Here is a 72089-nt window from a genome sequence, read left to right as displayed (position 1 = left end):
CCACTTCTGCAGCACTGGGCACCAAGTAGAAATCAACCATGGATGGTGTGCTAGTCTGACGCAGTGTGGAATGATGCATCTATCTGACCTACTGTATGTGCAAATGTGTTTTGGCAGAAGAAACCAGAGTTGCTGATGAAACCCCATGTGAACTTGAAGAGAAAATGCCACTGCACACACATATGAACCTTGTGTATGAGAAAACAGTGCTAATCACCACATTGATGTCCATTAAAAAGGGAGAAATGAAACAATCAGCCTAGCATGGGGTATGGCAGGAAAATGGAGGACTAACAGAGAACTGAAAAGAAACAAGGAGAGTCAAATAGCTGGGTGGTGAATTCAGTTCTCTAAAGCTGTCATCATGCTGGCCGGGCCTTTTTCACCAAGTGTTGAAAATGTGTTTAGTCTCAAGGTGGAAAGTACCTTGGATGGGTTGCCAGTCCATTACAGGACTCATTCACAATGACATGGGGCCAATTTAGAGATATCGTTCAAGCTACCCTACTTGACATTTTAACATGTGGGTGGAAAATCAGAAGCCCTAGAGAAAGAAAAATGCACACACAGTAAGAGCATTCAAATTCCACCCACGGGCTGAGATTCAAACCTATAAGAACCACTTGGCCACCCCACAGCAGTTTCAGTTTCTATTTCCATTAGTTTATTCTTATGAGGTGCACATATTTCTTGCTTTTATCCATCACAATGAAAAAGGCTGAGAGTTGGCAAAATGATCCCCAAAAATCACACAATGTGTCAAAATGTGACTGGTGTTCTGGAGTTACCTTCTTCACTGTAAGTGCTATTTGTAGCTGAGTTGCTATCTGTCTTCATAATTCTGCAGCTGCTTCATGGATCCAATGTCCTTAGATTGAATTAAATGTCTCTGCATGGGTTTCCTCAAAGGAGTCTGATTTTTGTCACATATCCCTAAAATAAAGATGCCCTTCAAATTAAGAGGTGTCCATGAGCAGGCCCAGTGATGGAGTTTACCTCTGGATATTTCAGATATCTCCAAATTGGCCCCACTCTGGGTGTGCTTTGGCATATGTGTCTATGCCCTGTGATGGACTTCATGTTGTCTAGGGCAGTTTTCCTGCATTGCATTTGGTTCTGCCCCTGTGCAACTCTAAATCGGATTTCGCAGGTTTGAGAATTTTAAAATTATTTTAGAGCTGTTTTATTTTTTATAGTGTAATAATCAGTGGAGAATATTATACATGCAGATGGCATGATAGCACACTGTGTAGAGCCGGCACCCCTACAAATTCAGCATCCTGTGATTGAATTCTGTGCCTGTTTGTAGTTCATGTGAAATTTTCACATTCTCCCTGTGGCTGAGTGGATTTTTTTCCATGTGCTCCAGTTTTCCTTTCACATCTGAAAATATTTACTGATTAGCAGAGCCATTTCTACATTAATGGTATTGGGTCACGGCCCTACCAGACCTTTCACAAAATAAGTCATAAGCTTCCTGCAGTAATTCAATGTATGATTAAAATGTTTTGAAGAACCCTCTTTTTATCCATTTTTTCCAATTTTTTACCCTATGCTCAATAGAATTATCTAGAAAAATCATGCTTATAGTTGTTTGTGAAATTGTCTTTGTGCAGGGTGCTGCAGGCCTATTTCTGGCTGAGGAGCTGGACCAATTGGCCCTGCATTGTTCTCTATGCCCACAGGATGTGTGTGCACACATGTACAACTTAAACTTTCGTAGTTTTTTGTTTGTTAGTTTGTTTGTTTCTGGGTTTGTTATTAAATCGTGTGGTTGAATTTTCCCACTCAAGGTGATACAGCCCACACCAGCGAATTACTATGAAAATTCTAGTATTTTTTGCTACAAGGGTAAATCAAAAAGTAAAGACAATTTAAAAATAACACAGTAACCATAATGGATGGAAGCTGACGCAATACAGCATAATCGCAATGGCTTATGGGTAGTTCGAGCACCAACAATGTAGCGCTCTGCTGTTATTCTAGTTAAAGCCAATGTGAAATTAATATGGACACTGTGCTGCGGGACTGCACCATTGCTGCTGTGAGATTTCTGTGGGCAGAAGGAGTGAAGCTTGTATCATTTGCAGTTACCGCATCATTTCAAATTACCTTTCCTTTTTGATTTACCTCCTACATACTCTCAAGCTAACCACTGTAATTTGAAAGAAAAAAAAAAAAATGAAAATCAATGTTAAGATCAGGACTGCATTAGTCACAAGTCATTATGCTGCATCTCGATTTTCTTCCACTGCTGAGCAGGACCACAGTAAATTTGTAAAAAGCCACAGAGGAAGCCAATGTGTGCTCCTTCCACTTCCACTTGGTTTTATCTTAACCTAATATTAAGATCTCCTGCATGTGGCTGCATGAGCAAGTCTGCCCTGCAATGGACTGACCCCTTGTCCAGCACTGGTTCCTAGCCAACCATGACCCTGAATTGCATTAAACAGAAGTGAGAACATTGGGTTGTTTTGAGTTATATTATGAGAGATCTCCAAATCAAATCTTGTAACGTTTCCTATTTTTTCATCAGGACTTCTTCCCTGTTTTAGGATATTTCAAAATATATCTGAGATTTTGTAAAATAACAAGGAAATCATTTTGGAAATCATTTGAAATGTTTCCCATTACTGAACAGTGCAATCAGTTACTTGTCAAGGACAGGTGGACATCATAAATTAAACACTCACTGTGTGCATACATATGCTGAAGAAATCCTCAAAAAGCTGGATGAAAGTCTCCCAGTTTGCTTTGTTTGTCTTCAAATAATCTCCCTGCCTGACCCCTTCTGCATTAATAGGTGTGGCTTGCATTTCTGGGAAGGCAATTAAATGTGAACCTTGTTCAAGAACTTTGGCTGGTAGAGCTGTTTGCTATGCCTGTCTTATCCAGTGGCCACATTCAGTCAGAATTCACTATATCGTAACAGTCATCCCATTATAATGAGTGGTCCCTATAGTGGTGTCATCTCCTCACCGTCACATCTGTAACTAAGGGAATCATCATCATCATCATCATCATCATGATCACTACCAGTTTAATGGCCACTTCTCAGGTTTACTCAGATTAGCCACTTTCACTCTAGAGTTTTTCCTGCCCTGTCTTCTGTCCTGAGCATCCCTTAGTGTGAAATCTGAACCTTTCTTATTATCTGCATCTTGTCCATTTATATTTTCCTTACATCTCTCTTGGCCACATCTCCTCCACCTTCATTGTTGTACCTCTTCATGCCTTTGGCTCAGTACAACACCTATTACCTCCATGCCAGAACTTTCCCTTAGCTCTGAGCTCACTATCCTGTCACTCTGTGACGCTGCAAACATCCACCTGATTTTTCCCATCTCTGTTCTTTCCAGCTAATGTTCCACTTGCATCGGCCATATCTAACTTGCAAACAGCATACTACTCCTCAAATAGCTTTTATAAAGACTCTCTTTACACAACCTGGAATGTCTTCCACCTATTTCTCATCACTGCAATCACTGCTGTGTCTACATATTATAGGTGCCAAGGATGATGGGCAGACATACCGACCAGGTTGGTTGATGCTGCCTTTCCTGGGAGATTGTCTATCTGGAACTATTCCTCCCTTGATTAAAATAAATAGCAGTGCTCCTCTGGCATGGCTCCAGTATGGACACCCATAGGGATCTATGGGATTTGTAGTTGTCAGGGATAATACTGTTGGGGTCTTTGGGTGCAGCCAGAGGGCACTGCAGGGAAAAGAACTCCATGTTTTGTGGGGTTTCTGTGTGATCTGGAAGTGCTTCCAGTGCCATTTAGTGCTATGGCACTGGAAGTATTTCTGGATCCAACATAAAAGAAGCCACTTGACCTCATCCAAGTGAGTAAGAGTTGGGTGCCAGAAGTTGACACTCACCTGCAGGAGTGGAAGGAGGGAAATAAAGAGTATATTATCTGTGACTGTAAAAATGGATCTTGTTCATTTGTAAAGGTACTGTGTTTAATAAGCAATAATTTGAACCTGGGACTCGGTTGGGTGTGTTGGTATTTGGTGTTTGGGGCTTGGTGTTTACTATGTCCACATACATTCAACCTGTCAACTAAGTAGTAGAACCTTCCTACTTCCAGAAAAACAACTCCATTGCCAATATCTCAGTTTACACTCATGACATCATCGTTGTCATGCTGAACCCCTTTACACACTTTCTACAAACAAATTTGTCCCGGAGCCTACACACCTTTACACCATTGCATCCTTTAAGCACACACTTCCAACAACCCATGTCTTGAACTTTGGTTCTTCCAAAATTATTATCACACAATCCACATGGCCATACACCTAGCTCTTCCACACCTCCTGTTCCTTCACCACAAACTGTCTTCTTGAACTTTCCTCCTTTGATCCTTGAGGCGTTTTGCTCTATACCAGCTTTCCATTTCAGTATCTTGTTCAATTCAGCTTCATGTTTACAATTACTACAAGATTATGTTCATGCCAGAGCATCTATAGCTATCTTTTGTGCACTTTTCTGTTTACCACCTCCATCACTATCAAAAGAAACAAGTCTCTGAATGAATGTAGAGTGCAACCCCAAAACTTTCACTGTCCCCATTTGTGTTACTGACTACCGTTCATTGTTCCTCAAGCATTCTCCACACACACTGGTCATTCATCTATGTCTAACTTTGTCAATGCCCACCTCACCACCACATGCTTCACCCTGTCATATCTTCACTCAAGTGTGTAAAGAAAAAATAAAACTGTGCAAAAAAGTAAAACACTACAGTAGAACATGATGTTGGTCATTCAGGGAAGATGGATAAAGGGAAAAATAAAACCCAAGCAAAAGCTTTGATTTACAGAATCCCCCAAGGGCCACTGGAGAGCACAAATACAAAGTTTAATTCAGTCTCTGTGTGGACCTTCTCCCAGTGTCTCATTTTTATGTGCATCCCAAAGTCGTGGCTACAGGATAAGATAGCAGTTTTAAATTGTTTTGTTTCCTGTGCATCAGGGTCACTTGCTATGGACTGATGTTGTGACCAGTCTTTAGTTCCCAAACAACCCAAAATTGGGAAAAGAGAATCAGGGAAATGGACAGACAGATTAACTTCAGGACTTCTGTGTTTACTTCAGCATTTAAAGTTGCCTGTAAGAATGAGAAACCCAATGAACACATGAACAACGCAAATTAAATTCTAGTTATTTGTACTATATTGCCAAAGGTTTATGGATACCTAGATACCTGACCATCACAGCTATATGAACCTTGTTGAACATCCCATTTCAGATCCATGAACATTAACATGGAGTTTTCTGACACTCTTCTAGAAAGGCTTTCCAGTGTCTGTGGGGATTTGTGCTCATTAATTCTATAGATGTTTTGGAGGAGAAATTGGATGAGAAGACCTGACTCACAATCAGCATTCCTATTCATCTCAAAGGTGTTTAGGAGGATTGAGACCAGAGCTCTGTGCTAACCATTCGAGTTCCTCCATGTCTTCATGGATCTGGTTTTGTGCACAGGAGCACAGTCATGCTGCAGCAGATTTCTTGGTATGCTGTACCATTAACAGTACCCTTCAGTAGCACCAAGGGACTGAGCCCATACTTTGAAAAACATCCCCAGGCCATTTTCCCTCCTCCAACAAAGTTTACAATAGGCACACTTACTCATATGAGATCAGGGCAGAGACACCAATTAAAGTAAAGTATATGAAAGCGATGAATATAGTCAAGGGGAGAACCTTCAAACTCCACAAAGAATGCTATTGAATCTTGGAGATGGCATGGTACTGCTATGCAGCAGCGCTATCACTGCAGCAAGAGACTGGGGTTCACATCCTGGTTGCTTCATCTGTGGAGTTTGCATGTTCTCTATCTATCTATCTATCTATCTATCTATCTATCTATCTATCTATCTATCTATCTATCTATCTATCTATCTATCTATCTATCTATCTATCTATCTATCTATCTATCTATCTATCTATCTATCTATCTATGTTACAGAAAAATGTTGTATATCGTTAAAGAAAGTAACATATTATAAAACCATTTTATAGTCCCTCCCTTTCAAAGATCCAAGAGTACAGTGGGAAAAGGATCTCTCACTCAAAATTTCATGAAAGGAGTGGAAAGTAGCAATGCAGAGAATCCACTCGAGTTCCATATGTGCAAAGCATGCAATTATTCAACTCAAAATTATATATTGAGCTCATCTGTCTCGTTTAAAATTGTCCAAAATGTTTCCAGGGCAAGATCCAACCTGTGAATGTTGCAATCAAGTTCCAGCCTCACTGGGTCACATGTTTTGGGCCTGCACCAAATTAACATCATCCATCCATCCATCCATTATCCAACCCGCTGAATCCGAACACAGGGTCACGGGGGTCCGCTGGAGCCAATCCCAGCCAACAAGGCAGGAACCAATCCCGGGCAGGGTGCCAACCCACCGCAGGACACACACAAACACACCCACACACCAAGCACACACTAGGGCCAATTTAGAATCGCCAATCCACCTAACCTGCATGTCTTTGGACTGTGGGAGGAAACCGGAGCGCCCGGAGGAAACCCACGCATACACGGGGAGAACATGCAAACTCCATGCAGGGAGGACCCAGGAAGCGAACCCAGGTCCCGAGATCTCCCAACTGCGAGGCAGCAGCGCTACCCACTGCGCCACCATGCCGCCCAAAATTAACATCATTCTGGACCAAAATCTTTAAATGCCTTTCAGACAGACTTGGTGTCACAATCCCTTCTAATCCACTAACAGCTGTGTTTGGTGGGCTCACAGATGGGCTTAAAGTGGAGAAGGACAAACAAACTGTGATTGCCTTTACTACACTATTGGCACATAGACTTATCTTGCTAAACTGGAAGAATCCTAACTCTCCTATGTTATATACTATTTGAAACTGGAAAAAATCAAATTCTCACTTAGAGGATCTGTGCAGAACTTTTTCAAAACCTGGCAGGATCTGATCAATAATATTTTAGAATAAGCTTTTAAAGTACTGAGGAAGCGGATTCTTTCCCCTATTTTCCTTTTTTTCCCCCATTTATCATTATTCACTTATTAATTCATCTACTTACTTATTTTTACTAGCTTTAAGTTTTACTCTGCTGGCTTAGCTCTCTTTGTCAGGGGTGGGGGTTGATTTGTTTTCGATCTTATGTTTATAGAAATTGATTTATTTATATGGAATGTTGTGTGATTTTAATAAAATCAATAAAATAAAAAAAAAGAAAGAAAGTAACATATTAGGTAACAGACGTCTTCAAGGTTGATTGGCTGAAAGTGAACGACTGTCCTGGAATAACAGAAGCCTGATGATAGCAGATTGACCCAAAGACATCCATGTTAGGTACATTGACTAGCTTAAAGGCAGCATGGAGGCACAGTGGCTAGTGCTGATCCTTCACAACTCCAGGGTCCTGTTCACTATCTGTGTGGAGTTTTTATATTTCACTGAGGACACATGGGCTCCATCTGGGCAACAGCTATAATAAATAGGAGATTAAATAATGTAACATTAACAGGTTAAGGGTGACATGGTTGCATTGTCTCCTCACAGCTTGGGATGTCTTTGTGGATTTTGCCCTCTCTACTTGTGCAGGTTAGGACTTTCATTAACAACTCCATATTGACCAGGTATGAGTTAATGTGACTGTGTATAACTCCTCCTATGGAGTATAGTTTCTAACTTGCCCCTGAAGCAGATGATACAGGAAAAAAGCTTCTTCAGCCAAGTCATGGGAAAATACAGTATACAAATTGATAGATTTGTAATATGACAGGTGAATTTGGTTAGGCGAGAGTGTGGATGTGTATCTGTCTATGGTTGGCTCCTGCTTTGTGCTAAGATACGTTTAGGCCCTCTCATTTACATAGCCTACGATTTCTCATCTGTTAATTGCATATTTATCATCTTATACATTCCTTATTTCCATTTATTTTCTGCTTAGTTCCATTAAAGGTTGATTGGTTAACTAAGTTAACATTAATTCATTAAGAGTAGCACAGTGAATAGTGCCAGAGTCCAGTTCCTGACCCAGTCACCTTCCTTTTCCACATTTTTTTATCCCACATTTTAAAAGATGTTTGTGTTACTGAAGTTTAATCGGTCAATGAACATTCATAGGTCAATTAACCTTTTTAACATACACTACTTTTTTGACTTTAATATTACATCCATCTCTCCATCTTTTCATTCAGTCTTGCTGAAAAATATGAGGAGATGGAGCCTAAACCAACCAGCACCAGTGGCAGGGCAGGACCTAACCCTAGACTGGATCTTTTCCATCTATAGATGTACAAGAAAAGTGTGTAAGTCCACTTTGTGCATAGATAGATAGATAGATAGATAGATAGATAGATAGATAGATAGATAGATAGATAGATAGATAGATAGATAGATAGATAGATAGATAGATAGATAGATAGATAGATGTCAAAGGCACGATAGATAGATAGATAGATAGATAGATAGATAGATAGATAGATAGATAGATAGATAGATAGATAGATAGATAGATAGATAGATAGATAGATAGATAGATAGATAGATAGATAGATAGATAGATAGATCTTTATTTGTCCACAGAGAGAAATTTGGCAATGTATGTGCAGTAAATAACACCCTCCCTCCATCCTTCATTCTCTCTGCTTTCTTTGCATGTGTCTACTGAGTCTTCCTTCTCAACTATAGGGGCTGTTCCTAATTTTTTTTAATAAAGGTATTATAGCCGTTAGTCTTTGAGCTAGGTTGTTATTTATAAATGTGCTATTTTCTCTCCCCCCACGGTAATTTTTGCCTATTTGCATTGGGTACAGCCAGCCCTCCTTTCTTCTGGGTCCAAAATAAACAACATGACCCTCACCTCTCATTCATTCAAGAAGGGAAAGAAAAAAATCCAAAAAAAAGCTTCCCTTCCTCCTGCTGCCCTCTCTCTCAAATAGCTCCTCTAATCCACTGTGTTTAGTCTAAGGTTTTCAGCTCCGGTCCTAAACAACAAAATGTCTGTGTTGTGCTTTGTGTATTCATTAAAACGCACAGATCGCATGTATTCCTGTGGGCCTAGGGCCCTGACTGACTCTCTGGAGGGATTTTGGTTGGGAAGCTGGCTGGTATTAGGCATCAAGCCGGCATTCGGAGAGTATGCTCCTTCAGGTGTGCTGTTTATTCTCCTGAAATGAGAAAAATGTGGGCCATTACTGAGAAAAAATGCAGTGCAATAGAATTTTAGGCTTCAGACACTTAGAGAAATCTGCAGAGGTTTTTGCTTCTTCTCATCCGTCAACAGAGTTCATTAGAAGGTGTGAAGACAAAGACAAAGACAGCTGGGGTAACAAACTCGGACAAAGGCACCAACTGACACGAGGTCTGCAGGCAACATTGCTCTAATGTGCAGAGTTTCTGAAATTTTCTTAGAAGACTCTTGACATGCTTTTTTTTTGTCCTAAGTCTTTTGAAGCAGTTATGATATTTTTCCTACTCCTTCAGTTTTCTCCCACTCTTCTAAATCCTCACAATATGAATTACTCTGTGTTGCTGATATTCTTGCAGTTCTGGCTCAGTCCAGTCTTCTACTTGTAAACCTGGCTGCCAAGGAGCTTCAATTTCACCTCTCGTTTAAGGGTCTGACGCAGTCCAATTTTCACCGATTCTTCTCACTCTCTCATATCTCATTCAGACAAAGTTTTTTTTTTTTGTTCTTTATTTCACCCTTATACAATTTCTTGTATTAGGAATTTGGTAGTTTTTCGCATACCCCTTTGGGGTCAGAGCGCAGGGTCAGCCATTGTACAGCGCCCTTGGAGCAATTACAGGTTAAGGGCCTTGCTCAAGGGCCCAGCAGAGCAGTGGCCTTTTTGGCAGTGACGGGGATTCGAACCGGCAACCTTCGGGATACCAGCGCAGATCCTTAGCCTCAGAGCCACCCACTCCGCCAATAAAGTTCATTAGAACATTAGAACACTCTAGACGAGAACAGGCCATTCGGCCCAACAAAAGCTCACCAGTCCTTTCAGATACGGCTCATGATTGAAGGCCAGTTTCATCCCACTTTCTTCTAAAGCATAAGTCTCACCCTCCCAACCCTCATTCAAGACACAGTAACAATTATTCTTAGTTTTCTACTCCCAGCTCAACAATGTTTTCTTTGATGTTTTTTAATGCTTCCAACCCTTGATCTCTCATTCTAAGATTTAATTTAGACTGATTCATTTGTTTTGTTTTGTTTTTTTTATTCCTATGATTTTTTCTCAAGCTTCCAACTCTTGCTCAGTCATAATCTTGTTTAATCCATGTTGATTTTTCTCATACTCTAAAATTTAGTTTACTCTAATTCATTTGCCATTTTTTTATTCTCATGCATGGCTCAGCTTTATTTCATGATACTTCTCATGCTCCCAACACTGGTCCAAAGAGTGTACCGATACTTCTTGTGTGTTTCCAGGCCTGGCTTTATGATTCATACTTGTCTCAAGTCCCAACTCTAATTCTGATACTGTAGAATCTTGTTTCTTGTTTCTAGTTCTGACTTGGTCAAATTTCCTGATTCTTCCTTTACTCCCAAAAATGATTTAGACAGGCTTGCAATATTTAACATTTCACCAAGGCTGAATCACCCAATTTGTTTGACTCATGCTGTTTGTCTTTTTCCTTTTTTTTCATGTTCCCAAAGTGCTTCTTCTTCTTCTTGTTCTTCGGTCCAACACCTCCTTGCCAGACAGGTCCTTTTCTTTCAGATCTTCTTTGACTTACCCATCCACCTCCACTTTTTCCTCCTTCGCTTTCTCTTCCCCTGTACTTCCATTCCCATTATTATTTTGCCCAACTATTCATTGTCTGTCCTCATCACTGTCTGTCCTTACCACTTCAAACTACTTTTCTGTATTTTTTATTTTCTCTCCCACTTTTGTTGTACCTCTGATTGTTTTGTTTCATATTCTGTCCTTTTTTGTATCTCCACATTTTCATTTCTGGCATATTCAACTTCATCTCCTGTGCTCCCTTTACTGCTCATGTCTCACATCTATACATCATTGCTGGTCTTACAAACCTTATCTTTAACCTACACCTTGACTCTTCAATCACACAATCCTCCTGATAACTTCTTGTCATTGTTCCATTCACACTGCACTCTACGGATTATCTCTGCATGTAATTCTCCATCTTGGGCTAGTTCCCTAGATATTTAAACTTATCCACTCTTTTCAACAGCTCTGCCTGCAGGCTAACTTCTGAATCCCGGTCATCATTACACCTCATATATTCTGTCTTCTTCTTCCTATTTATCTTCAACCCTCAGTCTTTCAAAGGCCTTCTCCATTCTTCTGTCTTCCTCTCCACTTACCTCTTTTCAGGGGCTAAACAGCTAAATGTCATCAGCAAAAATCCTGCACTTATTGACTAATTCTTGAGTCCTCTGATAATTCCATGCATGACTCAGCTTTGTTTTCTATTATTCTTTGCATAATTCTAAACTTCCAAAATGAATCCAATGACAGTCATGGTTCTTCTAATGCTCCAAGACCTGGATCAGTTTATTCTTCTTCTACTATTAAATCTGAAATACACAGAGCACACACTTCTAAGGTTTCAGGCTTAGTTCCAGCCAGTTTAATGTTAGTTTTACCATGCTTTAAATCTGGTCCAAGCAGAATTGTGGTTAATTTCAGCCACCCTAGTCTGGCATATTTTGGTCTACTTTGATTCTGTTCATGATTCTGGAACTAGTATAAAGTTATGCTTCTTCTCATATTTATAGACCTGTATTCACTAAGTCTCCATTCATTCTGCTCATGTCCTGAAAGCTCATTCCAAACAGATTCCCAGTATTCATATGTTTTCAGGCCTGGCTCATCTCCATTTCCTATAATCCTTGTTGTACTTCTAAACCAGGCCATGGTTCTCCTTTTGTTCCCAGGACTGACTCAGTTCTGAACCATTTTGCTTTGACTGTTCTCATGATCCTAACCCTGGGACAGGTCACCTCACTGAGAGCAGCAGAACTCAGCTAGACCCACACTGTACTGGATATCTTCATTATTACATACAGTATTAGACTACTGTTTTCTTTATGGTATGTAGTCTCTACATTGGAATTGTCACTGGAGCTATGTGACATCAATGCTAACCAATAACAAGAGATCTCCATAGCATGTTTTTGGTTTCTCCTAGACAACAATCAGATCAGAATGAAATTAAATGCTCTTTTATCTCATGCTTCTCAGATTTTTCTCCTGAGTAAAAACACCTCAATACCCTCAAGTTTCCAAGTGTCCACTCTTCAGTTTCAGCAGAGATCTCAGCAAAGTCACATGATGGGCTCAGATCTCCAAAATAGTGTCTTGACAAGTTTTTACAAATCTGAATGTATCTGCATTGCGTGCTCAGTAATATTGGTTGAAATGTATGGACAGTTGTTTGTGTAAATAAAACACTTTACTAAGATTACAAAATTGAATAACACTATTAATTGCTCTAACTTATATTGCTGTGTCCAATTAGATCATAGTCACTCTCGAAGAGAAGGCAGACAGTGCTTAAGACTTTGGACTTTAAACCTGAAGGTTGTGGGTTCAAATCCTACTACTGACACCATTGTGTAACCACAACCAAGTCACTTCATCTGCCTTTGCTCCAACTGCAAAAACAAAAGAAATAGGAACTGATCTTATTTCACATGTTTTATGTCACCTTGAATAAGGGCATTAGTCCAACAATAAGAAAAATTTGAAGTCTTGAAAGAGATGAAAACAAGACTAGAAAGAGATCTCACAAAACCTCACATGTTGTTCACACCAGGTTCTCAATTTTGACTCCTTTTACCTCAGTTGTATTCTTTTTGTCTAAAGCTATGTCTCCTGAGAAACTTTTGGAGAAAGATCTATGACAAGGTTGATTCCTAAATGAAAAATAAGCGAAAACCTCTTTAAAGTCTCATGAGCCATCAAAGATCAATTATGAGCAGCAAAGATTTCCTAAGGAAACCTCTGCATGTGAGAACATTCATTTATTAATTCTTTTATTTGTCGTCAGGATCCACTTTCTGTATTAACAGGGGCCCATTTCGGTAGCTTCAGAGGCAAGGCATGAATCAGATCTGGATGAACTGGCAGTCTTATGCAGACAAACACCCATACTTACTCATGCTGGACTACTGACTATAAAAAGCACATCTTGGGACAAGATGAGAATGAGTAAACAGTTAACAACCACGCCATATTTCAATGAGCTGTATGGCATCAGCTCTTACCTCTGTGTCCTCATATTAGAATGTTGGATTTTGCTATTGGAGACGTTTCCTGTACTTACATTGTAAATTATTTCAATTCCTATGTCTGGAAAATAAGCTTTGCTCTTAAAAATTTTAATAATAGCAAGTTATACTTATATTAATAACTTCCACTTTCTTAACGCAAGTGTACCCCTTGTCTCTAGACAATAGGGGTACACAAAAAGGAAGGATAGACTTTTTCCACACCAAAGAGAAACTAGAACCTACTTCTGATGGAATGAAAATCAGAATGTACTCTCAAAAGGGACAAACCAGTATATTGATACACAAAGTCACTTTTTTACACATCCAGTTTAGAGGCATGAATTATCCTAACATAGTAGTCTTGGGGTGTAGGATAAATCAACTGGGAAAAAACTACACACACACACACACTTACACACACACACAGGCAGAGGAACAGTGTGCAGACTGTACATAGTCAGATAGGCAAAGATAAGGATTGAATCCCATGTCCTACAGTGATATAAGACAAGGTCTGAGAGAAAGATCAGGAGATAATAACATGAACCAGAAGCAGAGTCAGTGCCAGGCAAAAGGTCAAAACTGAGAGATCTAAAATACACCAAGCAAATCAGGCACTGGGGCAAAAGAAATATCAAAGTCAAAACCCAAGCCAAAAATCGATCACAAAAGCAAAACCAATCTAGCACCTGTCTACTTGAAAATAAAAGCTAACTACCGCTGAGGAGTGAATTTTTATCCCTCATAACAATGCTTTCTACCTGTGCCGTAGCCATATTTATACTGGAGGACCTGGTGACTAATTGCTGTCACGTGACCCATCACTCGCAGAGCTTAAATAATAAACAAAATGAAACTAACTACACAAAAAACATTGTTTCTTTTTCACAATGCCTTTAGCATTAAATTCACTTTTAATTAAGTACATTTCAAAAGATGAAATGTAAAGTAAAAATCTGTATTTGGCAAAATACAAGAAGCTGAAATGATTGCATTCAATAGAGATGTAGCTGAGGTGACAGCCTGGGTCTTTGTCAATTTTATATGTAGTCATGAGGGGAAATCTTGGCAGTACATCTGTTGATAAATAAGGAGGTGAAGGTGGCAGCCGGCAATCCTTCAGTCACTTCAGTCAACGGTTGTTGTGAAGGAAACAAGGAGATGTGGCGAGAAACAAAGATTCAGTGTCTGAATCTGGAAAAGCGCTTCATTTCTGGCTGTCACCTTTTCTGAAGAACTCAAAGAAGTCAGACAACACACTTCAGCCTTGAATGGAATAGTACATGGGGATGGTGTTTCATAAGCCTAACACCTTCTGCTTTTCCAACATGTAAGATAACTGTGACGGAGTCATGTCTCAGATCTGAGAACTATGGGCTTCATTTCTATTGTAGACTCTTGTTTTTACATGAACATACAAATCATATTTAATTTGGATGGTTTCATTCTGTAAAAAAAAAAAAACAGAAAGAATTTCATTAAAGTGTTGGGGACCAGCTGGATACCCTGTTTAATAACAAAACGGAAAGTAATAACAAAAAAGTAGGAATTTTAGGATGTCTCGGGTCCTCATAAGCTCTTAGCAAAAAGGCTTCTCCATCATGGATTTCTACTCTCCAAGTTAGCATGATCCAAATTTGTGGTACTTTTGTTTAATAGCCCTTGGGGCAGAAGGGTTCTTTCTAACAGAAACATGGCTTGTCCTGGGACTCTTCCTTTATTTGAGGGAAAAAGAGAAGAGGTGATTAGCGATCGCATTCCCCCCCATTCCACAGTTGGTGTTCTTATCTCAGTCAAGCTGTTTGGATGCTCCTTAAGCAATTGAATGTCATAGTGACAATAATCACTGATTAATATTCATTCCAGCATGGTCATGGAAATGTTCAATTTTCCACATCATAATTCCATTCACACTATCCCAAGCGGTTCACTTCAATGACTTTGCATTTAAGAACTTCTGCCAGCTGTAAGTGGGTCAATACTTACAATAATTCTTACAATAATTGAGACTAGTTTTATCCAGTTAAATGACAATAACACAGAGGTGCTGTTATTTGGCCCTATGTATTTACTAGCAGGGTTGCAAATAAATACATACTGGGGTGATTTTTGATTATACCCTGTGTTTTGACAGACGCATTAATTCAGTGGTCAAGGATAGTTTCTATCATCTTAGAAACTGAGCTAAAAGTAAACCATTTTATAAACCAAAGACCTGGAGAGTGCTGTCCATGAATTACCCCATAGGTTGGATTACTGTAACTCTTTATACCTCCGAGTCAGTCAGGATTTTCCTATTTTGTCCTCAGTTTGCTCAAAATGCAGCGGCCCGGGTTGTTCACAGACTCCTGAAAGTGGGAAAATATTACTCCTATTAAGTTGTTTCTCCACTGGTTACCTGTTAGGTTCAGGATAAAGTTTAAAGTACTCCTCTTTGTCTTTAAAACCACTAATTAATCTGGCTTCTTCAGATCTTCTAGTTCACTTAGATCATTCTTCCAGCTTCTACCATCTGTGCGCCTCATTCTTGGTTCTTACGGAAAGGCAATCAAGCTTTTGCACTGGCTGCCCCAAAACTCTTGAATAAGTTACCTTTATATGAATGGCCTCCATGGTTTTGACATTTAAAATCTGTCTGTTTCTCTGGCTTTTGGAGATACAGAATAATGTTTTTAGGTTTTGGTTTCATTTTGGAATTGCTTATATTTATGTTTTAGAGTTTTTGTTTAGTGCCATTGGTTTTTACAATCTTACTCTGTTGTCACACATGTTTGTCGGCAGATCTCTTCATGGGCTATATCGAGGTGCGTAATAACCTGCTGGGACGAAGGAGAAGGGTGCTGTCGCTAACATTTTCCTTGCAGCACCAAGAAACGGTCCATACCGGTTCCTCGGCGGTAAGATACCCTGCTGCCCAGAGGGAGGCATTTTTTGCGACTGGTGTTCCTATCAGACAATTCCCTGGCTAGAGATGCATGTTCTGTTTGTTTAGTTATGCCTGAGGGTGAGAAACATAAACACCAGGAGATGTTGTTTCTGTTGGACATTTTGAGTTAATGAAATGGGACGACCTGGTTGGCATCCCAGCTTTTAATTTTTTTGTGACCTGTCATTTGTGCAGCCGGCCACAGTGTGTTTCATACTATTATTTTTATCTAGTTTATTCTGTACAGCATGTTGGTGCAGCTGTTGTTAAATGTGCTTTATAAATAAGTTTGAATTTGAATTTGAGTAACACCACAAATGATCTGAAACACTACTCTCCACTGAATGCTTACAATTTGCATATTCCCCACACAGTTTCTTTGATTTTTAGTCTCTAACAATTTTGTGAGCTTCAAGATTTATGTAGGTTTCCAGTCATCGAGAGCAGTGGACAAGCAACTCAAAAAGGACAACAACCACAATACCAGAACACCATATTTGAACTAAATGATGACCTCTGCTGGACACTTGGAATTTTCACCTACAACCTCCTTTTTTATCTTCATTTGAGTCTCTTACAGTTTGGCTGGCTTCAGGTTCATTTTCAGTACATTAGACTAAAAATGAGATGGTATGGGAGCAAATAAACAACTTTCTTTTATCTAATACCTTTCTATAACTCTAAACCTAATCCCGATAATGACTTAGAACAAAAAATATAAACTAAAAAAAGTATAGATATGTATGTAAAGATAACAGATTTAAAGCAAATAAATTATAAATAAAGCACTTCACAGGAAAAATAACAAATCAAAATAAATATGTAATAAGGATTTAGAATGAAAAAGGTAAATAAAAAGTATAATATTTAAAATTTAAAGACAGCCAGACAGAAATGGATTTAAGGCAAATAGACTAAATAGAGAACTACCTGACCTATTGTAACACTAAGAGCAACAACAAATGTAAGCCACATATTTGAATGACACCTGCAGATAGATTTACAGTACAATAGCCCATCAGGCATAAGAAAATTAACAAACATTTAAAAGCACAGAAAACATAATACACAATCAGTAATAAATAACATAACTGGAAAATATAAACAAAAATAATGGGACCACTAAAAACTATTAATTAATTACCAATTAAAAAAATAGATTTTAAGTACCAAATATGAGAGATGTAAAGAAATCTCCAAAACATAAATAAAAAATAAAAACGGTAAGAGAGCTGTAAACAAGGTTGACACCAAGTAAAAAGGTTCCTCACTACTAGGGGTTGATCCTAATAAAGGAGAGGATGCCTGGTTCAATTATAATAATAGTTGATGTGGAAAGAATTCTTGCAATACACCAGAGAAGCTACTCTAAGCAGAGTGCTTTTCAGGAAGCCAGGGAAGCTACCTATTAGTTAACAGCAAGAACACACTACTTACATAAATAATAATTATAAATCAGGAACTCCTTAAAGGACTAATTATTAACATAATAAGAGTTTGTGACAAAAAACAAAAGTCAGTAAGAATTGATTCATACTTGAAGAACTGTATAATGGAAAGCAATTTATAACAAAACACATTAAACCTGAGACTCTTTTAGAACAAAATAAGAGAAACAAGACAAATATTTATAATATAAAGTATCCCAGAACAATTGGACAACAAATAATCCAAATTATAGACCCAAATTGAAGATCATTGAGATAACCATTCAGAAACAGGGTTAGCAGACACCTGAAGCATTCAACCTCCTTTTGTGGTGGGAGGGGGATGTTTGGTACCAAATAACATAAAAGGATGTATCCATCCTAACCATTTTCCAACCCGCTGAATTCGAACACAGGGTCACGGGGGTCTGCTGGAGCCAATCCCAGGCAACACAGGGGCAGGAACCAATCCCGGGCAGGGTGCCAACCTATCGCAGGGACACACACAAACACCAAGCACACACTAGGGGCCAATTTAGAATCACAATCCACCTAACCTGCATGTCTTTGGACTGTGGAGGAAACCAGAGTGCCCGGAGGAAACCCAAGCAGACACGGGGAGAACATGCAAACTCCACACAGGGAGGACTCGGGAAGCAAACCTGGGTCCCAGGTCTCCTAACTGCGAGGGCAGCAGCGCTACCCACTGCACCACCATGCCGCCCTAAAAGGATGCATTTCTAGAAAAAAAACAGATAGACCAACATTCCAAGTTATAAAAACATTTCCTCACAATGATAAGAAAAGTAAAGAGAGTGAGGAGGAGAGAAGCTGAGAGGGGCAAGAGGCAAAAGTTAATAGAGGGTGGATAGTGCAATCCAATAGACTCCAGCTGTGGACCTCCAGAGGTCCACTCCATCAAAGAGGTTGTCTCTTTATATCATACGTCAGTGATAACACCTGGTTACATGATGATTATGATTAGGGTTTGGGGGGAGTGTTATGTGACTCAAGTCAAGTAAACCAAGTGAAAAAAACCTGTGATCCAATTGCTGTAGTTGGACCATCTTGTGCAATTACTCACTTGAGTATGAGTAGGAACAAAGGGACATATCCACAGACTGAGTCCCAAGGGACAGCCATTGTCCAAAGCAAAATGAACCCAACCCCATTCCAAATACAGAGGTACAATTCTATCCATGTACTTTTTACTTATTGTGAGTACAAGCAAGTAGCAGGACTGCTCACACAATGTGAGAGTGGGAGGCATAAAGTTCACCCTCTGACACCCTCATGTGCCAAGGAAGGAAGCAGCACTACATACAGCAGGACCACAAGGAAAGTGAACTCATGTAAATCCCATCCTTGGGTTTTTTTCCTGAATTTTACTTCTCTTAACTCCAAGTCTTTAGACAGTACAGTAGTTGTGACGCATTGCTATAAACACCAGACGTTTCTGCTGTATTCAGCTATGCCTCTATGCCATGGTTGCAAAAATGGTTGGAATGTAACAAAAAGGTAATGCAGAGCAGCTTTACGACGTTCACAATTACCCTCTGGGTCTACTTGAACAGTCACAGATCGAAATGCTCTATGGGATTGGGCCTTTTGTGTGTAGATTCTAGTGGCTGGGTGCCAGAATTGGCTTGTATTCAAGCTCTTGTTTGGCTGTTTATTTATCACTGTGTGCTTTTATTGGGCCTGCCCTGACTACTTGTGCTGGCATGATGAGTGGACCAAGTCTGAAGGAGAAAAAAATAGAAAGCAAAATTACATATTTGCTTATACAGAGCAGACACAGAAGCGAGTGCAGCACAGCAGGCCTCAATTAGGCGCCTTGGAAGTTAGCAAAGCTGCTCTGTGTGACTACGAATGAATGGACGGCACAGAAAGAACATTATGAAAGAAGGAAGGGCCTCGTGGCGGCTGGCCAGCCACCCCGAGGTGAGCACTAACGGTGGAGCGGCTAAAAAATAAGCTGAAAAAGAGCAGTGGCCGGTATCCATCAACTTTAGTGTGCGTTTATTGGTCTGCTTGTTTATTTATCCTTCCATCTGTTTCTACTAACATGACGTACTTGGGCCGAGAGGCAAGAACACATTGGAGATAAGGAATTTGCCTGAGAGGTGATTCAAGGAGTCCAGACGCTGTTAATCTCACCCAGTGGATTCTTTTATTTTTAACTCAAGCACCTGTGTGCTCATCGTAAAAAAATCTTACAGCCGCACATACCAAGAGACCCTAACAACAGAAAGTATTCTGGGGAAAAAGCGCACCTCTCTTGACCTCTAACCCTTAACCCCAGGGGCCAGGGTATTCGAAAAGCCTTTGCCTGTGCGTCATGTTTTAGGACGTGGGAGATGAAAGAGCAAAGCTGTACTATTATGTGGGATGGGGGGCAGGGACAGGAATCAGTCATCAGTCAGGCGCAAGGAGCTCTAACAACAAAAGTGCAAAACATTTAACAAACAAGAAAACTAAGTGGACTCCTGCCCTCTAGCCCTTAGTATGCCACCACTTAAGACATGTTCAGTTTGAAGGATGGCACGGTTGGTATCAAAGAGGAAATTATCAAATAAATGAAAGAAACCATAGACCACAGTGGAGAGTCTTTGTATTTTTAATACTGGTCTGAGAGGGCAGTGGGGGGAACTGGGCCCTCAAGATGGCACTTGCATTGTCCTATATGTCATACAACTTGTTGTTATCTAATCTGTTACTGAGTCACTTTTTGTCTATCAACTTTAATGCACATTTACTTGTTTTTTTAACAATTAATCAGAATAGAAATCAACAAAAATTCAAACTTTAATTTTCTGTTCTGTTACTGAAAATATCACCAAATTAGTGTGTGTCCACTTCTTAACAAGTGCTCCTTGTCACATACTCCATCTCCGGTTTAATTTTTAATGTCATATTTAACACTGTGTACAAACTGAAATTTCTTTCTTTCTTTCTTTCTTTCTTCTTTCTTTCTTTCTTTCTTTCTTTCTTCTTTTCTTTCTTTTCTTTCTTTTTTCTTTCTTTCTTCTTTCTTTCTTCTTTCTTTCTTTCTTTCTTTCTTTCTTTCTTAAATATATACAATCTTTTATAATGTTATTATTATTTAATCTTTCTTCCTTTCTTTTATTTTTATTACAGTGCCTTTTAAAATACAGCATTACAATAATAAAATTGAATTTTCCCTTTAGGATCAATAAAGTGTATCACAGCCAATCTAATCTAATCTATTCTAATCTAATCTAATAAACCTCATTATTGTTTGTTGTTATTATTGTGTATGTGCATTTTATAATGATCATTGTTACATAGTATGTCTTTCTTTCTTCCATTCTGCTTCAAGGACTTTCTGGATCTTGGATTACCTGACCAACAGACCAGCTGTTGTGAGGCTGAGGAATTGTTGTGACAGAAATGGTGGTGTGTCATACTGGGATCACCTCAAGGAACGGTCATGTCTCCCTTCCTGCTCACCCTCTAACCATAGGGTTCCCAACCTTTTTTGAGTCAGAGCCCACTTTTCAAAGAGTGATTCGATAGAGACCCCTTAGGTGAACTACACTATACTATTTATTGAAAACAAGCACAGATTTTTTTAGAAGATCTTAACAATATTGGTGTATTGCTCAAAGTATGATTAAAAAAATATATTATTAAAAAATGAATATAATATTATTAGTGAGAGGGGCTGAATTTGGTGCGATGACTCTAATTTTTCAATGTTTGGTGCCATTTTTGTCATTAGCAATCTTAAATTGCTGCATTCCACTATTGGCAATCTGTTTCTTTTTCTTTGTTAATAGATTGTTGACCATGCTAAATCCTTGTCGGCTAATTATGATGATGGGAGACTTGTAGATCATCTAATTCATGTAGCCATCAGAGAAAAGTAGTGTTTCTTCCTAATGAAGAGGCGTATCCACGAGATTTGTTTGTTTGGTGAAAGTGAAATCCACATACGCGAGTGGCAGAGATGCGAAGTGGGCTGACAGGGGGTTGGCGAACGAAATGAGCAGGGGGCGAAGCCCCTAGTTTTAATAAGTAGTAGGTCCATGTAAGTTTTCCTTTGAATGTGATCTGTAGGTACTGCACTGTAATTTTAGGTTTACACTTGCTCTGAAGAAATTCCAAACCAATTTGGTATTGATAAAAAATCTTCTCACGTATTTATAGTAATGTTCAATGAACCTGTCAAAACATGCATAGATTCGGTTCCTCTGCACATGCGTTAATCTTGTAAGGACTTGCATGATCTGAGAATGCATGACTTGTGCAAAATTGTAAATATAATTACCAATACCTACTATTTAATATGGACGGTCTTTCTTAATGGACGTTTAGAATAATTGGTTGAACATGCGTTCGATGATTTTTAGTATTAATCAACTTTTCAGTGCATTCTTGCGAGTATTGCCCAAGGGGGCGGCAGCTAGTCCTCAATACCCCCTTAATATGTCTTGGACCAGAAATGCCCCCATAGATTTCTTCAGCGCCCACCGGTGGGCTAGTACCACCCCTGTTGGGAACCTTAGCTCTAAACAATGGACTTTCAGCACAGTACCAGTACTGGTCACCTACAGAAACTCATCTATCATAAACTGCATTAATAATAGAAATCTGATGTGTGAGCCATGGCAGATGGTTCGTTTATTTCACTTCGCCTCAGGCGCTGTGTCCGAGTTTTAATCCCAGCAAAGGGAAAGCAAAGATGCACACACCACCTGGGGCCTCATGTATAAACGGTGCGTACGCACAGAAATGTTGCGTATACCTTTCCACGCTCAAATCGCGATGTATAAAACCTAAACTTTGGCGTAAAGCATGCACATTTCCACGGTAACTCATACCTTGGCGTACGCAATTTCTCTGCTCGGTTTTGCAGACTGGGCGGCACCAGCGTCAAAGCAGTGCTACTGTTCCTGTGTGGTTACTCTTTCATAGATCCACATCCACGGCGGCGGCTTTATCAAATACACTGATATTAACCGCATATCGTTCATAAATTTAATGCATCTGATTGTAATTAACCTGTAACAATATAATGGTCCACAGAATGGTCAAACTTACTGTTCCTGTGTGCTCATCCTTTCTTTCTTAGCTCCACATTCCTGACGCGGCTTTATAAATACACTGAAATTAACTGCATATTGTTTATTAGTGTAATGCATCTGATTGTAATTAACCTGTAGCAATATAATGGGCCAGGGAATAGCCATAGTATTCCAAATACCATAACTGCTTTAGCGTTGTTACACTCACTGCATCTTGTTCTTCTTTTGCTGTTCCCGTTAAGGGTTGCCACTGCGGATCATCTTTTTCCATATTGTTCTCACTGCACCACTCGGAGTATTTATATCACTGTATCTGAGTGTGGAATCACAGCACGCAGCTGATCGGAAAGAGAATTATCGTTATACAGTTTCAAGTACACACTACCTCAACCACGGCAAAAAGTGTCAAAGCCTTTCCTGTACGGACTCTCGCGTTTCAGAAACAGTTTCATCCCAATAACTATAAACGCACTCAATCAGTCCATCAAGTGCTCCTTGTAGAACTGTTTGTACTTATAAGTACAATCACATCACTGTAAACTTACACTACAGTTATAATATTGCACAACCTGCACTACTTTATAAGCGCGTATGATGACAATATCATTTTTAAGATGAAATGCAGCAAAATATGTTTTGCTTATAGTATACAGATAAAACTTTAACTTCATTTAAATAATCTGTATTGTTATAATTAAAACATGTAGAGGACACGGTGCGCGCAGCATATAGCTAGTTCAAGGATAGCTCCTGCCTTTGCGCTGTATTCTTGCTGGTGCTCGACGCGACACTGGAAGGATAGACGAATAGAATAATGAAACATGTACTACGAAGATATTTCAATGTTCCTTAAAAGTTTTGAAGAATCGGCTTTTCTAAGCTTACAAATGGCTTAACGTCTATTACAGAGCTGATTGTGTGGCGATTGGAGAAAGAAAAGTATGGACAGGAATTGGAGGTTAGTACGTTTGAAAGAGACAGTTCTTCTGTAATAAATTATTTCATTGAAGGTCGCACATGGTCAGCAAGCCTCTTCGTGAGATCAGAACAATCACTGCGCCCACCGTGTTCCCATGTTTAAAAACATGCTTTCATTCCTATCATCATGAAATGATATCACGTATACATCTCAGTATTTAATTATTCAGAGAGCTGTAATATCTCGAATGTAATGCATTCTGTGTCCTGTCGGAGAAGAGAAAGAACGGAAAGCACGTAGTGATTCCCACACATAGAGCACATAGAAGATCAATCACAGAACAAAGCATTTAACGTGCTACTTGGGAAACTAGTAAAATAAACGATTTTAGGATGAAGTTTATGATGTTCTACTTTAATGGCAAAATAACTACGTGATTAAAGTGGAAATTTCGAGATTAAAGTTGGCATTTCGTGCTTTTTTCCCACTGTGTACCTATGTGTTTTGTTTGTACCCTAATACGCTTTCATATGACACTCAGGAGACGGTGGGCTACGACTTGCCTTTTCACGGCGACTTTGATATGTGATTTCTTTTTTATTTCGGGCACTGTGCGACTTTGTGAATTTGATCTTTCGAGTTTTTTCCGACACTCTGTCACTCGATCAACTTCTTTTGTTGATTATACCACTGTTTAAATCAACAAATAGTACCGTTTTTCCTTTGCCTCCACTTGGTATTCGCTGAAATTCTTATATTTTCCCCTGTGCTTTTCCCATTGTCTTTTCACAGAAGGCTATTTATATTGATTTGCATATTCAAAAGAGCGTAATTCTGGGAGGAGTTGGGGGTGGGGACAGAGAGGCGTGTGCACGTGCGTTACTTTTCACGCGCTGATCGGGATTTATGTAGTGGAAGAACTGTGAAAGTATGCGTGCGCACAGATTCCTGCATCTGGGATTTTTTCTGTGCGTACACACATCCCGCTTTTGTGCTTACTGCCATGTTATAGTGTGAGTTCTACGCACGGCGTTATACATGAGGGCCCCTGATGAGTCCCAATTAGGGCAAAACACTGTGAGGCACTATACATGTGTATATTTATAAATAAATTGGTTTTGATAATAATTTATTTTTTGGAGAGTTTATTCTGTAGCACCTTTCCTAATGATTAATTTATAGAGTATTTCTTTATAATGCCTTTTAAAGATTGACTATTAGTATTAGAGACTTTTTTTCTTATATATAGTGCCTTTTATAATGATTACTATTATATTCTTTCTATATACTCTATTTTATTACTAGAATTCTTTCTTCTATAAAGTGCCTTTTATAATATAAACACTGTTCAGAAGTGATTCAATGTTTGTTTCCTTCAAATTTTTGATCTCAGTGGGCATTTTTTCAAGATGAGGTTAAATGTTAAGACCAAATGTACTTTACAACCAAATTCTGTTTTTTGTACCATATTTACGCAGCCCTATTTTACATAAATGGCTTTTCCAGCATACTGTTTAATTTGCTATGGCAGAAGTTCTCAGGTTTTTTTCCAACCAGTTTCACATCAGGGAGGTCATTTTTACCTTGAGTTGATTTTATTTAATTAGTTGGCCTTTTTTTTTCGTTCCTCACATTCCATACAAGGAAAAAACAGTCATGTTCTTTGTAAATTTATAAGATTTTTAGAAAAATGAAAGAAAATTAAAAAGAAACAAAACTTCTGATTTGACTATGAGTCACTATACAGGTGTATTGCTGTTGGCATAAAGGAGTCCCCGTAGCATTTCTTGACTCACTTCTGCTGAATGATTCGTTGACTGGAAGTCTTCAGTGTTGGTGTGTCACAGAGGATGTGCAGCATTGTTCATCATTGCATTCAGTTTTGTTTAAATTGTCTCCTACACTACAGCCTCCAGGGGGTGCAGAGTTTGCCCCATAACTGAGCCTGCCCATTTTAATTAGCTTGTTGATTCAGTGGTCCTCTCTTGAAGCGATGTTACCAGCTCAGAACATCACATTGGCCATCACAAATTTTGTACAAGATGTGAAGGATGTCACTACTCACATTAAAGGAATGCGGTCTGCTAAGAAAAAAAGAATCTTCCATGACCTTTCTTATATAGTTCCTCTATGTTCTGAGACCAGTCCAACCTGTATTTATGTGGACACCCAAGTACTTGTAGGAGTGGACCACCTCAACATCAAACTCCTTGAATAGTGACCGGACATTTAGGCTCTTTGGTGCAACAAAAGTCAATAAGCAGTTCCTTGGTTTTCCTGATGTTAACAGACAATTCTCTTTGCATCAAGAAACACAATCTCTCCACCCTGACTACTCCTCCTCTATCTCATCCTCCTTTATGAATACACCACATAAGTTCAGAATCATCATTATCATCATCATCATCATCATTATCATCATCTGTGCTATGGTGATTCAATTGTGAATTTTTTTTAATTGGACTAACTCTAATAAAATTACACAAACCTTTTTTTGTGAGATGGATCCAGCTGCAAACCTTCATAGTTCTGCAATTCAGTAGCTCCACTGGAGAACCAATTGGATTGAAGGTTTTTGTCACTTGGTTTACTTGACTTCTGAGTCACATAACCCTCCCCCAACCCTAATCTTAACAGTAGTGTAACCAGTTGTCATCACTGAAGTATAATATAAAGCAACAACCTCCTTAATGGAGTGGAGCTCGGGACGTCTGTGGCTAGAGTCTTTTGCTTTTTTTGCTTTAGATCCTCAACAGATCCAGACAATGAGAGATGAGAGATCTGCCATGAACAGTAAAAGGTTTCCATCTCAACTGTGAGTTTTGTGGCTACTAATAACAACAGACAATGTCAGTCTGTGAGCATTCATTTTCGTGTCATAGATTTCATCTATCAATTTCTCCTGCTAAACACCTAATGATTGTGTCTCATTGTGGCTTTAGTTTTAACTCTGCTTTTAACAGTGTGACAAAAGATTTTAATTTCATTCTTTCTGTCTTTGCTAATTTTTTCTGTGTTTGCTTTCTGTTGACTTAATTCAAGGTTACAAACTTCTTTTTTTTTAATTTAAACAGTGACATTTTTAGCTGTTTCCGAATCATGTTTTCTTTCACAATAGCACAGTGGTCAGCTCTGCCCAGCCACTCATTTTTCAAACTTGCTCACTTTTGTTGAGCTTTACGGGGAGATAAAGGCAAGAGAAATGTATGCAAACCTGGAAGCACCTCTGGAGGGAAGACCTTGCAGACTCACCTAATGAGCCATGTTTGGTTGGCCAGTCAGCCTCATCTGCCATGTCTTTAGGGATGTGGGAAGAAATCAGAATTCCTGAATTAAAAAAAAACAAACAGTTATAAGGAGAACACGCAATCTCCACATAGATTCTGGGGCGTGAATCCAAGACCTTGTAGTTGGAAAACAGAAGTGTTAACCACTGCATGGCCATACTGTTTAAATAAGATCAAATATATTTTAATCCAAATGAATAATCTCCCTCTTGAAATAGTAAAACACATGGTTCCACAATTGATGCAAATTCTGTAAGTCCATCAATTTGATTTGTAAACTGTAACCAAGCTCACAAAATGTCATCTATTCTGAGTATCCTTTATTTAATTTCCACTTGTAATGTCACAAATTCTTAAAAAGGGGGTGGCACACTGGTTACTGCTGCAGCCTCACAGGTTCAGTATTGTCATCTCAAACCTTGCACCTGGCTGTTGTCTGTGCCAGGTTCTCTTGCAACTCTAAACTGACATGCCATGAGTGTACCCTAGGATGGATTGGCACCCTAACCAGGCTTGTTTCCTGCCTTATACCTGATGCTGTAGAGGTAAGCTCCAGCCCCCTGTGACCCTGTGTTGGATTAGGTGAGTTTGAGAATGTTAAATTATGTGTGCTTATATCTAACCACATTCTGTTAATGTGTCTACCATTTCTCATTTCCCACTTCCTTATTTAAAGACATTTTCAGATGTGTTACATATTTTTTAAACATTTCTAAACATTCTTCTTGTTCTAACATTGCTCATAGCTGACTTTATTCAAAACATTTAAGGTATTAAATTTTATATTAAAATTGACTTCAAACTATGACCTTTTCTTCTGTTTTGTACATCATTTTTTGGCCACGCTTTATTGATGAATGGAACATTAAACAAATTATTCAATCTACTGTGGCATTGCCTTAATAAATCTCCAACCAATCCTTCAATCTGTCAAAAATTGTATTTCAGCTCATAACCTACAATAGATATGCATGTTTGGGTTAGGACTTTGTGAATCATTGTATCTGAGACTTGCACATTGGAGTGCCTTTGTCAGGGTCTCAGGATTTTGATTTCATTTATCCATTTATCTTTTGTCTCAACTGATATTTCCAATCTAGTTTTGGGGAGAGCAAGCAAACAGCAACATACTTAGACACAAGCCAGCTTCAGCAGGACAGGACAGGACAGTTTTTCCACTCATGATCACTGTGACACCCGCGTCACCAGTCAGCCTGCTGTGGACTGGGAGAACCACTAGAGTCCATGGTTGAAACCCAAATGAAACACAGGCAGAATATGAAACAGTGTGTAGGAGAAACCACAGACAATCATGAAAAGTTGGGGCACCTGTATTCAAACCTCAGGCAACTGGAAACAAAACGTGGGTTATAAATGTGTTAAAAATTAAAACAGAAATGTCTTCACAGATCCCTTTCGCAAAAGTGACCAATTCAAGATGGAGGAATTTCCAGTGATAAGGAAGAGGTCCAGGTGGACAGACACCGGAAATGACGTCAAGGATGGTGAAGCCGTCAATCTTCCGGGCTGCTGAGGGAGGAAGAGATGAGGGTTTAGTAAACCTGTGTTCTGGTAGCTGTACCCAATGTGCATGCATGAGACAAGTGTTACCCACTGCAACAGTGGATCAGAGCAATACAAGTATATAGCACTGCTCACAAAGGACAGGCTTACGGTGGGATACTTGCCACTAAATATGAAGCCATCAGGTTTAAGTCCATTTAAAATTGTTAAGGGTAAATGTTACACAAACATTAGGAAGTTATCTTTACATAGAGAACCACAGACACTTGGAATAAGTGACCATGTAGTGTGGTAGACAGTATGACTTTAGGGACTTTCAAAACTCAACTTGATGTTTTTAAGAAGTATGAAGTGGATAAGACTGGCGAGCTTTGTTGGACTGAATGGCCTTTCTCATCTAGAGTGTTCTAATCTTCTAATAATTTAGACAGGCTCTGGGTGGGGTATACATGGCACTAAATATGAAGCCATCAACCAACACACCCTGCCTTATCGTTATCACCCCATTGTGTTCAAAGCTTTTTTGTGTTTCAAAGTACTTTGTGACATTGATTTACTGTGAAAGATACATTCTGAAATCAGCTGGGAATGCCTGGGTGTCTCCTGGGAGAAGAATCTATTGCCTGAGAAAGATTAGTAAGCTCTGCTCTGCCTGAGAACCTTACTGGGATGAGCCCCCATTGAAAATGAATGGATGGGTGACTTACTGACTGATTTCTTGGGAGTGCGGGCAATGTGGGATGTTTGAGTATTTGTGTATGGCAGTAGGCATTCCTGCTTAACTCAGTCATCCAATACATTGAACTGAAAAAAAATCAATCGATTGTAGCTGGTATGGAGTCTGAGATCAAGCTCAGTGTGCATCTTTTGTGTAATCCTGCAGAAAGATACAGATATTGACTCTTTACCTACAACTGAACCATCAGGCCTTCAGGAAATCTGTTTCCTGTTACACCATTCACTTGTTTTCTTTAGCCTCTTTCTTCCTTTTCGGGGTCATAGGGCAAAGAGACTCCAGCAGGCAAGAAACAAGAAAGAAACAAAAAGAAGCAGCGGGGAAGAGTAAGAAACAAAAGAGCAATATGACAAGGGTCATAAAAATGGGTTGAATGGCGGTGGCACAGGGGGCATATTAGTTAGCTCTGCTACTTCAGCGCTCAAGCAATCTGGGTTCAAATGCCAATGTCCGTATTACATCTGCATGTTCTCCCTGTGTGCATGTGGGATTGCAGAAGGGCATTCAGTCAGTCAAGCCTGCTGGTGTAGCTAATGGCTAAGCAGTCCCAATATCTCATCCAGATACTTTCAAGGGTTGTCAAGGTTTCTGCTTCAACTCCATGTCAGTAGTTTGCGTAAATAAGTGCTTCAGTTTTAAATGCACTTCCCTTTAATTTACACAGATGTGCTTGAGTATACAATTCACCTTTAAGCTGAAAGAATGTTGCTGGATATACTTTATCAATCCCTTTGAGGATTTTGAAGACGTGGATTAGGTCCTCACAGTCTCCTCTGCTCGAGACTAATTAATTTTTTGAGTTTGTCACAGTAGGAAATGTCCTTAAGTCCCATGATGCACCTGGTTGCTTTCCTCTGCACAGCTTCAAGAGCTGCTATATCATTCTTATACTGTGGTGTCCAGAACTGCACACAGTACTCCAGATGTGGTCTTACAAGTGCGATATATTGAAATGTGAAATGTCCTTCAATTATATTCAACAGTTTTTATGACATAAACTAACATTTTACATTGGGTCCTTCAGCAAAACCCTTAACCTGAAAATTGCTCCAAGTATGCTGCACAATGGTTTACCCTGTTTTGTGATCCCCAAAGGTCATGCAAAAAGACAATCTCCCCTTGGGGATTAATAAAGTATATCAAATTTAAAAAAAATCTAAGCTAGAATCAGAAGTATGAAAGGCAACTGATAAGAAAAGAAACAACAGAAACTCTGGGGTAAAAGAACAAATGTCACAGAGAAAAGTCGGTAAAGGCACATTTTGGTGAAAAAAAACAATGAAAAATATTTTTCAAAGAGGTAAATACTAAACAAGTACTGTCTAATGAATTCTTTATATAGGCATACAGTTTAAGGTCCAAAAATAATGAGATGAAAAGTAAAAACAGATGAGAGGAAATGTTCCAAAGAGGAACAGTCAAGGCTTTGTGGGAAAAACTGGGTCTGAATGAAAACAAAGGAAAGATAGTTAAGTCATCTGTTATATTATTTGTATCTTTTGATTGAAATAATTTAATATGATCATAACATGAATATTGCAAGAGAAAGTTTTCTAGTGATTCAGTCATCAAGCTGGTAATATTAGACTGGTGAAGCACCTACAGTACTGGACTGTTTCCTGGTTCAGTCTTCACTTCTTCTTCACTGTATGACCCTGAGTGAGTCTGCCCAGCTGAAATGTATCCTCTTATTGGATAAAAGGGATAGAGGTGGCAATCAATGATACACTAACCAACTGACCATTGTCCCCTAGATAGATAAAACTTTATTTGTCCCAAGAGGGTACAAAAGGGAAAATGTTTCTAGAAACATGACAAAATAGAAGTGTTATAATACGCAACAACACCCTCAAACACATTTGCTACATTAGAAAAGATAAGAGTTGGGAGTTTGGAAGTGAGCTGCACTATAAAGAAGGGAAGAGTAAAGTGTTGAGGGTAACAAAGCAGATGGCAAAACAAAGAGAGGATGTTGTGGGTGTGATTAATAGTAATGGGATTAAGGATATCTGAAAGAAGTACATGGAGAAGTTGCTGAAAGAGGGGAACAAATTGGATAATAATGTTTGCTATGAAAAAGTAGAACATTAGAACACATTTTGACAAGAACAGACCTTTCAACCAAAGGTTGTCACTCCTTCACACCTATTTTCTCAAGAACCACCTGTAACTTTTCAAAAGAGAAAGTAGCAAAAGCACTGAAAAATATAAAGATGGGTAAAGCAATGGACCTAAATGGAGAAGTGTTGGAAATGCTGAAGGTAACAGAAGGTAGGAGTTGAATGAATGACCTATGCGATATGATTGTGTTTGAAGTTAGGATTGGAAAAGAAGCATTCTCATTCCAGCCTGCAAAAGAAAAGGTGATAGAATGAATGATGGGCCAAATGAAGCAATCAAGCTTTAGGAGGAAGCAATGAAGTCAGCTGAGAGAGCACTAGAGAAAAGAATCAGGGATCAGGTGAATCACGTGAAAGTTAGAAAAAAGCAGTTTGGTTTCAGTGCAGGGAGAGAAACAATAGATATCATCTTTGTTGTCACACAAATGCAGGAAAGTATTGGATGAAGGAAAGATTATGCATTTCTTAAGCTGGAGAACATATTGCACAGGGTGCCATGGAGTGTGGGTAGGCACTGAGAAAGTTAAGTGTGGATGAATAGTTAGTGTGTTTGGCGTCAATGTAAGAGCAATGGAGGTCATTGCTGCAGGTACATTAGATGTTGAAACACACGTGTGAATTGCTTGTTGTGAATGGGATGGAGTGCAGAAAAATGTAAGAAGGATTGCTATGAGAGCTCTTGTATGATCTCATATCAATGACAAAAAGTGAAGTTGAATTGAAGTGGAACAAAATGAAATGGAAAGCCAGTGTGGAAATAAAAGGCCTCCTTCTTATGTCCAGTTAAAGGCATACAATAGAGATGGTTGAAGGGAAAGGTGCAGAAGGTGTAGAACAGGTAGGTGCATGGCCATGTGGTGTGTGCAGTAGAAGGTGTTAGGAGAAACTAAATCCAATTTGCAGGTTGTAAAAGACTTCTCATGGGCTCACCACCTGTAGGAGGGGACAAGGAGGTTGGGTGCAGTGTGAGTCGGGTGGTGGCCGAAGGCGGGGTACCTTGGCGGTCTGATCCTCGGCTACAGAAGCTGGCTCTTGGGATGTGGAATGTCACCTCTCTGAAGGGGAAGGAGCCCGAGCTTGTGCGTGAAGTCAAGAGGTTCCAGCTAGATTTAGTCGGGCTCACCTCGACGCACAGCGTGAACTCAGGAACCAGTCTCCTTGAGAGGGGCTGGACTCTCTACCACTCTGGAGTTGCCCCCAGTGAGAGGCGCAGAGCGGGTGTGGGCATACTTATTGCCCACCGACTTAGAGCCTGTTCATTGGGGTTCACCCCGGTAGATTGGAGGGTAGCCTCCCTCCAACTTCGGAGGACGGGACCTAACTGTTGTTTGCATGATTGGGATGAATGCCCCTGATCTGAACCCGAGTGGTGTTTTGTTATTGGACTTATGTGCTTATCACGGATTGTCCATAACGAACACCATGTTCAGGCATAGGAGTGTCCATATGTGCACCTGGCACCAGGATAGCCTAGGCCTCAGTTCGATGATCGACTTCGTGATCGTGTCATTGGACTTGCGGCAACATGTCCTGGACACTCAGGCGAAGAGAAGGGCGGAGCAGTCAGCTGATCACCATCTGGTGGTGAGTTGGCTTCGATGGTGGGGGAGGATGCCGGCGAAGCCTGGTAGGCCCAAACGTAGTGTGAGGGTCTGCTGGGAACGTCTGGCAGACTCCCCTGTCAGAAGTAGCTTCAACTCTCACCTCCGGCAGAACTTCGACCACATCCCAAGGGAGATGGGAGACATTGAGTCCGAATAGGCCATGTTCCGTGCCTCTATTGTTGAGGCGGCTGACCAGAGCTGTGGCCGTAAAGTGGTCGGTGCCTGTCGTGGCGGCAATTCCCAAACCCATTGGTGGACACAGGTGGTGATGGATGCCGTCAAGCTGAAGAAGGAGTCCTACAGGTAACAGGTACCGGTAGGCCAAGCGGAATGAGGCTTCGGTGGTTGCTGAGGCAAAAACTCAGGCATGGGAGGAGTTTGGGGAGGACATGGAGAACGACTTCCGGATGGCTTCGAGGAGATTCTGGTCCACCATCCGGTGTCTCAGGAGGGGAAAGAGGTGCAGTGTCAACACTGCATATGGTGGGGATGGTGTGCTGCTGACCTCAATTTGGGACATTGTAGGTCGGTAGGGGAGTACTTTGAAGACCTCCTCAATCCCACTAACATGTCTTTCCACTAACAGAGTCTGGGGACTCTGAGGTCACTGAGGTGGTCAAAAAATTCCTTGGTGACAGGGCCCCAGGGGTGGATGAGATATGCATGGAGTTCCTCAAGGCTCTGGATGTTGTAGGACTGTCTTGGTTGACACGCATCTGCAACATTGCATGGGCATCTGGGACAGTGTCTCTGGACTGGCAGACAGGGGTGGTGGTACCCCTTTTTAAGAAGGGGGACCGGAGGGTTTGTTCCAACTATAGAGGGATCACACTCCTCAGCCTCCCTGGAAAAGTCTATTCGGGGGACCTGGAGAGGATGGTGCATCAGATAGTCGAACCTTGGATTCAGGAGGAACAGCGTGGTTTTCGTCCTAGTCGCGGAAGAGTGGACCAGCTCTATACCCTTGGCAGGATCCTGGAGGGTGCATGGGAGTTTGCCCAACAAGTCTACATGTGTTTTGTGGACTTGGAAAAGGCGTTCGACTGTGTCCCTCGGGGAATCCTTTTGGGGGTGCTCCGGGAGTATGGGGTACCAGACCCTCTGATAAGGGCTATTCAGTCCTTGTACAACCGGTGTCAGAGTTTGGTCCGCATTGCTGGCAGTAAGTCAAACCCGTTTCCAGTGAGAGTTGGACTCCGCCAGGGCTGCCTTTGTCACCGATTCTGTTCATAACTTTTATGGACAGAATTTCTAGGCACAGTCAGAGCATTGAGGGGGTCCAGTTTGGTGGGCTCAAAGACTGGGTCACAGCTTTTTGCAGATGATGTTGTCCTGTTTGCTTCATCAGGCTGTGATCTTCAGCTCTCTCTGGATTGGTCCGCAGCTGAGTGTGAAGCGGCTGGGATGGGAATCAGCACCTCCAAATCCGAGACCATGGTCCTCAGCCGGAAAAGGGTGGAGTGCCCTCTCAGGGTTGGGAGCGAGATCCTGCCTCAAGTGGAGGAGTTCAAGTATCTTGTGGTGTTGTTCACGAGTGAGGGAAGATTGGAGCGTGAGATCGACAGGCGGATCGGTGCAGCGTCCGCAGTGATGCAGGCTCTGCATCGGTCTGTCATGGTGAAAAAGGAGCTGAGCTCTTAATTTACCAGTCAATCTACGTTCCTACCCTCACCTATGGTCATGAGCTATGGGTAGTGACCAAAAGAACGAGATCACGAATACAAGCGGCTGAAATGAGTTTCCTCCGCAGGGTGTCTGGGCTTTCCCTCAAAGATAGGGTGAGAAGCTCAGTCATCTGGGAAGAGCTCAGTGTAGAGCCACTGTTCCTCCGCATCAAGAGGAGTGGGATGAGGTGGCTCGGGTATCTGATCAGGATGCCTCCTGAACGCCTCCCTGGTGAGGTGTTCTGGGCACGTCTAACTGGGAGAAGGCCCCGAGGAAGACCCAGGACACGCTGGAGGGACTATGTTTCTTGGCTGGCCTGGGAACGCCTTGGGATTCCCCCGGAAGAGCTAGAAGAAGTGGCCGGAGAGAGGGAAGTCTGGGCATCTCTGCTCAAGCTGCTGCCCCCGCGACCCGATCTCGGATAAGCGGAAGAGGATGGATGGATGGATGGATGGTTGGATGGATGGATGGATGGATGGATGGATGGATGGATGGAAAAGATATAATGGTATGTAATGTAAGGGTACTCTGCAGGGTGAAAGTGGGACCGCTGTCTGTGTAAAAGTTTTCAAGAGAAGTATGGAAACTGTAGATTTAGAGACCACCGAAGGAGTCATTTTGGAGAAAGTAGAGCAGTTCTGTGAGATAGGTGGCATGTTCAGTGAAGATGTACATGTGAGCATAGCAAGTGATAGCAAATGAGAGATGCATGGAAGAACAGAGTGAGGGGAATGGGAGAAGAGAAAGAGGGAAAGGCTAAAGCAGAGATGAATAGATAGAATCAAATAAAATTTGAAGGAAAAGGGTCTGGGTGTGGAGGAGGTGCTGTATGAAGAAAGTTGATCTGACACATTGATCCTACATAGAAGTGGGATGAGATGAAGCGGAATATTAGCATTAATAGTATTGGTAACAATACTTACAACTGTCATTTTTACACTGTGAGTCTTTATTATGACACTCACACACACATTCATTAACACTACAATTCCTGAAGCCTATGAAAATATTCGTAATGCCAGGCCACCTAAAATTCCTTCACACCTCCTTATCAGCATCTTTGTTTTGCAAATGTGTCAATCTGAACAACTAGCAAGCAACCTGCTATCCCATCCCCTACTGAGGCAGCTGAAGTCAAACACAAAATACTCACAGCTGAAGTCTGTGTATCTGTAAGTGAGGTGTCTGGAATTGTATAGGAAAATAATATATTGTTATTTGGAATACATACATTTCCACAACAATCTGTGTAAATTTAGGATGACAGGAAATGCAAGGCAAGAAGTGTTGAACACTTAACTAAAACAGAAACTTTTTTCACATTATAGTAATAATGACAAAATGTTGATGTGAAGTGTATAATGTGTGAAGACTTAAATCCAAATATTAAACACTTTCAAGTGCGCTTATATTCAAGAATATAACCAAAGTAAAAGAAATTGTTCAATTTATATATTAATGTCATCAAAGCCCAAATATCAGTCAATACAAGCTTGACATACTGTACCTGCTGAACTGGTGGAGCAGTAAGAACTGCTGTCTCATAATCAAAAGGTTGAGTCCCGTGTCCTCCATGCATTTAGCGTTTTGAGTAGTGAGCTGCTATTATTACTATTATAAAAAATAAAGCAATACATTTGATTTGAGTCTGTAACAGTAATTTATAGTACTTGTAAAAGATATCGCTGAAGGGATATAAGCAGACACACAAACGCTAGTGAATGACATCTTCTTGGTATTTTGTTGTCACTTGATTTTATTTTTATTCAGCTTTATTCTAGAATAAAAGAATACTTGTTTCGTTATACCTTTGAGAAAGTGTTTATTTTATATTCCAGTAACCACTTGAATGGCATCAAATTTGTCTCTGCCTCTCTCGCTCTGCGTCACGCATGCACACACACATCCATGCATGAAAATGTCATTATTTGAAAACGCTATGTCATTGAACATGAGCTGTCTTTCCAGGGGGAGGCAGAGTTTTTGGAACAGGAGCTTATCGTCGAATGTGCTTTCTCTTTTCTTTTTCTTTTTTTTTTAATTCAGTGCAAGCAGGAACATGCAAGAAAAGATGATGTTAAAAAAAAGAGAAAGCACATTCGACTTCAGGGATTCTAGTGTTAAATATTGCGAATACGGGCGCTATTGTAGCCCACTTCAAATATCCTTGGTTTCAATAGACATTTTTTATTTTTACATATGAACTGTGTGCACAGCTCTATGAAAGAGTTAAAAGTTTCTCACTATGTCATGTTACAGAAGAGAATGTCACAGCTGAATTACATACTGTGTGACACTAGTGACACAGTGTCTGCAGTATAAACCCAACTCAGAAGGTTTAGCTCCAGTAGCATTTCCTGTAAATTCACTTTTATCATGACTCTCACTGTCTACCAAATCTAACTGAGCTCTTGTGGTTTCTGTACTTGAACGGTTGGAAATTGCAAAGCAGCTGTCGTAAATCGCCAAGCTAATAAATCTGCATTTTTATTTAATCCCCTGCATGCTCACTCTATTTTACAACAATGCTGAGTTGCTAGTCCAGCGCCATTGTGTTTTGCTTTGATTTCCTTTACGGAAAGATGGGACTTGGCACCGCTCAGTAAGTATTGCAGTAGTTCAGTTGTAGGCTGTAATATTTATGGACAAGTTCCAGGAGTGCTGTGTGTGATTAGATGACCTGCTCAGGCCCCAGAAATGATAATTAGACTGTTACCCATCAGTTCTGACGTCTTACTATAATGCACAGAAAAAAAGGCCATTCTCTCGCTTCACTTGTCCCTCTTCCATCTGTTTAAAGCTTTTCTGAGAATTGGAAAAATTCCTATACTTTTTCCTAAACTATGAGCCTAGTCATCTGGAGTAATTACAGGAATGTTCCACTGCGCGCTGGTTGAGTTGCTGGAATAACGAAAAGGTTTTTGCATGATTTCAGCTGAGGCAAAGAAGGAGTCAGGCAGGATTGCATCGCTGTGATGGAACACTCAGCCAAGGGAGGGCTGACATCAGAGCAGAGCCCCTTAGTGATGCAGCATTCCACTATGGAAAGAAGCAGAAAAAGCAGAATTTCAGGATCCTGGCACAGCTATTGGGATATAAGCAAATCGTTTCAAAAGTCAAGCCTTAGTGGTACAGTGCCCTACATAATGTTTGGGACGAAGACACATTTCTCCTTGATCGACCCCTCTGCTCCATAGTTTAAAATGACAAATCAAAAATTCACATGTGATTAAAGTGCATATTGCAGACTTTCATTTAAGGGGATTTGCAAACATTTTGGTCACACAACACTTTTCAGGGCACCATAATGTTTGGGACACAGCAATGGCAGGTCTTTTAAAGCTGTTATATTTAGCACTTTGAAGCATATTTCTTGCATGCAATGACTGCTTGAACTCTTCAATTCATAGACATTACCAGCTGCTTATTTCAGGGGCTTGACCCTGCTCAATTAGATTTAAATGGGGCTTGGCTATTCAGGAATTTTCCATTTTTCAGCTTTGATAAACTCCTCTGTTGTCTCACCGGTATGTTTGGATCATTATCTTGTTGTAGGATGAAGTGCTGTCCAGTGAGTTTGGAAGCATTTACTGGAACTTGAGAAGATCAGATGCTTCTCAACACATCAGCATTCATTGTGGCACTGACATCAGTGGTTCCATCATCAATTGAGAAAAGTGTGCCAGGACAGCCATACATGCCTAAGTCATAATTCCCCCAGCACCATGTTTAATAGATGAGGTGGTCTACTTTGGATCTTGGGCAGTTCCTTGTCATCTCCACACTTTGCTTTTGCCATCACTCTGATCCAGTTCATCTTTGTCTCGCCTGCTTACAAGAACATTTCCCAGAATTCTGCATCCTCTTTTAAGCATTTTTTCACAAACTAATCTGGACATCCTGTTTTTGTGGTTTGCATCTTGCAGTGTGGCCACTGGATTTCTATTCATGAATTCTGCAGATAGTCATCTGTGACAATTCCACATTTGTCCCTGAAGACTGTGTCTGATCTGTCACACGGGTGTTTGTGGCTTTTTTTTTTTACCATAGTGAGGATTCTTCTGTCATCACCAGTGAAGGTCTTCATTGACCTTCTAGTTCCTTTGCGATTACTGAGCTCACCACTGTGTTCATTCGTCATCATGATATTCCAGACAGTTGAGGAGCAGAGTGGTGACAGTGAGGCTAAGGATCTGCACTGGCAATAGGAAGGTTGTTGGTTCAAATCCTGGAAATGTCAGAAGTGACTCTACTCTGTTGGGTGCCTGAGCAAAGCCCTTAACTTATAATTGCTCCATCCTGGGTATGACGTTAACCTTCATCCAGTCCAGCAAGTAAGCCCTCCAACCTGCAGGGAAAACTGGGGATTTGTGGCAGAATTGGCACTTCAACCACTGTAATAAAAACCTCACAGTGTTCCATTCCATCTGAACTAGTATAGTGCTGAGGTGTCACCCGTTGCATGTATTCAGGTCTTAATCTGGGATCCTGAGGTGGTTTGTCATGTGGTGGGTGTGGCAACTTGCTGTGTCAATGCATGCTCCTAACCTCTTTCTCTCTTCTCTAATGTTTTTTCCTTGTTTTTCAGCCTCATAATGACTTCTTTGACTTTCACTGGCAAAACTCCTTTCCTCATGTTGAACAATGGTAACTTCAGACTCCAAAGGGCAGAAGCAAGTCGAGGTATCTTATTAAGCCATGAAAACCCACCTGAGGAATGACAAACACCTGTGACATTAATTGTCCCAAGTATTATGGTGCCCTGAAATGGGGGGACTATATAGAAAAATTGTTGTCATTTCTACATGCTGTGGCAGAAATGTGTGCAAATCAAGATTATTATAGTTTTGCCTTTTTAAATTAGTTTTTATTTCTATTTTTCTGACCTTACTTGGAAATGTAGTTTAGTTTTAGTTTTCCTTCATTGTGTATTTTTATTTTTAATTTAGTTTTTATTTCACAAAGACATTTCTATTTTATTTTTATATCTATTAGTATCAGTTTTAGTTTTAGTAATTCTGGCATGGAGATCCTACGGAGTTTAGTTTTATGTCACAATCAGATTGAGTTTAATGCTAGTGGAAGCTTACTACACTACTTGGTTTACTGGTTTTTTTTTGTCTGATAAAAACAAGCATAATCAAAACCAGATACTGAATATGAACAATTTTACACAATTTTATAATTTTTAAAATATTTTCTATGCCATTTGTGCTGAACAAATGTGCACTGACTGTTGGCACTTTTTATCTTTTTCTTTTATTGCCCAGAATGGGCCAATTTGTAATGAAATTTAGGTGAATTTTAAGGTTTGAGTGTTTTTTACTGAAAATGTCTAAAGCACACAACATATCCTGCTCCAAGACAATGTTATTAAAATGAATGCCTTCAATATTTCATTCAAAAAGCTCCCATGCTGGGCTTTGTTATTTTCTACCAGCCAAATTGATCTTTGATTCCATCTCAGGCACATGCAATTTGTAGATAGAATTTTGCCTCCTGCAGGCTTGAAAAGATATAAAAAATCAGAAAACAGATTCGACTGTGTTCTGATAGGTGTGATCATGAAAATCATGGGGGCTTAGGAAGAAAGTTTGCTGAACCCACCTAGCAGTATTGAGGGAAACAAACAAAAATAAGCATGTAGGGTGAAGGTTAGGAGTGATGAGACTTGAATAGCCAATGTATAAGAATGGTAAACCCTTAATGAGCGGAGTAAAAGTAGGTAATAGGTGTATGGACAGGCACAAAATCAAACAGACAGTATCTGAGATTAAGAACAATATATACATTATCTATACCTGTTTATCCAGAGTAGGATTTCAGGAAACCTGGAGCCTACCCCAGCAGGTTTGGATGTAAGGCAGGAAAAATCCCTGCTATGCAATATGTATGATATGGCTGATGTTAAGAACAAAAAGAATATGATATTTCAACTATCTGTTTTGAAAGAGAAACAATGAAAAAAGGTGGCAAATATTTTAAAATACAATTCTGCTACTGGATTATTTTCACAATATCAGGTATTTTGAGTTGTGAATATGAACTAAAAAAGATAAATTAATAAATGTAAAATAAATACAAAACCACATTAGCATGTTTAGTTTTTCATCACTTAGCAGATTCTCTTTGCCTACCTACCTGTAGTTCAGTAGAGACGTTGCCAGCTCAGGAATTTTACAAAGTTTGTATCATTTTGTTGTTAAACGATGCTTTTAAAGCAAAAGTGATTGGTCAGTAACAATATGGTGATCTTGTATGATGACCTAGTCAATTTCTCGATCAGTGTCGTTTTATTTTCAAAAGACAAGAGTGGTCTACCCTAGACTTTCTCGTATACTCAGATATGGGGATGGATATTTGAGGAGTAAACAGCAAGACAATGATTATATTTTTATATTATGTACATTAAAGAACCATCAACAACAAATCAAATCAAATTAATAATATGTTGAACAATTACTATAAAAGTAAAATTGAATAAATCAGACTCTGCAGCTGCATGAATAAAAAAAAAATCGAGTATGTGTTCAGGTAGCCTACAACATCCAGTTGATGGATTTGGCCCAAAAGTTAATACAGATCTACAATTTTGGTGTAACAACCACATGCAGAATTTAATCCATCTATCTTGTTACTTTTTTTGAGTTATCGTGTTTACACACACAGACACACACAAACACAGATAATTCCAAAAAACTGTATTTTTGGAGTCAGGTAGGTCCAAAGACATGCTGGTTAGGTGGATTGGCGATTCTAAATTGGCCCTAGTGTGTGCTTGGTGTGTGGGTGTGTTTGTGTGTGTCCTGCGGTGGGTTGGCACCCCTGCCCGGGATTGGTTCCTGCCTTGTGCCCTGTGTTGGCTGGGATTGGCTCCAGCAGACCCCCGTGACCCTGTGTTCGGATTCAGCGGGTTGGAAAATGGATGGATGGATACTATATTTCTCTATACTTTGTATACAAGAAAGTAATAAATGATTTCTCCTTGTGCGAAGTGGCAGGTTATTTACTGTCAACAAAAAGAAGAAATAAATTGAAACGTTACTCACTTGTGATTTTTCTGTTCATATGGTAAAGGTTTTCTTGACCAGCACATTCCAGTTTCAGCCGTTTGAATTACATCTTGATATACAACAAGCGCAAAGAAAGGCAACACGTACATCACTTTCTATTTCACACACTTTACGCACCCGTATTCAGCTCGCTCTGTCACCACAAATGCTGTGTGAACATCCGCTCTCTGCCACCAGCCGCTGTTCACTGGATAAATATATGTGGGTTGCTCGTGGTGGATGACTTTCTGTTTTAGAGTTAAAAGTTACAAGGGTTAAAGACTAACAGCAAGAATATTCATTCAAAAGCGAAAACTAAAAATATTTTTAGTACATTATTATTTTATTTCAGTTAGTCTTTCCAGCTACTTAATAGTTTGGTTTAGTTTTAGTTTTTAATTTCGTTTACATTTATTTCAGTTTACGAAAATGTATTTTAATAATAGTTTCAGTTTTGATTTTAGTTTTCATTAACTATAATAACATTGGTGTAAATCTCCTTAAATGAAAGTCTACACTTTAATCACAATGTCTGAATTGCTTGATTTGTGATTTTAAACTGTGGAGCAAAAGGGTAAATCAAAGAAAAATGTGTCTTTGTTCCAAACATTATGGAAATCACTGTAGAAGATAATGAAAGTGGCATGTGGGGAGCACATTGTATAGAGGAGGTGTTCAGTTTTATTATGGTGTCCTCAGGTGGTGTCAGTAATAAGTAAAAATAAATAATACCCTGGAATAAAAAAAATTGTGAGTAAACCTCAGTTCATTCATGCATCCATAATTGAACCTACTTAATCCAATTCACATTCATGAAGGAGGTGCAAAGCAGAAACCAACCCCAGACGTGACATCAGTCTTTTTATTGCGAGACTGGTGGACAAAATGGCTGAGACAACACTTCATGGAAATGTGCAGTTCAGAAAAGCTTTGAGTAATGAACACAAGTTTGAAGACCTTTAGCCAGCAGAACTGACATACAGAACCATCTAAAGCTCCCTCGCCCAACATTTGTTAGGTACATTGCTAATCACTAGTTGTCGCACACTTGGGATTGTTCTGGGTTCAAGCGGAACTGCATCTCACTTTCAGTCTCCAGGTGCTCTGCCTGCTGTGTCAAAGTGCGGAATTCTCAGATATCAGCCTTTCCAGAAGAACTTAATGAATTCCATACGTGCACGCGCCATGCAAGTTGAAGCTCTGTTTATTTTTTATTTTGTAAAATTCTTTCTTTTTCCGGAAAAATAACACCGGTATGATTAGGCATGTTAAAACAATTTTCACTGTCGATGGTTTTAACGTTGACATTATGCTGTTGTGATCGTCTGTCCCACAGATGTAAAGATATAGAGGCATGGTGGCTATGCAGAGGGCACTAGGAAAAAAAAAACAAAAATGGAAAACAGAAAACAGGTCTGGACGCAAAGCTGGTCAACTGCAGGGCACATTCATTTGCTCACACGATACCAATTTTAGCTCACCAATCAACCTCATGAGTACATTTTTAAATTCTATTGAGAATACGAAGTAGGACTGAAATTCACTTGGATATAGACAGAATACACAGGCAACACATGCACACAGTCCAACACACAGTGATGCAGAGCAAAGTCACTAGTCAGCTTCGCCTGCATATCTCAGGGTTGTGGAAAGAGACTGAAGTAGTGAAGATAAACCATAGGAACACAGGAGGAATTTGACACTGATACTTCTGTAGCTCAGTACTAAACAGCGTGTCACCAACTGATGAAACTGTGGAACTGACATCCACACATTTTTATAAATTAATTTCTTCTACTCCAGGACAAATGGAGTTGGAAGCAGTTGCATTAGGTAAAAGGATCTAGAATATGGGAATACCTGAAAAAATCCAGACACAGAAATGGTGTTGAAAGCCAAAGGTTATGTGAGAAGGTGCTATCATTTCCATGTTGTTCACATATACATTTCTAACAGTTGGCATTCAGGCAGGTGTACTAGCCCAACAAACGAATGATTGTGCACAGTATCTGTCCACAGCAAATGGGAAATTAAACTGCTACAATAATCCTGGACTGCTCAGCATCACACGGTGAATCACTGGTGGCCCTATGACTTTGGGCCTTAACATTTTACATGGTAAAGTTCACAGTGAACACATCCTAAGGTGCTTTACTGGTATAGGAAAGTAGTAGCATCTCTCTGAAATGGCGGGCTTGCCAAAGTGAAGTGATACCCTGACTATGGAGGCATTAACCAGACAGGAGTAAGGGATGATTTCCATATGTGACTGGATTATTGAAATGGAGTGTTATAGACATAAAAATGTACACCTTTGGAATGTTACAGGAAATCTGAATGCACACATATAAGGCCAGGTAGAAAGTTCACCTATTTATTAATTGATTCAATGGTGGCACAGAGGGTAATGCTGCACATTAGATTCTGTTCAGATCCTGACTTTGCAACTGTCTATGTGGAGTTTCTATTATCTTTGAATGGCTTTTCTCAGCCATTATAAAAACTGTAGGTAACCCTACTAACAGGATTAAATTTGTCAAATGAAATTAAAAAATGTATTTATTGAAATTCCCATGACATAGGTCAACTCTGAGGAGGATCAACACCAACAGAGCTGCAGGACCGGATAAGATGTCGGGTAAGACACTGAAAATATGTGCTGAGCAATTGGCATGAGTCTTTCTGGACATTTTCAATCTTTCTCTGCAACTTGCAGTGGTCCCTGTCTGCCTCAAATCCTCCACTATTGTGCCAGCGCCTAAAAAATCAGCGGTCACCTGGCTTAATGATTACCGCCCTGTGGCTCTGACCTCAGTAATAATGAAGTGCTTTGAGAGAATCCTCCTAAAGTACATCAAGGATGCCATCCCTGCTGGATTTGACAACCATCAGTTCGCCTACTAGAGGAACAGATCTACAGAGGATGTCATCTCAATAGTATTTCACACAGCCCTGACTCATCTGCAGTGCCCTATTCGTTGATTTTAGTTCAGCGTTTAACACCGTAACTCCCGGACAAGTTGGTACAAAAGCTTCATAATCTGGGTCTGTCCACATCGTTGTGTCTCTGGATCAGGGACTTTCTCACTAACAGGCCTCAGGTGGTTAGAATTGGAGATCGTACATCAGCCACACTGGTTTTGAACACAGGCACACCACAGGGTTGTGTGCTCAGCCCAGCACTCTTCACGTTATTTGTGCACGATTGCTCTGCCATCCATGCCACAAATATGATTGTGAAGTTTGCGGATGATATGACCATGGTGGGTCTCATATCAGACAATGATGAGACTCACTACAGAAAGGAGATATAACACCTAGCACTATGGTGCTCAGCCAACAACCTCATCTTGAACACCAGCAAGACCAAAGTAGTCATTGTGGACTATAGGAGGTCCAGAAGAACAGAATATGCTCCAATATTCATACATGAGGTGGCTGTAATGTGTGTGGATGATATCAAGTTCTTGGGTATCCACATCACATCGGATCTGACCTGGTCTTTGAACACATCTCACCTGGTAAAGAAGGCCCAACAAAGACTCTTCTTCCTCAGGAAGATGAGACGTGCTGGATTCTCCTCTCGGCTGCTCACAAACTTCTACAGATCCACTATAGAAAGCATTCTCTGTCACAGTATGATGGTGTGGTACGGCAGCTGCACAGCACAGGACAGGAAGGACTTGGCACGAGTGGTGAGAACAGCACAGGGGATCATGGAAAGTCCTCTCCTAGACCTGGACTTTGTATATGCTGGAAGGGTGCGGAAAAGGGCCAAATGTATAGCTGCGGATCTCACCCATCCGGAACATGGACTGTTTGTACCACTGCCTTTGGGAAAGCAGTACAGAAACATAAAAACACGTACCAGCAGACTGAAAGACAGCTTTTTCCCCAGAGCTTTGAAGTCCATCTGCCCCTGCTGATACACACACATACATCTACCCTAACCTGCCCCCCTGTAGACATGTACACGCACTGTCCCTTGTTATCAAACACACACACTCGTATTCCTTCCCTGCAGACCCACGCACACAGATCACTGGTCTCTGCAAGCGTACTACCTCAGGAAAAGTCTGGACTTGATGATGTTTTATTGCTGCTGTCTTATATACTTATGTTTATTTTATTATTTATAGTGTATTGTGTATTTAAGTATTCTGCCTTGAAGCCGAGACCTACCAACAAAATGTTATGTGTATGCAAAATGACAATAAAGAGTTCTATCTAATTGGAGTGGCATGGATGTGTAGTGGTTAATGCTCTTGCCTATGTTCACTGCCTTTGGATTTTCTCTTAAATATATGCAACTCTCTATTGTCACAATATTAGAGTTGGTACATTCCAGATTGGTTCCCTCTGTAGGGTTAATTTGCTACACTAGAAATGAAATTTATGAAAAAAAAATTGTATTCAGTGACATTACATGTTTAAATAAGGGTGACATTGTTGTTAGCACTCCTGCCTCACTCATCCTCTATCGTTACAGACTCCATCCATCCACCCAAGAACTGGTTTCTCCAGTTCAGGAACATGGGTCATTTAGTAGCACTGGGGCCAAGCAACAACAAACCGCCAATAGGGTGCTGGTCCACCAGATATTGCACATAATCACACTCCATCATACTGTGTCATTTCAGAGCCACTTTATATACTGTATTATCATTATTCTCATTAAAAATGACTCAGAAGACTCAGCATGTTAAAAGAATCGATAACTAAAAAAATATAATTCCTTACAATTAAAAGGGTAACCCAGAAGAGTCCTGCCACACAACAGGAGTATACAGCATGATTTTCACATCATGACAGAAAGCGTTGTTGGTCTAAGTTACCACAAATCAAATAAAGAAGTTCTCCTTCGAATAAGCTTTCCATTCAATGGGAAAACTAGTAGTCCAAACGGACCCTACTCATTAAGGATACATGATGACAGCCTTACATGTTTTTCCTTTTACTATTTAAGTGATTTGAGATTTAATATTTGGATGCCTGCTGTTGTTCAAATTGTCCTTTTATGTCTATGTAAGCGGGTCATTATATACAGAAGAGTGTTTCCACATTTGGCACACTCATGCATATGTGCTTGGGTGTGAAGGCAAACTCACATTTTTTTTTTCGTTTCCTGGCTATAAGGATCTCTGACTAAAAAAAAATGTGCAAATTCCACGGAATGACTTAATAAATTTTGCTGCAGTGGTGGCCTCCTGTTTTCAAGTGAAAAACATCTCACAATTTGCCCCTAAAAGTAAGTAATTTGAAGCTGTCCCACGATTCCTGGCTGCTGTTAATAATAAACACACTGCTGCCTCATGGTGACCCTGGGGTCAGCCAAGGCGGGCTGCCTTGAGGTATCTCATCCTTGCTGGTGTCGTTTAACCTTTTTTCTAAAAAAAAAAAAAAAATATCCCACCTCAGAGGCCCACTCTAACCTGTGGAAGGTATCACGGCCTTAAAGCATAAATCAACTTAATCTCGTGTCCTAGTGGCCTTCCCATCCGGCAGAGACCCCGTAGGGATCGGTGGGGCGTCTTTTCCTTGTGGTGATGTCAGAACAGTATCTAGAGTCTCGAAACCCAATAAAAGACTTTTTGTTAGGTGCAGGATCTGGTCGGGGAATTGTAAAAGTTCAGATGAAAGACTGCTGCATGACTGGCATTTTTAATGAAAAGGTTAAGTGACCAAAAAAATTAAAATCTATGAAAAGTAAGTTTCTAATAAAATGGCTGATCTGAATGAATGGAGCACTGTCCTATGAACTAACCACATACAGTGGCAGGAGGAAAAGCTATGTGTGCCCTGACCATAACTATTGGAGTGGTGCTGTGGCACAGTTATTAATGTTGCTTCCTCACAGACCGAGTCTGAATGCCTCTCCCTGAGTTTATCCATGGAGTGTGTGTTTGTTCTTTCCACATTCTGGTTAGGATAATTGGTGATTTCAAATTGTGATCCAGTTTGAAGATTCTGTCATCCTATTACGCACATTAAATATATACATGAGATGCAACACATTAAAAAACAGTACTCTTTATAAATGGATTATTTAGCCAGCAGTCCACTATATAATACTGTATTACCCAATAATGTGTGACCACAAGGGTGTGCCACTGAAACCCAAACCTCAAACACAACACCACCACCAGGTTGTAAGGATTTTATTATAGAAATAAATCCCCAATCATGCAAAAGCAACCAGACCAGAATTATACACAAGCAAACCTTCTCTTCAGCAGCCATACTGGTGCAAAAATGACTGCCTTTGCATCATCCAGGTGGATGCTACACATTAGTGATGGTTGAAGCGGCTCCCCACTCACAAAAGTGAAAACAGCTTCAAGTAGTGAAAAAAGCTCTATATAAATGTAAAGAATTATTATTATTATTATTATTATTATTATTTCTTTCTCCTTCTGCTCCTACTGTTGTGAGTCGACAGGCAGCAGGCCCCTTTTAAGCTGGACCCAGAGTGTGACTTCTTCGAAGCACTTCCAGGTCATGTGGAAACCAACAACATCACCCTTTAACAGCACCCAGGGACCCCAATGGGGCTGCATTTCCAGTACTCCATCTCCCGTGTACCCCTGCAGGAGTCCAAACTGGGACCACTGCCACCTGTTGTATGGAGTATGAAACTGCTCCTGGCCTCAGATCTGGATCCTGCCCTACATCCAGTGTTGCTGATAAAGGCTCTGGCACTCAGTAACCCTAAAGAAGATTAAGTATAGTTAAAATGTTATGATTTACTGATATGCAATACAAATAATGTCATTAAATACTGCAAATTAGGTCTCAGAGAATGACATTTGGAGTATACTATATAGAGTGCCACAGCAAATCTTATACTCTGTGTCACAGGTAGAAAATATAAGTACCGGTACCAAACCAGTAATTCATATTTTCAGTTTGCTGTACACTTTAGTGTGATGGGTAGTGTTGTCAAGTTTTACTATGGAAGAAGTGTGAGAGTAGTTTCCTAAATTAATTGTGATACTGGCAAAAACAGCAATGATTTAGCACAATACTCACTCCGTTTTAATAAGAATAGTTCTTATTATAACCTATAATGCTGTGTGCAATACCTGTAGCAATTATACATCACGTGCCAATGATTATATGAACCCCTGCAGTATATAAAATGGCATTGTGCATGTTCCTTAAATGATATTACACTCAACTATATCCTGAATTTACTTCACACACTAACTTTGTGAATGATGTACTCGAGCTGTTATTGCACAAGGGGTCTAAGACAAATCCTCCAAATCTACACTCTAGGTCCTACTGAGTAATTTTTATAATACATTTTACATTATGCTTAATGTCACATGATAGCATATTTTAAGATTTGTTTTCATGAATGCATCACAGAGTAGGCCTGAGTAAAAAGGGTTCCAATTGTTTCCACACTGCGTCTCAGTAAGTATCACTGTTAATATATTTTATGGTCTAATGAGGAATATTCTACTGTATATATTCTCATATAAAAATGGGAATAGCTAAGGAAAAGGAAGAGTAATATTCTGAAGAATAAAATGGGCTTACCATGGGTTAGGTACAAGGAAACATATTCTGAACTGTTTCTCTGACTATTTTAGAGCTGAATTTAAACAAGTAGCAAATTAATTTGATTCCCATACTCAAGCACGCCTCACACTGGTGGCTTAAAGTGACTTCACTCCCAGCATGGAAGATGTGGAGAACGAAAGAGATTTTTTTTTTATTATAACTCCTTCTTTTTCGTGGTGCTCTGAACAGCAAGGATGTTTTAGCTATTAAATCACAGAGTGGCTTTCCTGGAGTTTCAGTTTTACACTGAGGGGTCATGAGGCACAGTTGTTGCTTCAGATTAATTTTCTTGCTATTTTATTTCTCCTTTTTTCCATCCTGATGCCATGCACAGAATTTGAAAGTCACTGATGATGTTAAGGTCAGAGCTAACTGAGTTATGAGGTTACTTTTATAGAAATGAGGATGAAGCTCAAGGTCTGCATGTTAAATATATCAGGAGATGACAAAAGCTTTTGGTGTTTTTACTTCTCATTAGTCTCAAAACAGATTTTTGGAGTTTCTGTAGAATGCCTGACAACCTGGGCACCTTCTAAACCACGGGAGCCTCATTGCTCTGGTGAAGTGGTGAATGACCGGCACCCCCCCCTACCACCACCACCACTACCCATACACACAACACCACCCCACCCCAGCAGCCCCCCTCACAGGACGCTGCCACTTCACAGCATTCCTCATCTCGGCACACAGAGCTGTTCATTGTGCACAGAGGCCGAGGCATGCAAGGCAAAGCACACAGTTAGCAAACCTACCGGGATCACTTCGGGAGGCCTTACACCAGACTGGAATTCTCTTTTGCAGCGACACACCGGGCCTTTGGAGACTTGCCACTGTAAATACAAAACCACCGGAGAAAAAAAAAAAGGGGGAGAAGGGTAGAGTGACAGCATTGAGGCCGTCAGCTCAAGGAAATGTCTGTATTTTTTTGGTCTTCTATCCATTTCTATCAATCGCTGCTCAATCCTTCAGTCACACACTGCACTTCAGGCTGTGGAGCTCTCCAAGTTTGCCTTGATGGACAATTCTCTTTATAATATTAGACCATAAATGCAATGGAACAACATACAATTACCAGCACTCTTCACAATTGTACTAAACAAAATGTGAAAATGCATTCAAAATGAGGTCTTTGAATGTTAAGCCACCCCATAAAATTGTCAGAGTTCCTGTTTTTCATCACGTTTGTTTTTTCATAAAGCAGATATCAGTCACACCAGGAAGAAGCATGCTTAAGTAACATCTCGCATCAGGCAGACATGCTGGCAGATGGGCACTTTATTAAGCTTTTGGTTTCATTTGTAATTTTCATCATGGTTATGAAAAGGCTGTGTGATTTACAGGGTGGTCAATGGAAATCAACCACTGGCAAGAAAGTGAGATTTCATCAAAGCGCATACACACATTTAAAGTGTACCATGAAGTCTGGTACTCCTCAGAACCTTTGGAGAAGAGCATTTTAATCAGTGTACCACTGAAAATGAAGATTTTATCAGCATACATTCTAAAATACCACCATAGTGTTTGGGACAATTGTTTGTGATTCCTCAGATGTGTTTCATGGTTTCATAAGATACCTCGGTTTGCTTCTACCCTTTGGAGTCTGTAGTTGCCATTGTTCAACAGAAGGACAGAGCTATGCCAATGAAAGTCAAAGAAACAATTATGGGGCTGAAAAATAAGAATAAAACCATTGGAGACATCAGTATAAGCTTAGGATGACCGAAATCAACTGTCTGGAATATCATGAAGAAGAAAGAACACATGGGTGAGCTGAATAATCACAAACACCTTTAATACTGATGACAGGAGAATCCTCACAATGGTAAAGAAACAGCCCCAAGTGCCTGTCCAACAAACCAGAAACAGTCTTCAGAGGGAAGATGTGGATGTGTCAGAGACAGCTATCAGCAGAAGACTTCATTAACAGAAATACAGAGGCCACACTGCAAGATGCAGACCACATGTTAGCCACAAAAACAGGATGGCCAGCTTATAGTTTAAGAAAAAGGACTTCAAAGAACCTGCGGAATTCCCTGAAAAAGGTCTTCTGGACAGACAACACAAAGATGAACTTGATCAGAGTGATGGTAACAACAAAGTGTGGCGATGCAAAGGAACTGGCCATCATCCAAAGCAGACCACCTCATCTGTTAAACATGGTGCTGGAAGTGTTATGGCTTGGGTCAGGTATGGCTGCCACACTTCTGGCACTGATGATGGAACTGCTGACATAAGTGGCATGGTGGATTCTGAGATGTGTAGAAATATCTGATCTTCTCAAGTTCCACTAAATGCCACCAAACTCATCGGACGGTGCTTCGTCCTAGAAGATAATGATCCAAACATACTGCCTAGGCAGCACAGGAGTTTGTCAAACCTAAATAATTGAAAATTCTTGAATGGCTAAACCAGTCACCTGAGTTCAATCCAATTGAACAGGCCTTCCATATGCTAAATTGAAAACTTAAGGCCTCAAATAAGCAGGAGCTGAAGATGGTGGCAGTAAAGGCTTGGCAGAGCATCACCAGAGAAGATCAGCACCTGGTGATGTCTATGAGTCAGAGACTTCAAGCAGTTATTGCATGCAAACAATATGCAACAAAGTGCTAAATTTAACAGATTTAGTAGACCTACCATTGATGTGGCCCAATCATTATGGTGCCCTGAAATGGGGGGACCATGTAAAAAAAGTACTGTGTGACCGAAATGTATACAAATCCCCTTAAATGAAAGTCTGCAATGTGCACTTTTATCACATCTGAATTGTTTGATTTATCATTTTAAACTATGGAACAGAGGGGGAAATCAAAGAAAAATGTGTCTTTGCCCCAATCATTATGGAGGGCACTGTACATCCAAATAGATAAACCAACAAGTCCATGTAATCTGTGAAACAAAAATTCTGTTTCTCTTCTCAGTTATGGCTAGTGCAGTGATTAGTATTGTTGCCTCACAGACCCCCTAACCCTGTTTGAAAATCTTAAGCCAGGTTATTTGTATGGAGCTTGTACTTTCCAAATGAGGCAGTGTGAGATTTGCTCCCACCTGCCCAAACTCATGTAGGTTAGATTAATTAGTGACTCCAAACTGTCCCCATGTGAATTTGTTTACCTTATAATAGGCATATATCATCACCCTATCTTGTGCCCAGTGGTGTTAGATGAGAATTTCATATTGGATTAATGTGTAAGTTATTGTACTTTGTACCTGTACTTGTTAAGTGCCTTGGGGTGGACCAGTAATGCCAGGTCCATGGTTTTCTCACTCAATTGGGGCATTTTTGATCTTTGTCCACGTGAAAAAATGAGCTTTGAGGGTTGCAGGTTTTTCATCAACTTTTTTAAAACCAACAGAGTATTTTAGGCTATTTTTCAACACCGTACCCAACAAATCTTTCTCATGGTTTTCATCCAACTGGAACCCCTTACCCTGTTACTCATACTTGTATATGTTCTTAATTGTTTATACCATTATGTTATGGTATATACCCATTCTATCATTCTGAAATATCTCATACAAAAACCCCCCGCCTCAGGCTTTGATGGTATGTACCTAACTCTTGCTCTGACATTGTACCCGGGACTCTGGGTCATTGAGGCAGCTGTACCACCCACACATTCAGGAACATCAGAACTTATTTTAAGAAAAGTATATATAGTTGTACATATTACATTTTATTTTTGGTGTCATTGCATGCCAATATGTGTTTTACTGAACCTATGTCATTGGTGTTTTCCAAATCCTCTAATTTTAGACTCATAGGAACCAGGAGCCTATCTGGCAGGATTGGGTATAGGGCAATTATTAGCCTCAGGCAAGGTGCATGGCATCTCAATAAATTTTACAATGAGTACAACACTCTGGGTGGCATCATCTTATAGCATCATGGAATTTTGAGATGGCCTTTTGACCACATTAAACTTTGATGATCTATAAGGGGTACATCTTTATTGCAGGCTGACACAGATCAAAGGACGGACTTTGTGATAGGCAAAATAAGCAGGAAGGCCAAGTGATGTTCCCCTTTGAAGACTCCATCAAGAGCAGTGCTATGTGAATGTTTTAACACTTTGTGGGGGTTTTATTGGAGAGAAGGCTCTATGTGTGTGTGTGTTTGTCTTATTATTTTACGACTCATCTTTTTGGGTGCAAAAAATGTAGCTTATTCTCCAGTTTTCCTCCCACATCCTCAAAGATGTACAAAGATTAGGCAAATTGTCCATTCTGAAATGTGCCATGTGAATATGGATGTGTGCATGAGTTGACTCAATGATGAATGGATGCTCTACACTGGGTATGTATACCATAAGGTCTGGTACTCCTCTTTCCCTTAGAGATGATCTGCTAAATTTTAATCAGTCTATCTCTGAAGATGAAAATGCTCTCAGCCTAAATTCTAAAACACTCATTGTCTGAAATCAATATGTTAGTGATCTCAGAATTAAAGACATCCATACTTAAAATGTGAACCAGTTTCAAACAGGATTTAGCAGAAATCAAAAATTAACTCTGGATGGTATGCCAATCCTTTACAAGGCACTGTTTAGTTATTAACTAAACAAATGGGCTTGATGAACTGAGTGGTCTCCTCAGTTTTGTCTTATTCTTATCTACTGTATATTACTTTATTCCACATCCACTTTTTAGGATTTTATTGGGGAGTAAGCAATGTGTTTGTGTGTTATTATTTTATGACTCAACTTTTTAGGAAGCAAACTCTACTTAGAAAATGCTTCTCCAGGATTCCTCCCACATCCTCAAAGATGTGCAGATCAAACTAATCGGCAACTCTAAAATAGCCCAGGTGTATGTGGATGTGTGAGTGAGTCGGCCCAGTAATAAATGGATACCCTACTCTGAATGTGGTCCAGCTTTGCACCCAGTACTGCTGGAATGGTCTCTGACACCCCATGACCCCCATGAATTGGATTAAGACTGGATTAAGAAAGTCTGAGACTGTTACATTATATTTTTTTTTTCAGTACTTCTTTATTTTATCTTTGGTGTGTGCCATAGGAAAGATAACTCATGAGACTTTAAAGAGATTCTCATTCATGTTTCATTTAAGAATCAGCATCATCACAGATGTTTAACATAATACTTAACTTCAGACAAAATGGACACATCAGATACAAAAAAAGAAAATACAAAATGTAGAATTTGGTGTGAAGAGCACATTAGGTTACATGAGATCTCTTTCTAATCTTGTATTCATCTCTTTCAAGAGTTTATACTTTTTCTTTTTATTGGACTGATGATGCCTTTGTCCATTTTTCTATTGTCCTTTGATTTTCCAGTTGGAGCACAGGCAGATGAAGTGACTTGCTCATAGTCACACAGTGGTGTCAGAAGTGGAATTTGAATCCACAGCCTCAGGGTTTGAAGTCCAAAGTCTTAACTATGGTCTGTCTTTTTTTCCTGTATGACTATGATCAAAATTTGAGCACAGCAATATAAATTAGAGCAACTAATAATATTATTTATAGTTTTGTAATCATAGTAAAGTGTTTATTACCACATACACCTGTCCATAAAGTTTACCAGATATTACTGAGCACACAATGCAAATACTGCAGTGGGCTGGCGCCCTGACCGGGGATTTGTTCCTGTCTTGTGCCCTGTGCTGGTTGGGATTGGCTCCAGCGGATCCCCATGAACCTGTGTTAGGATATAACGGGTTGGACGATGACTGACTGACTGACAATGCAAATATTTTCAAAATACAAGAAAAATGTCAAGACACTACTTGGAAGGTCTCAGCTCATGGTATGTCTTTGCTGAGGTCTCCTCTGAAACTGAAGAGGGGACACTTGTGAAGATACCTGGATACCTGGGTGTTTTTAGTCAGGAGAAAAATCTGAGAGACAGAAGACAAAAGAAAATGTCTCGATTTTATTTCATTCTGATCTCATTATTGTCTTGGTGAAACTAAAAACATATTAAGGAGATCTCATTCTTGATTTTTCGTTCTTATGGGAAGGGTAGTGGTACACATGGCTGATAACTAAAAGGCACCTTTTTGATAAAATGACCAGACTTTTTGTCTCTTTCTAGAACAATGGAGGATTCCTAAAGATGATAATGCTTAAATTTTTGATATTATAAGGACATAAACAACTAGAAGGTGTTTCCACTTTTAATTCACACCCACAGACCACAAATTGAAAATGATAGTCTGCAAGGGACTATATCATGTGTATTTCAGGTTTAAAATGATGCTCTTTGAAAAAACTAAAAAAATATAAAAATAAAGCATTTCACTACCAAAAATGGGTCAAACTCTACTTTTCAGCTAGATTCACTAATGCATATGAAATTTGCTTTATCCCTGCTGATTGCCCTTTTTCCGGGATCCTCAGGATCGAGGTTCATTATTGAGAGTCTCAGCAGCACTTGAGGTATGCAGGATTATTTGTTGAAGAATTTCACCCTGCTGTGTTTGTGAATCCGCCTGAGGGTCAAACAGAGTCTATTTACTTCAGCCAAGGGTGTTGGGGGGGGGGGGGGGGGGGGTACATTTTGTGAGCTTCTGATGAGCCGGGATGATTGTGTGGCTTCTCTGCAGTGATATCACTGCCATCTGCTGCCTGCCAATGAAACACACAAAAGGTCTAAGGAGCAGCCGAGCCCACTTGACATGTTCTTACCCAGGTTCCCTTGGTGTCTCTTTGAGGTATGGGAGACACCGACTTTGGACAGTTTTTAACTTTATAGCATCTGTTGTCATAAAAGAATGTAAAAGAATGCAATACAATCTGAAAGCTAGTAGAAAACCTCATTTTTCATTTCCATTCAATTCAATTAGTTCTGAAAACATTTAGTGGACCCTGTAATGAAGTGGCACTCCATCCAGGACTTGCTCCCTTCTTGTACCCATTGCCATCTATATAAGCTTGGGCTTGACACAATCCTGAAGTGGATTACGTGCTGCCTTGATGGGTTCTCACCTCACCCATTCACAATTTAAACTTACAACAATAAATGGATTGATGAATTTCCTCTGGCTTATAATGGCAGTAATAAAAGTAAATGGTAATTTAATATGAAGTAAATTATGGTGCACTAAACTTATCCACATACAGTATTCACAAGCAATTAGGAGAAGAATTGTCACATTTTCCTTGTTTTACGTGTGTGAGTTGAATTGAATAAAACAGGTTAAAAAACAATGGGTAGTGGATGGAACATTGTGAGAGAAAGTCTGTTTTCTTGTATTTTTTAGAGTGCATTTATAAAGAATTCAGCAATATGGAGATCTCTAGAAGCAGAAGCTTTTTCCTTTTTTTGTTTTTTAAATTTTATTTTATCAGTCAGGTTGAGTTTCCTCTGCCTAAATCACACCAATATATAAAAATCTTTACATATGAAGAAAAAACTTTATATGGTGTCTTTCATTTCTGACTTTATGATGCCTCAGCGTGACTGTGCCTGCTCTTGTTAACTTTACCCAAATCAGTTTTCTTTAATAATAATAATAATAATTCATTACATTTATATAGCGCTTTTCTCAGTACTCAAAGCGCTATCCACACAGGGAGGAACCGGGAAGCGAACCCACAATCTTCCACAGTCTCCTTCTTTCTTTTTATTCCTCTTTCTTTTTAGTGTGTATGTTAGGGGGGGGGGGGTGTTTATCATAATATTTATTTATTTGTTTGTTTGTTTATTAATATAAGTATTTATTTACTGAGTTTCTGTGAAAAGTTAACCCATAGAAAAACTTTACTGCTCAAAGGCTGATCTTTGATGGCTCATTAAACGTTAAACAGATTATCATTTACATTTCATTTAAGAATCAACATCATCACAGATGTTTCTGCTAAAATTCCATTGGAGTCATGCAACCCCAAATCACATAAAGTTGGGAAAGTATGGAAAATGAAAATGAAAAAAAATGCAATAAATCTTAAATTTACTTTGACTTTTATTTCATTGCAGACAGTATGAACCCAAGATTTTTCATGATTTGTTAATATACGACATTGTGAGAGATAACACACTGGGACCAGCATCCCAGCCGGCATTGGTTCGGAATCCTTACCTAGCCGGGACACCAATAAAATGGAAGGACTGGGGAGAACATTATATGCAGTATATTGTCTCCCCCCTATGCTAGATGGCAGAAACCATGGGAGTGCTGCAGGGAGATACATTCCCTATTCTTTGGGACTTACGTGTGACCCGGAATTGTTTCCAGCTGACGAAGGCCAGTCACTGGAAGTACTCCTGGGTCCTCAATAAAAAAGACCACACAGCCTTGTCCTGACAAGTCAGTGCCAGGAGCAGAGTAGCAGTATGGAGAGAGAAAGAAGAAGAAACACCTGTTTAACTGTTCTGTACAAAGGTATTTGTGTAATAAATCCCCCCTTTATTTGATCCCGGGACTGTTTTGTGCGTTTGTGAATGGGGTTTGGGGCTCAGCGGCACCCCTTAGCTTTCACAACATCCATTTCTGCATTTCAGGCTGCAACACATTCCGAAAAATGTTGGGATGCCGGCAAATTAGGGCCAGTAACGAGGTAAAATAAAACATAATTCAATAATGATATAATTTCAAACAGGTGATGTTAACAGGTTATTGCAATCATGATTTAGTACAAAAGCGGTATCCACAAAAGGCTGAGTCTTTGAGGAGCAAAGATGGGCAGAGGATCTCCAGTTTGTCAACAAATGCATGAGAAAATCATTGAGAAGTTTAAAAACAATGTTCCTCAAAGAAGGATTGGAAGGGCTTTGCATGTTTCTACCTAGACAGTGCATAGCATCATTAAACGATTCAAGGAATCTTGATGAATTTCAGTGCATAAAGGGTAAGGATGCAAGCCTAAGCTGAACACCAGTGATTTCTGATCCCTCAGAGGACACTACAATAAACATGTCACTCATCGATAGGTGATATAACGACATGGGCAAGTGATTACTTTGGCCAACCTTTGTGAAGCACTACTATATGCAGTTACAATACATTCACAAATGCCACTTCAAACTTTACTGTGCAAAAAAAAAGCTTTATGTTAACCATGTCCAGAAGCGGCATCAACTTCTCTGGGCACAGAGGCATCTATGATGGACCATCACACAATGGAAAGATGTATTGTGGTCAGATAAATCAGTATTCCAGATCTTTTTTTGGAAGAAACAGATGCTGTGTGCTCCAGACCAAAGACAAAAAGGACCATCCAGACTGTTATCAGCAACAAATCCAAAAGCCAAGGTCTGTCATGGTATGGTGTTGTGTCAGTGCCCCTGGCAAAGATCATTTATACTTCTCTAATGGTAGAATTAATGCTGAAAAGTACAATGAGATTGTAGAGCAACATATGCTTCCATCAAGATGACATCCTTTCCTGGGACTTTTCTACACTTTTTTCAACAAGACAATGAAAAACTACATTCTGTACACATTAAAAAGGCATGGCTATGGAAGAAGAGCATATTTGTGCTGGACCGGCCTGCCTGCAGTCCTCACCTATCCCCAGTAGAGAATGTGTGGAGAATTTTGAAACAAAAATGAGTCAATGACGACCCCTTACTGTTGCAAAGTGTTTTCAGGAAGAATGGAACAAAACAACACCTGAAATGCTTCAATGCCTGGTGTCCTCAGTGCCAAAACACCTTTAAAGTGTTGTTAGAAGGAATGGTGACATTACAAAGTGGTGAACATCTTACAGCACCCAAAGTACTAAACCAGAAACAAATCTGAAAAAAAGCAGAGATATGTATCAAAACCGGGAATTCTTAACAATGAAATACACATGCAAAAGTATTTGTGAAATCTGTAACTTTGGATAATCAGGAAGCTGATTTTTTATATCATTATGTCAGTGATGTCTCTAACTGGACACTTCTGGATGATCTTACAGAGCAACATTGTGGCAACAGTGCTACCAAATGGTGATGCTGTTAGGAAAACCAAATGGCATCGGAAAAAACATTTTTCCATTATTTTAAAATGACTTTAAAACTAATAATTAACACAAAAGCTGGGTTAATCAGCCCAAAACTTATGATAGACAGCAATAAATTCTTAACAGAGATGTCAAAAATCTTGAAAAATTCAAAATAATGCCAATTCATAAGAAAGGTCTAATAAATATAACTAGATTGAGTGGATGACCATACCGGATTTTGACCAACTAAGGCTGAAATGTTACTGTTGCTGGTATTGGTCAATCTGTAGAATATGTCTGATGTTGTTGGTCAAATGCCAGTCTACTTTGATTTCGGAAACCACATTCCCTTTGATTCCCTTTGAATCTGGAAGGATTCAGAATTACTAGCTTGTAACCCCAAAAAACTAAATCTACTTTTTGTCTTATTGGGAAAGATCACAATTTGGACCTCTTTACATAAATAATTTTATATCTTTAAACAGTTATTTAATCTTGGGGCTGCTTATCTTTTTTAGGCTTAAATTTTACTTCTACCCATAGGAATGAAAAATCAAAAAATAGATCTCCTTAACAAGTTTTTGGATTTTCCTAGAGACATATAATGGAGGCATTTTTTTTGTCTCATGCTTCTCAGATTTTTCTCCTGAGAAAAAAAATACCCAGGATCCTCACAAGTGTCCCCTCTTCAGTCTCAGCAGAGATCTCAGCAAAGTCACTTAATGGGCTTAGATCTTCAAATTAGTGTCTTGACATTTTTTTGCAGTTTAAAAGTATTTGCATTGTGTGCTTAGTAATATCTGGTGAAATTTGCTGTGATTGAAAAACTGTAGTCTTTTCTCCTGAATAATTCTATTAGTTGCTCTAATTTATATTTTTGTGCTCCAATTAGATCATTGTCATTCTGGAAGAAAATACAGACAATGGCTATGACTTTGGAATTCAAACCCTGAGGCTGTGGGTTTAAATCCCACTACTGACACCACTGTGTGACCACGAGCAAGTCACTTGATCTGCCTGTGCTCCAACTGGAAAAACAAAAGAAATAGAACTGATTATATCTTAAATGTTGTAAGTCACCTTGGATCAAGGTGTTAGTCTAATAATAAGAAAAAAATATGAACACTTGAAAGAGATGAAATACAAGACTAAAAAGAGATCCCACAAAACCTAACATGCTCTTCAAACCAAATTCTCAATTTTGACTCCTTTTACCTCAGTTGTTTCATGTCTCCCTTATGTCTGAAGCTATGTTGCGCATGGAATTTTAGGAGAATCTTTTGTGACAATGTTGATTCTTAAATGAAATGTAAATGAGAAGTCTCATGAGCCATCAAATATTAACCTTTGAGCAGTAAAGATTTTCTATAGTTACCAGAGACACAGAAAATTGGCAGTCCATGGGGAAAGGTAAAAGGATCAGGAGATAAACAAACATAAGCTCAAACTAGCAGGGTCAACACCAGGAGCCTCATGTATAAGCAGTGCATATGCACAACAATGTTGTGTATGCTCATTTCCACGTTCACTTCAAGATGTATAAAAACTAAACTTGGCTTAAACCATGCACATTTTCACGGCAGCCTCATACCATGCATATGCATGTTTCTGCTTGGTTTTGTAAATGGGCTGCACCCAGCATCAAAGCAGTGCTACTGTTTCTGTGTGGTCTCCCTTTCTTTTTTAGATTCTCATTCATGACGTGGGCTTTATCAAATACATCAAAATTAACTGCGCATCATTTACAAATTTTTACTTTTATAAATTTGTACTTCATTCTGTAACAATATAATGATGCATGGAACAACCAAAATATTCCATCTACCACGGCTGCTTTAGTGTTATTGGAATACATCACAAACAGAAGTATTAGAAGAGAGCACATACTTACAGATCTTACTGATTTCTTGTCCCATGATGATGACTGGCTTCTAAATCAATTTAGATTTCCAAGAGCTATCCTCTTGGAGCTGTGTGCTGTTACTAGGATGTATACTATATTAGGTTGTATACTTTTTTATGGTGAAATGCATTAAAGTATATTTATTATATTTCAGAAATAATGTACACTGCTAATAATTAAACATGTGGGGGCACAGTGGTGCAGTGGAAGCATTTCTGCTTCACAGCAAAGGGGTCACATCCTGGGTGTCCCCTGCCTGAAGTTTGTATATTTATCTGGTGGGTTTCCTCTTCATGCTTCAGTTTCCATCCAAAGCATTGCAGGTTAGGGGATTTGGTGATTTTTAAATTGACACTACTAGTGTATGTATGTGCTTGTATTCACCCTGAGATGAGCTGCCATCCTGTCCAGGGATTGTTCCTGCCTTATGTTCGATGCTTGCTGGGACTGGTGCGACCTTGGATGGATGGATTAATTAAACATGTATAACGAAAATTTTTCAGTGTTCCTTAAAAGTTTTGAAGAATTGGTGTTCTATGCTTATAGCTGGTTTTACATTTATTACAGACATTATTCTGTGGGAACTGGCTATGTGTAGAAAGAAAATGGAATGACAGGAATTGGTGGTTGGTACGTTTGACAGAGACAGTACTGCTGCAATAAATTATTCAATCCAGGGTCGTGGCCATCTCAGCAAGCATCATGCGTGAGGCAGAAACAATCCCTGGACGGGGCGCCAGCTCATCGCTGTCACTGTGCCACCATGCCTGCACATGTGTAATATATGCTTTAATGCATTTCATCTTGAAAATTATATCAAGTATACATCTTAGTATTCTAAAATGTAAAGAGAGCTGTATATCTTAGTTGATAGCGCTTTGAGTACTGAGAAAAGCGCTATATAAATGTAATGAATTATTATTATTATTATTATACTTTAATGCCAAAATAAACTAAGAGATTAAAGTGGAAATTCAATACTAAGTAGCATGCATGTGCTTTAAAATTCACATTTATTGGTATTCATAAAGGGGGAAGTGCATAGAACTTTGCTTACGTACAGTTTTATGCATATGAATTTTTAGTGCATATGTACATTTCCAGTTTTGTCCGAACACCATGTTTTAGTGTGAATTCTACACACGGTGTTATACATGACGCTCCTGGTGTTGTGATTGACAGTCTTTGTTAATTTTGTATTTATTTTCTGTGTCTATTTGGGTCAATGTTTATGCTCATTCAAGGATTCTCTTGCTCAGAGAATTAATTTTTAACATTGTTTAATTTTTATCTTGCTCCATTTTTGTTTTTCCATTTTGATCAATGGGATGTTGTCATGCTCAAACAACTACAAGTTAATTGCCATTATGTTGTTTTCCACAAGCCACAGGGGCTGCTTGATGTGTGATGTCAACTATGTGACCCAATAATCCACAGCACACACACTTTCATTCTTTTCAATATAAGATAAAAACCTACAAATTATTGACAAACTTTTCTAGTCCTTCTGAATTTTGACTTTGATTTTTGATTTGTCCCTTTGCTAAATAAACAATAGGCTTGATTTCCCATTAACAATCTTGGCACGACTTTTGTTTAAAAATAGCCTTCTGTCTTTTTGAGATCAGCAGAGAAGCAAATGATTATGTGAGAAACTCCTAACACTTAACCAATAAACAAAGCATTAAAAAATTAGCCAGAAAATTCATACACCCAGGACTATTTAGAAAAGCTCTCATGAAAGGTTGGTAACCCACAGATTTGGGTGATGATAAACACACAAGGCTGACTTAAATACTGTCCCTCTGATGACATTTTGTGTTGCAATTTCAGGGACATGTAACCGTAAGATTAGATGAGCAATCTTAGCCACTAAATACCAAAATGGCAGAGCCCAAGAATAAACAAGATGGCGACATGATAGAACAAAAATATTACAATAAAATTAAACAACAAGTGTCAAAGTTAAACAAGACAACAAAATAAAAGTGAAGCTTAGAAGAAAAATTCAAAGTCTCATAAAAAAAGTTTATTAAACTGGAAAAAAAGTTGCTGAGAATCAATGCCAGTGTGAAAATGCATTGCAGTGAACTGGTTCTGCCTCAGTCCCAACTTGATAGGTGCAAGGCACAAACCCCATTTCCAGCCTGAATAAAATGTGTTAAACTATTATTATTCTTTCAAACCCACTGTTCCTCATGTGCTCAACTGCAAGTTATATCCTTCAGAGCCTCATCTTTTGTTTTTTGGTTGCACAAACATTTTAGTTTTATTTTGTCCTTCCATTCGAGTCCATTGGGGGCTTTTAGTCGTTTGCCTAAAGTTCTGACCCTTCTATTTAACTTTCCACAAATCTCCATCATTCTGTCTGAGACTCTACAGCTCTGAAGTCTTATAGTACTTCTGTCTAAATGCGACAGCTCTTCAGACAGACTTCTGTCGAAGTCTTCAGATGCTGTGGCACTACTTGCAGATCCACAATGTCTACTGAGTGTAACATTGCTAGTGTGTTGATGCTGTTCTATTCTAGACAGTGATTGACTAAGTGGTTGGATTTTTGAGAAAATAACATCTTTACTAAATGTCTCCTTCTTAGCTATTCAGTTGATGTTACTATTATGGTGTCCTATAAAGAGCCCCAGCTTTCATGACTAATACATTTACATGTATTAATTTATTATTATTAGCCGACACTTTTATCCAAAGAGACTAACAAAAGAGGTTAACATGATCAAATCTATGGGACTGTTTAGGAACAAATGTTATCTATTTTCTAGATTTTTCTGATTTTCTATGTAAAGTTTGGAAAATAAATAAATGAATGAATGTTCTTTATGTGTGAATTCTGTGTGTCTAGGGTACTAGATTTTAATTATAACATTAGAACAGACTAAATGAGCACAGACCATTCAGCCCAACAATAATTCCATCCACTTAATTCTTCTAAAATAACATCAAGTCTAGAAAATATGTTAACCACCTGTTAAGACTCCTTTATACTAATATTTATTTTACAAATGTGCATACAAAACCTTCATGAGGTGCACAATATACTATAAAGTGTATATCATTCATCTATCCATCCATTATCTAACCCGCTATATCCTAACTACAGGGTCACGGGGGTCTGCTGGAGCTAATCCCAGCCAACACCGGGCGCAAGGCAAGAAACAAACCCCGGGCAGGGTGCCAGCCCACCGCAGGTATATCATTCAAACATAATCAAATAATTTAAACATATTGCGTGAATTGTCATTGAACATTAGAACAATCTAAACAAGAACAGGCCATTCAGCCAAGCAAAACTTGGGTCAGTCCTGTCTACTTAATTCTTCCAAACTAACATCAAGTCGTAGTTGTAAAGGTCCCTAAAATCCTACTGTCTACCACACTATTTGGTAGCTTATTCCATGTGGATCTCTGCGTAAAGAAACACTTCCTAATATCTGTGCAAAATTTACCCTTAACATGTTTCCAACTGTGTCCCCATGTTCTTGACCAACTCATTTTAAAATCACTGTCTCAATCCACTGGAATAATTCTCTTCATAATTTTAAAGACTTCACTAAGGTCTCATCTTACTCTTTTTTTGCTTAAACTGAAAAGGCTTAGCTCTTTTAATGTTAATCTTTTTCTAGGGCTGCTATGTCCTTTTTGTATCCTGGAGACCAAAACAGCACGCAGTACTCCAGATGAGGTCTAATCAGTGCGTTATAAAGCTTCAGCATAACCTCCTTGGACATCGCACTTCAAGGCGCTATATAACCAAACATTCTGTTAGGCTTCTTAATGGCTTCTGAACACTGCCTGGCAGTTGATAGTGTCAAGTCGATTATGACTCCTAAATCCTTCACATAAGGTGAACTTTGGTTTTTCAAACCTTCCATTGTGTATTCAAACCTCACATTTTACTTCCTATGTGTGATACTTTACATTGACTGACATTAAATATCATCTGTCACTATTCTGCCCAAGTTCTGCATATAATTTCTCCGAATTCCTCTGTGATGATTCAACAGATTCAAGATTGTCTGACAATCCACCTATCTTGGTATCATCTGCAAACTTAACCAGCTTGTTATTTATATTCCTATCCAAATCATTACTATATATTAAAAATAGCAACTGCCCTAGAGTCTGACCTCTGTGTGCCCCACTTTTAACATCATCAATTCAGTTTCTCACACTGTCACCCTTTGCTTCCTGCATTTGAGTCTCATCTTTACCTATCTATACACCACACCCAAAACACCCACTTCTTTTAATTTGATGCCCAACCTCTCATGTGGCACCTTATCAAATACTTTCTGAAAGTCAAGATAAATAATATCATATGCTTCACTTTGATCATATCCCTTTGCTGAATTCCAGCATGTTAGTCAAACAAGACCTCCCTCTTCTGAATCCATGCTGACTGTTCAGTAAAACTCCTGTTCCTGCCATGTGTTACGCAATCTTACCCTTAATAATTCCTTCCATTAATTTTCCTGTGATGCGCTTTAAGCTTACTGGTCTAGAATTGCTTGGACCTGCCCAGTCACCCTTTTTACATAACGGGATAATATTTGCCATTGTTGAGTCCTTTGGAATTTCTCCAGTGTGCAGTGATTTTCTAAAAATATGCATCAAGGGTTTATATATGGACTCGCTAACCTCCTTAAGAATTCGAAACTAAATATCATCTAGTATTGGTGATTTTTATATTTTTATATATCAGCCTATTTAATCTGAGCAGCTGTTTTCCCTCTACAATTTCCAAATCACTCAGTGCCTCCTTAGTAGTACATTTTACCACTGAGAAGTCATCTACTTCCTCACATGCAAATATCTCAGAAAAAAGCAAGTTCAGAGCATCTGGCATTTCACTGTCTGTATTTTTAATTTCTTTTTACTATTCCTGACTCACTTTACCTTCTCCATGACAGTTCTTTTACTGCTAAAATACTGAAGGAGACCCTACAGCTCAAATCTAAAGGTTGTACATTCAATGATTATCTCACTTTCCCTGGCAGCTCTAAACAGGTCACTTGAAGATTACAGCTATTGTAATATTCAGTCCCCGTGTCTGCGTGGGTTTCCTCTGGGTGCTCCAGTTTCCTCCCACAGTCCAAAAACATGCAGGTTAAGTGCATTGGTGATCCTAAATTGTCCCTAATGTGTGCTTGGTGAGTGTGTGTGTGTGTGTGTGTGTGTGTGTGCGCCCTGCCCGGGGTTTGTTTCCTGCCTTGCACCCTGTGTTGGCTGGGATTGGCTCCAGCAGACCCCGTGACCCTGTAGTTAGGATATAGCGGGATGGATAATGGATGGATGGATGGATGGATAATGGATGGATGGATAATACTCAGTACATTCCGCCTTGGATAAAGGTGTCTGCCTCTTTCTACAAGTACTGAGTATCTGCATCAAAGAGAGCATGTTATGACTTTATAATTTCAAACTCTCCTCCTTCAGTTTAAGAGTATTAAACTAAATGCTTGATTTTATGATCAGTCACTTAGGACAGAAGTATTTAGAAGAGTCCAAATTGTGGAGGCATTTCAAGTACAGCTTTGATTGTTGTGAACACTCTGATATGTTGCCATCCCCCAGCCCTGCCTGATCTCTCCATTCTTGATTGATGGCTACACAGAAGGTTTTATCTGTCTCTGAACAGATGTATTGTTCTTAGACTCTCAGGTTACCCCATTTAATAAGCCCTCTGCCCACCCCAGTCTGTGAAGACATGGCATTCCAGTAATGGATGGCTTTTAATAATCAGAATTTAACACAGGAAAAAAAAAAATAAAAACATGCATTGAAAGCCTTCTTTTGTGAATTGGCTGGGCTGATATTTGAGGCTCCTGCTTTTAAGCAAAATACATATTTATATAGAAAAAAATACTGTTCAAATTAAGATTTATTTAATAAATTAAAAATGTTAAAATGTGATAAATAATGGACACGTACTTCTGTCTGTACATTCGCTTCTAAACCTGTTTTTTCCATTTTAAAGCCTTAGGAACATAGAATGTATCTCAACCACACTAGGCACTGGACATAAACTAACTCAGGATATGATCACTGTCCATTACCAACCGTACATTCTAATGTTAAGCTGATACAAAGTAACCAATTATTCTTAGAAAATTTTTTTGTAGTACAGTGCATCCAGAAAGTATTCACGGCACATCACTTTTTCCACATTTTGTTATGTAACAGCCTTATTCCAAAATGGATTAAATTCATTTTTTTCCTCAGAATTCTACACACAACACCCCATAATGACAACGTGAAAAACGTTTATTTGAGATTTTTGCAAATTTATTAAAATAAAAAATTGAGAAAGCACATGTACATAAGTATTCACAGCCTTTGACAAGGAAGTTCAAAATTGAGCTCAGGTGCATCCTGTTTCCCCTGATCATCCTTGAGATGTTTCTGCAGCTTAATTGGAGTCCACCTGTGGTAAATTCAGTTGGTTGGACATGATTTGGAAAGGCACACACCTGTCTATATAAGGTCCCACAGTTGACAGTTCATGTCAGAGCACAAACCAAGCATGAAGTCAAAGGAATTGTTTATAGACCTCTGAGACAGGATTGTCTCAAGGCACAAATCTGGGGAAGGTTACAGAAAAATTTCTGCTGCTTTGAAGGTCCCAATGAGCACAGTGGCCTCCATCATCCGTAAGTGGAAGAAGTTCGAAACCACCAGGACTCTTCCTAGAGCTGGCCGGCCATCTAAACTGAGCGGGAGAGAATGGCCTTAGTCAGGGAGGTGACCAAGAACCCGATGGTCACTCTGTCAGAGCTCCAAAGGTCCTCTGTGCAGAGAGGAGAACCTTCCAGAAGGACAACCATCTCTGCAGCAATCCACCAATCAGGCCTGTATGGTAGAGTGGCCAGACAGAAGCCACTCCTTAGTAAAAGGCACATGGCAGCCCACCTAGAGTTTGCCAAAAGGCACCTGAACAACTCTCAGACCATGAGAAAGAAAATTCTCTGGTATGATGAGACAATGATTGAACTTTGGTGTGAATGCCAGGCATCACATTTGGAGGAAACCAGGCACCGCTCATCACCAGGCCAATACCATCCCTACAGTGAAGCGTGGTGGTGGCAGCATCATGCTGTGGGGATGTTTTTCAGCGGCAGGGACTGTGAGACTAGTCAGGATAAAGGGAAAGATGACTGCAGCAATGTACAGAGACATCCTGGATGAAAACCTGCTCCAGAGCGCTCTTGACCTCAGACTGGGGCGACGGTTCATCTTTCAGCAGGACAACGACCCTAAGCACACAGCCAAGATATCAAAGGAGTGGCTTCAGGACAACTCTGTGAATGTCCTTGAGTGGCCCAGTCAGAGCTCAGACTTGAATCTGATTGAATATCTTTGGAGAGATCTTAAAATGGCTGTGCACCGACGCTTCCCATTCAACCTGATGGAGCTTGAGAGGTGCTGCAAAAAGGAATGGGCAAAACTGGCCAAGGATACGTGTGCCAATCTTGTGGCATCATATTCAAAAAGACTTGAGGCTGTAATTGCTGCCAAAGGTGCATCGACAAAGTATTGAGCAAAAACCTCAAGTAAACTTTTTTCATGTTGTCATTATGGGGTGTTGTGTGTAGAATTCTGAGGAAAAAAATGAATTTAATCCATTTTGGAATAAGGCTGTAACATAAAAAAATGTGGAAAAAGTGATGCGCTGTGAATACTTTCCGGATGCACTGTATGTAAGATTACATTTTGTATATTGTTGAAGTGTGGTTGAATATGTTGTGGAGAAAATTGCTTTCTCAAAATAAGGCAGTCTTGGAGCCTGGATGGAAGTGCAGAAATATGTTTATTACACAGCAATTTAACAAAGAGATTCGACTATGGTGTAAGTGCCTCAAGCAGGAAATGCATATTACTCTTATAGGGAGTAATCTCTTATCATCTATCCAAAACACTCTTCTTCTACCAGTTCTTTTCACCATTACTTAATGTCCATCACTTGATCGAAACTGGCCATCATTCTTTCATAGCCTCTGTTTTTTTACCGTTGATCAATTACATAATTTAAGTCAAGAAGACCAATATATGGAATACTGGGCCACTCATAATGGATGTTACTTGATGAAGCATATCTCAAGGTTCAAATCTGAAGCAGCTGCATTTCTAAAACAATTGCCTACTTGTTTTTGTCACAGTTCACACTATCCTGACTTTCATGACATCATATTGTTGATTGAGCAAGCAAATGAAAAAGCAGGGCCAGGCCAATACATGCAAAAGCATGTTTTGCTTTAAAGACATCTTTTCATTGTGCTTAATAACAAGATCTATATTTTTACTTATTACTGTGTAAAAGTTATTTTATATTAATTAAAAATTACAAAAATGCCAGATTACCAACCCCAGTTTGGACAGCACTCCATCACCTTACTCTTACTGGACCAATTCAAAGTCACAAACACATCTCAAAGAATTTTTGGGGTGTCAGACAATCGGCCAGTCCTAAGTAGGACACAGCCATGACACGCTCTCAGTTAGATTGGGCCTGTTTATTTTGCCAGTTACCTAATCATGTGTGTTGTTAAAGTGTGGGAGGATACCAGATTACCAACCATTAATGGGACATCAGTTCATCACAGAGCACACTCACTCTTATTGGGCTAATTTAAAGTCACAGGTTCATTGAATCAAATCACTTTTATGTTGTGGGAGCATACCAGTGTGCTAACTCAGAAAGGCATTTGGCCTAAAGGTGTACTCACTTAAAGTGTGTCAGTTTATAGTCACCAATTAATGTAACGAGTACACCTTATTGTAGAATGAAAAAAGACCATTCAGAAAAAAAGCTAAAAGCACAGAAGGAGAACATTCAAACTCCAAATACTAACTGACCAGACTAGAAAATGAGCCCAAAGTCTTAAGAGTTGTGAGGTGCCAACACAACTAGTGTGCCATTCACCAAAACATTCATCTATTAATTTTCTATACCTTCTTCATCCATGACTAGTCTGATTTATGGTTGCCAATTAACGCTTAATTATGTAAGACTAGGGGACTGGGCAGAAAAAACCAAGGACACAGGGAGCTCCTTTAAGGTTTTCCTAGGCAATGGCTTGACTGGGAATTGAGTCCAAAATCATTTCAAAACATTATACTAACATACTATTGTACATCTTCATATTTTTATACACGGTGTGGTTGTTTAAGGTAATATCAGTGTGACAACTGAAGAATTTTTGGGGTGCCAACCCGGCCATCCCTATTTATTTTCAATCTTCAACAAAAAGCAAACACATGATGGCGTACAAGGAAAAACAAAACAGTTGCGACAACGGGTTTTTCCTAAATATAATTGTTATCTGTGGATTGAAGAGTGACACGTGCATTGTGGAAAACTTGATTGCTGTTCTATGTTTAGCTTTGCCACTATCAATGAACAATATTCAATAGTTCATGTAATTTTACCTGATGCACCCAACCGCACCCAACCACAAAAATTACTGCACAACTTCAAAAATCAGACACATATATGGCATTACAAACAACGCTCAAAAAGAACTACAGCAGCTTTGTTATCTAGATACAGATAGACGGTGTTGTCACTGCACAGCAAAAGGCTGTCATGTTAAACGTTGTCAAACTCTCCTTTACACTTCAATTCACTATCTTTAGTGAAGATCATCCCACTACTGACACCATTTTAAATGATCTCTGATTCACCATTACCACTCACTGTAGTTTACCTGCCAACTGGGAATGAGCTTTGACCCTCAATCTAATAGCTCCACCAGCCACAGAACATAAGTAGAAGTGCTCTAGCCCAAGCACCTAGTTTTGGTTTCATCTTTGGTATCAGTGTTGTCACTCTGCCATGACAGGCTCACAATTTGGACACTCAGAGTATATATATTTTAATATCATATTGTGGGTAGAAAATGAGCACATATTTGCTGATTTAGACAGTCAGTAATCTGTGAAACTTTAAGACTTAATTTTGCATACCATAAATTGCAAAGAACTACTCATTAGGAAAGAAACATTCCTTGAGACCGTCTTTTTAAGTGCAGGTTGAAAGCCAGTACCATACTGCTGAAGTTAATAATGCTTATACAGTCTAGTGTATACCATAGTCACAAGGTTTTGGTTATCTTTTAATTCTGAGGATAAATTAAATTCCTGTAGGCAGCAGAGCCTTTAGTTACAGGGCCCCCAAACTGTGGAATGTTCTAGCAGCAAAACAGTAAAAGAAAATTTAAAGTTTAGTCAACAGGACGAGACTGCTTAGCCCACCAACCTAAGTTGGCCAAAAATTCTCTCCAGTGCTTTTTGAAGAATTGCTAAGTTCTTTCTTTAGAGACTTGATTGGCTCATCCTCTCCATAAACCTATTACCCTCTGACAGCATACGTATTCTCTCTATTGCTCCATAATCCACTTTCTCCTTTAATTTTACTAATGTCCTTATATTTATGATACCTACTAAATTCACATTCTCAGTACTGTTGAATGTATTGCACTGAGGAATGTATTCGTACATCCATCTTTCTTCTAGCCTGCATAATTTAATTCAAGGTCACAGGAACTTGGTCATGGCCATCCTGAGTACAAGGAAACAAGGAGGGAGTACAGGAACCAAGTCTGGACAGGGTGCTAACCCATCACAGAGAACACTCACTCATACACATAAAGGCTATGTAACATTACACAACTTTTTCAGCAATTTTCAGTAACAGTCTTCATTTACACAATCTTAGAGAGTCAGAGACAGTCAGCAGCATGTTCCCATGAATGTTAGTCATTTAATGTGACATACCCAGTGACTCACTCCAACTAGTTCATGATAACAAATGAATTTGTAAGATGGAAGAAGATGATCTGCTGTGGCAACCCCTAACGGGAGCAGCTGAAAGAAGAAGTAGAAGAAGAAGACAGAATGCAGCAACAAGGAATAAAGAATGCAGGTGTTTTGGAACACACAAACAGAACAGGGTCGCCTCTGTTAGATGTCTTGTGTTTTGTGTACCATGAAAGAATGGAAAAAAGAAAAAAAAAGCGGTCTGCAAATTTGACATTTCCCACATTATATCTGTGCAAGTTGCATATTTTTACATCGGCTTAAGCATACTTACTTACAGGCAGTGGCTGGGACATGAACTCTGCTCTGTGAGTCTGAGAAGCAGCTTTGTTAACCACCA

This window comes from Erpetoichthys calabaricus, chromosome 3 (genome assembly GCF_900747795.2).
Source record: "Erpetoichthys calabaricus chromosome 3, fErpCal1.3, whole genome shotgun sequence".
NCBI lineage: Eukaryota > Metazoa > Chordata > Cladistia > Polypteriformes > Polypteridae > Erpetoichthys > Erpetoichthys calabaricus.
The sequence above is the reverse complement of the archived record's forward strand: the minus strand, read 5'-3'. Positions refer to the sequence as shown.